Consider the following 72,089-nt stretch of genomic DNA (forward strand, 5'->3'; position numbering starts at 1 on the left):
TTCAGACGTCATTAGTCTCGTAAACATACACGGCATCACTCAAACAAATCCTTCACTACTAACCTGGTTATTTTCTTAATAGGGGTTCAGTTCCCAAGACTTTTTTAAAAAGAATAATATCCCATAACTATTCTTATGTTTAAATATATATTTTTAATAACCCCTCTTCTGCCAGGGCTGGTCCTATACCTAGCTTGTATAATTTAAGGGGTGTAGAAAAGCTACTCTGTTCATAAATGTTTCACCAGCTTGTTATGAAACCTGAAATTCCTCCCGGAGAGGTCTCCTTTATTTAGTTCAGGGTTTCCTGACTAAATTCACAAGTAGAGGTTGTCTTGCAACACAGTCGTCTAATTGCAGCTCTGTAGTGGGAAAGCGTCTTGCTGGGAAGCAAGGATGCAAATCAGCACAGGTTAAGTAAGGTCCTTGCCCTCGGGGCGCTTACAGTCTGGAGAGGCGGTGCACACTTACTGATGATAAAATAACAAGACAAAGGAACATCTGTGTGGATCATTACATCTGTTTGTATCAATCACAAGTGTATAAATCATCACATCTTCGGAGTTTGGAAAAATCTCCAAGGGCTGGTCCTCGGAAAAGCGTTTTTGGATGAGTAGGTGCTAACGCCTGACCCAGATGGAAGGTAGGGCTTGGGTAAAGAGAGAGAAGATAAGGAATATTCTAGACAAGGAACAAAGAAACAGAGGCACAAAAGTTAATAATGTGCTCTGGAAACAGGCCAGGCCAGGGTGACTTGAATGGGTGAGCTCATGTAAGAGGTTCCCGACAGTGAGTGTGCTGCCGAAGACCAAAGCTTGCATAACAAGGTCAAATAACTGGACATTTCTTGTTTTCTATTTTAGATCTAACGTATGAAAGCCTGATTTTTAAAATACACATAAATCAAAGAGAGTCATTCTGTTTATTATTTGAGCCACAGAAAGACTTAACAAAGCTGTGTAGAGATGACAAGCAGGGCCCCTCCTAAGCAAAACTGTGAACACATAAAATCCACCCTTGATTCCCTGTCACCCCCCTTTTCCAGGAACCCGATTTATTTCTCTGTTTTCTGTCCCTTCTACTGGAGATGATCTGTGTAAATGCCTTTGGGATTAGCCCATTGTCTGCCCGCCCATGGAGTTTTTTATCAGAAAAATTGGGGCAAAAAGAAACACGCTATGCCTCGTCTCCCTGCTGTCACTAGATTCTCTTAAATTGAAACCCTTTTCTCTGTCTCTGGAATCTTCATCCCAGACTGCTTTGTGCCTCACCTTGCCTTACTGCTTTCCACCGCAGCATCCTTCTGGACTTTTCAGTGTGCCACCTGAGTCCTCAGTTACTCCTTGCATCCTCAAACCCTTCAGATAACTTTTTTTTTTTTTCCTTCCTGATCACAAGAGACCTAGAAGTGTGTTACAGATACTGTTTCCAAGGTGGCTCATAACACTGAGATTTCTCATTCCCTCATATACTACATACCTTAGGGTTGGGTAACACCCTCCTCCCTGCCCAGTACCCCTTTTGGATCTTTTTTTCCCAAATAAAAACCCTCAGTCCTTTGAAGTTTTTTATTTCCTCTACTAACCTAAGATGACCAGCCAGTCAGGTGTTTCGACCTGATTTACTACTTTCCCTTCTTCTTCTTCTTTTTTTTTAATGTCTATTTATTTTTGAGAGAGACAGAGACAGAATGTGAGTGGGTTAGGGGCAGAGAGAGAGGGAGACACAGAATCCGAAGCAGGCTCCAGGCTCTGAGCTGTCAGCACAGAGCCCGATGCGGGGCTCAAACTCACAAACTGTGAGATCATAACCTGAGCTGAAGTTGGACACTCAACCGACTGAGCCACCCAGGCGCCCTAACTACAACTTTCCCTTCTTAATCCAGCTCCTTCCATCATCCACCATGACTTTGCTGTTCATATTGATGTTTAACCCAACAATTATATCATTTTCTCTATGTCTTCATTCCAATGGCCTTTTTGTCCAGTTTATTTTAGATACACAATTTATGACTGCATTCTGGGCACTGGAATCACTTGCAATGACTCCTCTGAATGAACACATTGAAACACTCCACCTTTAATTACAACTTGACTGCCCTTCTAACTCTTCATCCAATTACTAATGCTCTTCTCAACTTTTACTTGCTTAGGGACATCCAATCTTTTCACTGCTCTATTGGTTTTCCTGGTATCAGCCTGCACTTCCCTTTACCTTCTTCCCCATCCTGACTGGATACCATAGTCCATTATTTTAACTACACTGCTGTCTGTATCTCTAGAATCCTTAACCCATTGTCTTTTTATCTCATCTACCTGGTAAAATTCCAACCCTGGATCAATACAGTCAGGTACTTTCTTCATAATGGCACATTAATTGGTGAACTGTTAGAAACACACACACACACACACACACACACACACACACAGACACAACTTCATGGACTGTTGCCACCAAAATTCATGTTTCCTAATGTCCCTTGGTCATCAATGCTGCCAGCATTTCTTCTGGTGCCCCTGTTTAGCTTCCCTCTGTTTCCCATGGTGCCTATTTCAAATCTTCTCCACTAGCTTCTGACTTCTGTTGACCCCACCCTCACTTCCACATTCTCACTTTTGGCAGATGAGTTTGCTTCTAGCTTCATAGGAAAAGAGAAAGAAAAAATAAAAAGGGGGGCACCTGGGTGGCTCAGTTGGTTAAGTGCCGACTCTTGGCATCAGCTCAGGACATGATGTCACAGTTTGTCAGTTTGAGCCCCATGTCAGCCTCTGCCCTGACAGCATGGAGCCTGCTTGGGATTCGCTCTCTCCCTCTCTCTGTCCCTCTCCGACTTGTGTGCATGCGCACGTGTTCTCTTTCAAAATAAACTTTAAAAAAAGAAAAGGAACTCTCTTACCTTTCTTTCCCAAGCCAGCAAACCATTATTTTCTCTTTATCTCCTGTTGTGTCAGAAGAGATACACTTTCTACTTGAGAACTACCCTGTTCATGGTGATTTGAGTCTCATGCTTTCATATGAAGCTGCTCTTCAGATGACTAGTCTCTCCTGTATGTTCAGTCTCCCACCTGCTCACCTAGTTATCATCGCTTCCTCCGTCTCTATGCCTCCTCAACCCCACATTCCTCTCTAACTGTGGCTCTGTCACTCTTCTTTGCACCACCAGAATTCTCCAGAGAGTTGCGTGTCCTCATCCTATGTTGTATTCACTTCCTCATCCACACCTTCTGTCATCCCTTCACTCCTACCGCCTTGTGAATCTGCTCTTTCACAGAGTTGTTCATTCCAAAAGACATTTGTAAGCCCTCCCCTTCCTTGTCTTCTCTGCAGCACTGACAATGCTGCTTTCTCCTTCTTTTCTGACAACGTGCCCTCTTGTACTGCAATTTGCAATTTGCTCAGGTGTGGGAACCCTTTAACATGCCAACAAAATCCTCATCCGTACATCCACACTTAAGCTTCCTTTTCCCCTTCTGGTGTAAGAGAAGAGGTGATCTCTTCTTCATGAGGCCGATCCCGTCACCTACGAGTCTGAATCCACTCAGCCAGAAACCCAGGCATCTTGACTCCTTCTCTCTTACTCTTGACATAATTGGGCATCATGTCCTACTAATTCTGCCCTTTTCTGTCTCTTGAATCTGTCCAATATCCTCATCTTCACTTTAAGAATCTTGGATCAGTTTACCACTATCAAGTCCATATTGTTATGTCAAGAGCCTTCAGAGAGGCCAATTTACTGCTAAGCTAATGATGCTTCAACATCAGGGTTTTGTTCTATCACAGGCTTTGTAAATGCCCTGGTCTTGGAATATTGTATTCTTTGTCTTAAAGAGAACTTCCAAATTGCTTCAGCTTTAGTACTTACCACCCTTGGGTCTGCCCCCCAGACCGACATACTCTGTTGTCCCTGGTATTATGCTCAGCTAAACCATTCTCCACACAGCCAACAGTCTGACTGCAAATGAAGATGATACTATGCCACTTTTCTTGCTTGATAACCTTCCAATTGTTTCCTATTGCTTTTAGGTTTTATGAAAAAATCCCTAAATACATCTTTTAGGTCCATTCTAACCTGACCTCTACTTTTCTCTCTGGTATCCCTTTTGATTCCACATTTTACATGTTTTCAGGCATTCTCTCAGCTACAGTGTGGGAAGCAGGGCGGCTTCTATCTTTCCTTGAAGATGAGAAAAATAAAGCTCAGAGAGGATAAACAATCTTCCCAGGTCTATGGAACAAATGACTTATGTGGCTGAGATTTGGGTTGAGTTCTTCAGATTCCATTTGCAACTTAGTTTTCCATTACAACATGTGGTTTCTATGTACAAGTGTGCCCATTCTGGGTCTATGCTGAAAACAGAAAAGTCTTTGTAACTTCTGGGTCACTTATTAGTTGGTAAGATTTTCAAATTTGATTTATATGTAAACAGAATCAACTGTTTTAATGTGCGAAAACTAATTTTCTAATTATATTTTAGTTCCTACAGTAGTCTAAATTTTCATATTAACTCTTTGCAGGCTATCATGTTTTAGTGCATGTGTTTCCCAAAGAGACACATTTATGAAGGGGGTGGTTCAAGCAGGGATGCTTCCAATTCTGTGTGAGATCTTTTCATCCTAATTTCAGAATAGTTTACTGACTGGAATGGTCTCAAGCTTGCCTGGACTTTAGCTAGGTTTCTTGCTGATTTCTCTTCTCTTAGAGCATTTGCTTAAAAAACAAAAACAAAAACAAAAAAACCTTGCAATTGTAAATTCTTTCTCTGCCCTTTGAGATGTAAATCTCCCAGAAATATAATAATGCAGTATCTTAAATAATGTCTTCCTTGCCATTTTTAACAAGTCTCCTGTATTGTAGTGTCCACTGTTTTCTCTTTTGTAGTGTCCACTGTTAAGAACATTTCTAAAAATACGGAGAAATATATCTGTAGGCACAACACATACTGATCTTGGCCCTTTTCATTGAATTTCACTTGCCAAAAAGATTTTATACTAGGTATTTGCTACCTGCACACAAAAAATAATTGATGTATATTTCTCAAAGATCACTCACACTATTCCACAGTGCATTGATTTGTTTAGACCTCCCCCTCCCCCCTTAAACAGATTCTGACATTGGGTGTCACTTTGGCTTACACACCTTTCTTTTCTTCTTTGTAGTATATTTTCTTGGCAATGTTTTTCTTAATATAAGAGCAGACAGCATTGTTTTCCTTGCTGATAGTGCCTTGAGTTATTTTATGACATAGTTTCATTTGTCTCCATAAAAGCAGGAGAATATTGAGAAGGCTGGAATATAAGGAGAGGCCGTTCAGCCCACCAGGCTCTTTTCCCTTTAATGCACCCTGGAGAACATTTAATTGCTTCTTGAATGACCCCCAAGGTCTTCCTAGAATGAGCTTGTTGTCTTCTTTGTGGAGGAGACCATCCCCATTTCATTCGAACTCATTGTGACTTAATTATAGGATACATATAATAAATTGGAGGCAATCAGTAATCCTTAATCAAACAGGGTAAATTTGTTTCACATGCAAGACACAATGGGCCCTTGTGAAATAGATGGCACACTTTCATTTACTGAACGATACCCAGATTAATTAACTCACCTGATAGCTGTGGTTCCAATTTCCCAACTGCAACTCAAGTCTATCTTATGCTTGCCCTTCTTTCTTCTCTTACTTGTTATCATTCCATGAAACTGCTCCTTAATAGACTTTCAGATTCAAAGATTATCATTTCTGTGTACATATATTATTTAGTCATTATATACAATAAAGCATATGTTTATGAACAGTATAAAGCATACATGTACATATGGACCATCTACATATATCTACATGCATGGATGTACATGTGAATGCACATACATGCAAACAAACACCATTCAGTGGAGGAAACACTAAAATTTCTTTTGATATGGCATTTCTTTAATTACAATTCTATTACAAATCTGAGTTCACTGAGTCTATACACAGAATTTTACAGTAATTTCCTCAAGCCTCCAGCAGTGCCTAATCACTTTCTAGAGCAGAGATTTGAGCTGTTTGGTGTCTGCTGGCTGTTTTCTCTGAAAATTACTGTAAGAGATTTAATTGATTTATATTTCATTTATCTTATAAAAAGTTGAGGTTTTTATTAAATTTAAGTGTCTGTTTAGTGCCTCTCATTGTGTATCCTGATTACTTTTGGTGACTCAGTGTAACATTTAATAACTATTAGTTTTCTTTTGGAGAGTTCTTAACCAGGAAACAAGAGTTCTTACAGCTACATAGATAATTAACTTGAAGCTTGTCTGTCTCCTGAGAGACATCAAATATGTAAATGAGGAACTTAAGCCTTAACAAGACATGGTAAGGAAATCACTAAAACTTTTATCACATGAAAGCTAAAATCCGCAGTTAAAAAATATACCAATATGCTTTGAAGAACTAATATATGCTTCTTGCTTAGGATTTGTGAAATTTATGGGCTTTAAATTCTTTTTCAAAGCTGCAGGAGCTAGTCAGATCTGTTAACAAAAAAACCCAAGGAAGATAATACGAAAACAAGGCCAGGAACCACATTTAAATGTTCCACAATGCCCACCGTATTACTGTAGCTCAACAAATATTTAATAAACTTACACCAAGTTTTTCTCTTTTATTTTACAAAATCCCCATCTGCAATATCTAACATTGTTCCAATCTTTTCATCATAATGCCTTTCAGAGCAAACCAATACATGATATCTTTGAACGGTTTTTATTGCTAAAGACTTAAAAAAGAAGGAAGAGCCATTCACATTTTATTTTTAAGCTGATTAACCAGTTCTCTTCATTTTTCTGTGTATGCCTATATTATTTTTAATGTTTATTTTTGAGAGACAGAGACAGAGTGTGAGTGGGGGAGGGGCAGAGAAGGAGAGGGACACACACAATCTGAGGCAGGCTCCAGACTCTGAGGTGTTAGCACAGCGCCCGACATGGGGCTCAAACTCATGAACCGCGAGATCATGACCTGAGCCAAACTGGACGCTTAACCGACTGAGCCACTCAGGTGTCTCTGTACATGCTTGTATTATATAAGGTATCTAAAGAAAAATATGGAGGAAAAGACCCCCTTTAAGTTTCTGTGCTTGTTTTAATATGAAAACAGTTTATCATTTAAAAAACTTTTAGTTACCCGGGTAACATATTTTTGTCATAATTGATAGATTATGTTTTCTTTTCTTTTTTATTTTTGAGAGAGAGAGAGAGAGGAAGAGGAAGAGAGAGTGAGTGGGGTAAGTGCAGACAGAGAGGGAAAGAATCCCAAGCAGGCTCCATGCTGTTCGCACAGAGCCCAATGTGGGGCTCTATCTCATGAAACATGATATCATGACCTGAGCTGAATCATATGTTTTCTTGAGACATATGGAACTAGTGAATGGAACAGTGAAATTGAGACACTATTTGTAAATTCACAACAGAATGGTTTGCTTGAAAAGTCAATCGGTGTTTTGATGTTTTTGAAAAGGCAAATCATTTGAAGCTTGTAAGACAATTTACCTGGCTCTCAGTGGGGTATGTACTTTTAGTGGAATGCGCTTCTAATTCTTTCCACAAGTCTTCAGTTGGGTATGCAGATTGTATGCTTACTCTCCTACAGGTATAGTTAGGGATGACATCTAACACAGGCACAGACCTTCCCCTAACCTCCAACTTGGTTGAATGCTCCTGTGGTTGGTGTAGCACCACGTACCCTGTGGGGACAGGCACCCACTTAGTGTTCACACAGGGCCACTGCTGCAATGGCTTTTCCCTCTGCAAGTCTGGGCCGTGTCCCCCAGCCCAGCTGGGGCAGGAACCAGGATTAGTATGGAATGTGCATGATTTCCTTAAGGAAATTGTCTGATTCTTAAGTAAACACTTTAAGTAGCACCTGGTCAGGAATAAAGGGCATTTGTGTGCTTGATCAATTCTCCTCAGCTGGAAGTCGGCAAGTGCCTCCCATGTCAACTGTGGTGAATCTGATCAAAGGTAAAATGAGTAAGAAAGGCAGCACTGAGAAAAGGGCCACGGTTGTATTTTCTTTAAGATATTAATGCTGGTTTCAGTTCCTTTTTGTCCATCCTGCTACTTTGTTACATGTGGGCGTGTGTTTCCCTGCATCATCCTATTTCTCAGCTTCCCAAGGGAGAAGATATTACTGAGATTCTAGTCATAACATCAACACAATTTTTAATGACAATTAGTTTTTTTTTTTTCCTTTCTTTCTTTAAGCTCGTTTCAAGGGTCTCATAAGCATGATGTCCTGAAGCGCTCTGAGTGGCCCCGGGCCATGGATCGGTTATCACCGCCATGCATGCTCTAAAACACTGCAGGGGGTGTAAGATGTTTCTCCGCTCATGAGAAGTTTATGGCCTCACAGGGGAGATAAAGTTCAAATTATGCATATTCACCACCTTACGTGGCATGGATTTGGTTCCCTCTTGACTCCCAACCTCTCCTCAACATCTTTTAGATCTCTTAAATTTAGAATAAAAGCATCTTTCATTGGTACTGTACTTGCCTCTTCATGCAGCTTTGTCGTATTCGTAATCCCATAGAGCACTGCTGACTCGCTGGCCACTCACTCTTCTGCCTCATTAGCTGAAGTCAATTTCCAAATGCATTAAGCCTATCGAGAAGTAAGATGAACCACGTGGTCCTAAAAACAACAACAAAAACACAAAGCTTCCTTAGTAAAGAGAGGGCTGGCTCTTTTGTGGGACAGCAGTTGTGTGAGAACTGTACTTGGACTTCAGGAGTTAATCTAAAAAATCTTTGATCATCCATCTAGAAGTTAATTGGTAAATATCTGGACCAGGTATCCTTTAATTCCTACTTTTTGGCTTTCCCTCTTCAGAGCCATTCTAGGAAACGCATGACAGAGTGGCTTACTCCACGGGAGTGGGAAAATCAAATAAAAAATAAAGACTTGCCTGGCTTCCTGTTTAATTCATTACTTAAAATGTTCCTTTTAATCATATTAATGATTTTAAATTTTGTTACAAATATTTCCAATTAAAACTAAACAAGGGATCCTTTTCAGGATAAAAAAAAAAAGGAGTTTATGGTTCAACATTTGGCCTTTTAAAAAGGTAATTTAATTTTGTTTCCCTTCAAAGTAAAGGGAAGATTTCAAAGCTTTAAATTATTTGAATACTTGGCTTTTGGGAATATAGTAAGAGGATTATTTTTGGTTAAATTACTGGGACCATCCTTAATAATTCATAATAGCTACATCATTCATGACTTAAGATTGCCTTAATTAGAGAGGATTTTTATCTCATCTTTTTACTATTAGCACTTACTACTGCTCCGGTCTTCTCTTTGACACTCTGGGCATCACAGCCATCTTTTCATGGGCCAGATACATACTAATTATTTATATTTGGATTTATGATGTTTAGAAAAACACACAATGCAGATATATAAAGCATGAAGGAAAAAGGTAATATTTCTTGAAATTCATAGAAATGCATCGATTCTAATTATTTTGGGGGGTCTGGGTAATTTTAGTTTTACTTGTCTGTCTAAAGAACAATATGCTTTCTAACTATTTTCTTTGGTTAAAGAGACATATTAGAGAGAAACATGGATTTGGGAAGAAATAAAATGTAGAGCATCTCAGGGAAGTTTTAATTTGTTGACTCTACTGAATTGTTTATTATTGCTAGACATAAGAATAATGAGGGAATGAGTACTAACTCCATCCTTAGGAATAAGTTACAATAGTCATTGGCTATCCTCAGCTTCTTTTTGTGTATTTCTCTCTCTTTTTTTTAAACATTTTATTTTTGTGGAATTTCTACGCCCAATGTAGTGTTCGAATTCACAACCCTGAGATCAAGAGTTGCATGCCCTACCGACTGAGCCAGCCAGGTGACCCATTTTCCTTGTATTTCTTGTGAAGAATAATCATTTGCAAAGGCATTTGTATTTTGATCAATGGGCAAAGGAAATATATTTTCAAAAACTTTCAATATGATCAAGTCCGACTGTGAAAAAGGTGAGTGCAACTATTCATGTGGTTACAAATTATTTTAAGACTGAGAAAAGTCAAGTGCTACAGAATTCAAATTTAAAATCAATTACAAAACATGTAAAACGAAACAAAACTTCTTTTGGCCGACATTATTCACTGATATAGCAACCAAATTAACTTTCAGACAACACCTTTGTTTCAGGATTCTAAAAATCGAATAAGGCAAACAGGAACTCAGTAAGCAAGTACTGAATCCATAGTTTTTATACTGTAAGAGCCAAGACAATGTTCTGCAATTGATGCCATCTATTTCTTTGGGTTGAGTTTGCACAGATGTTTTCTGTACACACGCAGCATTGTGCATTAGTCCACTAGTGTTTTTTTAATGCGCTATGATTGTAACTAGAGGTTTGTTCAATAAGTTTGGTTTTAGAGCTTGTTTTGTGTGCAAACATACTATCTTTGATTTAATTTTTTCTGACACCGTGCCCACTGCACAGTAGAGAAAAAAAGTGTAATTGTAGTTTTGTCCTTTATAGCACAGGACAAATAAATGTCAAAATCAAATGGTGGTGTCCCCCAAGGGAAAACACACTTCAGTGATGAAATATTCTTCCTCACTTCCCATTGCTATTCCTCTGAACACCCAGGTGAAGCTGCCTCAGGACCTAATCAAATGCTACTAATTTGCATATAATAAAAACCTTGTCATGAGATTTTAGAATGTTACAAGGGAAAGAGCATCACATCTCTAAAATGGTAAATTATGAAGATATGCATACATCTGTTCTGAATCTACAGTTTATAAACACTCAGAACAGTTTGACCAGACCGAATCAGATACGAACACTTGCTTACGTTGTTGATGTAATTGTCAGTTTGATTCTCTGCTTAATAAAGATCCTTGGAAGTGGCATACTGCTATTTCCTATGTTCCTTGAAAATGCTGTGATATTGATAAAATGTCAGACTCCTTGGGAATGACGATAACAATCAACTTTGCAAGGCAATCATTAAGGTAGCTTTAAAAAGATACTTATATGAGCAAACAGTTTTCCTGGGAATTATTTGTACTTATAACAGTACTTTTGGTTTTCAAAAATAACAATTCACATAATAAATGTGAGGTTTGTTTTTTTTTTTTTTTTTACCAGAATCACCCCTACCCCAAGTTATTTGAAACAATGTATTTTTAAGTCACATGAATTATTTTTAGAGTCAATTCTTTGAACTTTAGGACTGGGGGTTTGTTTTGATACTTTCTGCAAATTTATCAAGTGGTTTAAAAAAGGAAACAAACTCATTTTGTAATATTCTTTTTGAACCTGTAGGGTGAAACTGAACCATTTTTTTATTACAGTTAACATCAAATTCACAAATACAAAGTATTAAATTTCTGTTCACTAATCCTAACATTATACACAGAATTTTGAAAAATGTCTTCTAGAAATTATGGAAGCTACCTAGGCATTTGAAATGCTCAGTTCTATTTTCTTTCTTTTTTTTTTTTTTTTTTCATTATGAAAAGGCTAAGTCCCCTTTCTCTGAAATTGAAATACTCAACTGGTAAAGGAATACACTTGAATTCCGAGATAATCTCAGGTTATTCAGTATTGTAGAGAGATGCTAGTTATCATCGCATTTGGCATGGGGCACAATAAATACTCCACTTTATGCAGCCACAATAATATTGTTTTTAAGGACACAATAAATTATGGAGAATGATTTACTGTTTGAAGGCCATATGGTCAGAAGGAAGAAGGCTTAACTGAAACATGAGATGAGGGTTGCCAGAAATTTCCTGTCTAGGTTAGAATTAGAGACGTTTACTCAGGGTCATTTTGGAATTTCTTATATTGAAGTTTTTGAAAGTACAATTGGTTCTCATTTGCCAGTGATACCCTCTCTGGAGGGAGAAGAATAGACTAATATTTAGCAGTGTGTCAGTGGGCTCTCATGTAACAAAGTTCATGTGACAAGAACTTGGTGGTCTGCAGTTCAAATCATGCCTCTGTAAAGCAACAATTCTGTGGAATAAGAGGTTGTCTGAAAGCAAAAATAACAAGCCAAGAAGAAAGATTTGTCTCCGTTCCCAAGAGCAAGCTTCTAAGGGCTGTTGGATTACTTTATTTATTTATTTTATTCTTTTAGTTCCAGTATAGCTAACATACAGTGCTATATTAGTTTCAGGTTGGATTACTTTTATTTAAAGCAATCATTAGATCACTCTTCTTTAGTCACAAGCAACAGAATTTATGTATCTGGGGAATCCCGGTGACAGGAATTGTGTCCAATTCATCTTTTTGTTCCCAGAGCCTGCACAGGGTTTGTGATATAATAGGCTCTCCATCAATGTGTGTGGATGAATTAATGAAGTAAATAACAACTGATTTTTCTGAGGCTGTGTGCCCTTTTTCAAGGATTGAAGTTGTGGTTTTACTAATTCAGCTACAGAATGACCTTGGGGTACACATGGATTTGAAGATTTCTTAGGATGATGCTACAGCCATCCTCTCCTGGATGGAACCTTCTCTCTTGGACAGTCAGTGGGCAGATGGCTTTTCTGTGGTCACAATCTCCTTGATTCCTTTACCAGGTCAGTGAGTATTGCACTGGGGGAAGAGTCCAAAGGGCCCTCAGAATGGACTGATCCCTTTATTCTGCTTTGTCTAAATGAAATGACGGAGTGTAGCTGATGATACAATACTTGGTTCCCATCAGGCTGTGCTCATCTAGTGTCTCCGATGACCCACCTCCTCCGTTAGGCTGTAAATAGGGCATCTCTTGTTCTACGGTTCTCCAACATGAAGAACAAGTTCGGATTCATGAAAGTGCTAGAACACAAAGACCCAGACCCAAAATTAGAAAGAGAAAGAGTCATTTATTTTAGGCCCTTTTTAACAAATTTGAATTTGAGCTCATGCTTTTCTTCCTGCTTCACTATCCTTTTCAATTTCTTCCTTTTTCTCATTCCACTTCCCCTGCTATCCAAGCTCAAGTAATCTCTTCATAGGAGTAATCTGCTTTGAAAAAAAAATTGTGGATTTACCTTTCCTGACTAATGGAATTTCATGGAAAACATAGTGAGATGGACACAACTTACCCTGCTGAAATGTTGCCTTTATGTACTATAAACATTTTCAGGGTGTCTTCTTTTGAAATTGGGTCTTACTTACCAGAGAACCCTAAATTTCAAAGCCAGTAGAAGGCTTTGATTTTTTTCCCACTATGCTTGCATAGTTTCCACCATAGTTTAGGCTTTTATTTTTATCTTAGCGGTTTATTAATTATTTTCTTCATCTAACTTGAAGGAAATTTTCTTGGATATTTTCAAGGGTTTCAATTTTGTCCTATTCATGAAATGTTCTGCCCTTTTTAGAATAACTTAAAATTCTTGATATATTTAAAATCCAAGGTTTTACAATAATTCCTGGGTATATTTTTCATTGACACTTTTCTCCATGTATGGAAAAAGTAGGGCAGTAATAAATGATGAGAAACTCAATGGCAGATGTGCAAGGTTTTATTTTGGTGTCCAAGGTTTATAATATTTTCTAAATTAACATTTTGACCAGTATATTGATTATTTCATCAATTGATGAATCAATTATTAGCTCTTTAAAATGCCTAATCTTTTCCCCTAATCTATTTCTTTAAACGCCATATTCTTTTCCTAGAGATAAAAGGTCTCTATCTCATGATGTTTATGCCAGATTAGCCAGAGCTCCATTAACAATGCTCAGTATGTATTTTTTTCCAATCAAAGGTGCCTTTACTACAATGCTATTTGTCCTTATCTAAAATCTGGAGACAACTTTACATTTGATAAAGACATCAATGGGCTTTTTAATATGTCCATGCATGATCATCAACTACTTTCAGGACAAAGCTTTCTTTTAGAGGGAAAAAATCAAGGGTTTACATTAGATAGTAGTTGTGTCTTCCATTTGCATTGTTTAAAAAACATGGTGACAAAAAGTGGCTTTCAATTTCAACGATACTTCTAACTTTATTTTATCATTACAACAGCATTTACATATATCTGAGGGATATAGTGTATAACAGAACATGAATACATCCACAATTATTTTATTATGCTATCTGTGGGTCATGTTTGGGAGACCTTCGGCTCACTGTATCCATTGTAATCATTTCATAACTCCTCCCTACTCAAGAGGATTTGTGACCCACAGGATGGACACTGCAGGTGCAGTGGTACCTATGTAGTAGTCAACACATATCATCCTTCTTTGGTTAAAAAAAAAGGCCACCGGGCATTTGTGTTGGTGCCCATTTGATGGAACAAATCCTATAGTAAAAACTAAAAAAATTTAAAAGCAATGGCTGTGGAAAATCTGGCTACTGGTGAAGATAATACCCAGAATTCCTAGACTTTATGGAAGAGAATGTTCGCAATCTTCAGAAACTTGCTTTTCAACACAGGACAAAAATGTCATCGTTTCCTCTTCCTTAGATGAGCCCAATTCTGGTATTCAGGGTACAAAAGATTTTATAGCACTTTATATTCTGATTCAGTACTTATTTAAGAGTTGGACATGAATTTTCTTTATTGATGAGGATCACAGTAACAGCCACTTCCGGACTTTAGACAACCACTTTCTTCTTGGGTTACTACTCAGTGGCTAGGACTGATGCCACTTAGCTGCTGCTTGGAGGGATAAATAGGAAGTTGAAAGTGTCAGATTTCTGCCACATGCACTGGCAAGACAAGAAGAGATCCTTTTAATTCTTTCACTACAAACCTGTTGAGCACCTGCTGGTGGCAGGTTGGATCATGGAGATTCACAGTTTTGTTAGAAAAATCAGGGCACCCCCCGAAACACACAAGTCTAGTGTAGACACATATGTGGTAACAACAAATTACAATGACACTGAAGCTTTTAATAGAAAAGTAAGATTTGGTGGGAAAATAAAATAAGGAGTCTTATGACTCCTTGGTATGATCATCTTTTTAATTTTAAGTATTCTCATGGTGGTATAGCGGTACCCCAGTGTGATTTTAATGTGCATTTCCCTAATGACTATGTTGAACATTTTTTATCTGTTTATTTGTTACCCATATATCTTTTTGATGAAACATCTGTTTGAATCTTTTGCCCGTTTTTTTTAAATGGATCTAAGTATGATGCTGACCATCTTTATTAAAGGTGAAGAAAAAAGTATCTGCCATTTCAAGACTCTTTCCAGGATATGAAGGTAGCAGAAAGTGCCTGTTGGCCTAATTAGAATGACCCTTGAAAGGAAAGTTGAGTTTAGTATCCTGCCAAGAACTAAACCTCAAAAGCATTTCCAAGTCACATCCATGACTCTTTTGGACCAAAGTTGTCTTCATTACCACAAACCGAGACAAAATATTAACAAGGCACAACACTGATAAAAATACTTGTATCCAAAATATATAAAGAACTCTTCAAACTCAGAATTAAGAAAATGATCCATTAAAAAAATGGGCAAAAGATTCAAACAGATGTTTCATCAAAGAGATACATGGATAACAAATAAGCAGATAAAAAAAATGTTCAGCATAGCCATTAGGGAAATGCACATTAAAATCACACCAGGGTACCACTATACCACTATGAGAATATCTAAAATTAAAAAGATGACCGTACCAAGTATTGGTCAGGAAGTAGAGGAATTAAATCTCATGCACTTCTAGCAGGAACATAAAATGTTTTAACAACTTTGGAAAATATCTTGGCAGTTTCTTTACAAGTTAAACACACACCTACTCTATGATTCAGCTACTCCATGTTTAGGCAATTACACAAGGAAAATGAAAGCATATGTCTATACAAAACTTGCAGAGCAGTTTTGTTTAGCAGCCCTAAACTGGAAACAACCCAATGTCCAACAACAGATGAGGAGATAAACAAACTGTGGCCTGTCCATAAAATAGAACACTACACAGCAATAAAAAGAATAAACTGGTGATATATGCTATAACATGAATAAATCTCAAAAATATGCAAAAAGAAGCCAGCCAAAAAAAGAGTATATACTGTATGATTTGATTTATATAAAATTCTTAAAAAATGCAAACTAACTTACAGCAACAGAAAGCGAATGTTTATACGAAGCATTTTATTTATGCCATCTAAGAGGCATACTTGGGAAACATTCTGGTACTCAGACACCTGAGAACACACTGATGCTGCAGGAAGGGATAGCAGAGAGGAGTAACAAAGGGGCACCAGGGAACTTTGGGGGTAATGAATATGTTTATCACTTTGACTGTGAAAATAATCTCACCAAAGTACACATATGTCAAGATTTATCAAATTGTGCCCTTTAAGTACATAGGTATATTCCACGTCAACTACAACTCACTAAATCTATTTTTTAGAGCATTTGAAACATCGCTGTTCACTGATTGTTAATGTTTGAAACTCGTAAGTAAGCAAAAAGGGTTTTGGAGGAAAAAGTAGATACAATTTTCTTTTCTGCCCTCTGTTTACAGTCTAATTTGTCAATAGCATCACGTCATTGGTGACACTGGTCAGTCGCTAATTTATTAGAATTTTGTTGAAACACACAAGGGTAAACCATAGATTAATATATTTCTTAAGGGGAACCTTTACAGTCTTCGGCTGCCTGGGAAATCCATTTTAATGGAAGCTTTCATGCACTCAATACATCAGAGATTAGAAGCCTTAGCTACCTTTTATTTAAAACATGTTTGCTTAAATTACAACAAGTTATTTTACAGCTAGACATATGAATGCCACGTGCTAAGTAAATTGTACATTATGTAGAAAGTGTTTAAAAATACCCTGAAGTTGTAGAAATATGAGATGCATATAGAGAATGATAATTTAAGCAGATTCAGTCATCTCGCTGATGTGAAACCGAGCTTTCTGTAGTTCTTACAGCAGAAGAGACATATGTCTTGAATGTATTTTAAATATACGCCAAAGCTAGCCCTTTTAAGGGCATCATTGAATTGATAATTTCAAACAGTTTGTCAAACTTAGATACGTTCCAGAGAGGGAAGAGGAATCTTGAATGCATCGTTTAGTATATTTTATAATGTCATTTTTGAGGATTCATGTTTACTTTGACTGCCTGTCCCACTGTACCCAAAATATGAATAAATAAAGAAGAACACTTGGTTCCTATGTCCTTTTACTACACAGTGCTGAATGAGTGTTAAAGCTAATATAGCTGGATACAAGTCATATCCTCCAGTCATCACTCTGTTAATTTGATAATTGCTAAATACCGATCTTAATGAAGTTAACATGCCTGTTATCTGTAACCATAAAGCGTTCCTGATATAAAACAGTTCCACTGTAAATCAAAGAAAAATGATATGGTCACACATATTAACATGTAAGGTGGTGAACAAATTTAGTTGAATTACATGACACTGTCATCTCTGTACAGAAAATTCTAATTTTGTAGAAAAGGTCTTGATTTCCAAGCTCCTTACTTGAACAAGAAGATTTAATTTATCTGTTATTTTATGAAGCATTTTTATGTGTAGAAAAAGTGCTACTTGTTTGCACATGCCGGTTATGTGGCATTCTTACATGATTTCATGCTTTGCTGATGGAAAATTAGACCCTTGTGTATTATAAAAGAATAGAAGATAGCTATAGAATCAGGATGCAATTGCCTCAGGACATTCTGTTGACAGCTAGAAATATATACAGACAAAGCAATGTCACTGGATGCTAATGTGAACTATACCGCTGATGAGTACTGTAAATCCCTCTAAAAGGAGAAGCCAAACCTTTTTATTTGAATGGGGGGGGGGGGTTACCTTAAACTTTGACTATGGAGGTAATTTCTACACTTTCGTACAATAAAACCATAATGAATGTTTTATAATTACATTATCCCTATGAATTCATATGTATGATTCCAGGGGCTGATATATCTGGATAAAGCCACATATAGGTACAAGATCATTTCTGTTACTTATGTATTTGACTACTAATATGGTGTCTTTCATGCACACTGAAGATGAATCATTCATTTCTTGGATTAGTTTGTACCACACAAATTCTTATATAATAATTTCCTTGCCAGAAGTTTTCAATTTTCTCCAGTGTGGAAGTGAACGAGAGGTATACTGTAATTTGGCTAGCAATATGTACAAGTAATTATATCTCTAATACTAGCTTATAGGAGACTCCAGTAAGAGATGTCAAAACAGCCCTAGAAGCGACAGTGTCTCTGTTGGTCTTTTTAACCTTCCAAGTCAACTTTAATAAGCATCACAAATACTCTCAAGAGCAAATCTCGGAGCAAAGGTGTGAATCTGAGGCCAGTGAGCCAAATTCTTAAAGGATTGCCTTGCTTCATCCCCATGTGAAACTATTTACCTTACATTTCAGAAAGCATCTTGTTGCCTATCAACACAGAGTGGGCGATAAATTGATCTTGACTGCTTCAGCTCTACTTCCAGAGGCCTGCTACATTTTATAACTTGTGGCTGAAATATTGGAAGTAAGTAAAAACGTACAGTAGTCAAGTGCAGGGGTCTTCTCTGGTGATGTCAACATTCTTGGTTGGCTTGGCACCTGGAGCAATTTTCCATTACAATGCAACTGTAATAGGAGTGGAAACATTTTCTTTAACCAAACAACCCTGTAGGCAGGCTGTGTGTAGTGTTCCTTGAAATGAGTTTGGAAAAACAAAATAAAGCCCTTCCTTGTTCCTTCTAATTGTCACACTCTGAAATGAACTGTAAGTGAAACCTGGTAAGTAGAGATGTCAGGACTATTTGGTTTTCCTACAGCAACTGCTTCTTGGTAGTCAGTATCAAAGAGCAGGGTTCTGCCAGGTTTAAGAACTGACTGAAAAGAATACAGAACAGTCCTTGAAAATCATGGCAATTATTCGCAGCAAAAAAGACTCTGGCCTAGAAATCCTAATGCCGGTAGATGGTTTTGGAATTTGTGTTTGGGGCATGAGTAAAACAGAAGAGCTATAGGAACAGGTCTTTATAAGAAAAGTCTTTTGTTGCTATCCTAAGCTGACCCTACATTGTAAGACTGCCATAGACAACTGCGGGGGCACAAATTGAGCAAAATGAACAATGAGCCACAAAACCTCCTGGGACAGAAGATCAGGGACCTCAGTGAGCATTATTTCCCATTTTCAGTCAAATGATGTACTAAAATAGAATAAGGACAAACTGTACAAAATATTCTCAATAGGACACAGTGGAGTGCTTAGAAGTAAATAAAGTTCACATGATTTGTTTCAATTTCGAAAAAATTGCCTTTTCGAGATCAATTCAACAAACACTCTCGCCAGCTCTAAAATGGAAAAACAATCCTACTAACATGAAAATGACTTTGTATACAATGAAACTGGAAAGAACCAGGTTTATTAACAGTCAGGTAGAATCATTTTACATGTGAAAATATCTCGAGACAAGAGGAACATATTTGCAAACACAAATGAAAGAAAGATGACCTGAAGAGTTAGCAAATTATCTCTCAAATTCATCAGTACCGTGGTTCTTAACTGATGAGACTGTTAAGCAAGCCCAGCTGAAAAAAACTAAACTTTTCAAGTTTTCCCTAAGGTGAGTCTTCTTTCCATGATGGCTGATACCACCACCTTCTGGGTCTTCTTACCTCACACCAGTATTATCACAATCATTATTGCCAACTGATGTTGTGCTTCTATGTGAGCTCCCAGTTCTTAGCCCAATTTGTTGTATTGTTCCCTCTTAACTTTTAAAGTAGAGCATATTGTTATATTAACCTTATTAAAAGCATCCCCATCACCCTCAGGAGAAAGTCAAATCACCAGTCTAGAGTTTGAAAGCCCTCCACAACTGGGAATAAAGTTCCCACTACAAATCCCTTTTCCTCCTTATACTGCTTGATCACGGGCGCTCAAAACATTATTTTCACCACCCAGTATTTGACTTAGCCGTATAGTCCCTTCGAATTGCCTTATGTCTTTTCTGCCTAGACAAACAGTACCTACTTATTTCATTCAACAAAAAATGACACAACACTCTATGTAAGGCCCGGTGCTAGACAGAGAGGATACCATAGTGAACAAGACCAACAAGACCAACAAGACCCCTGCTCTCAAAGAATCATGGTCTACTGAGTAATTTTGGGTGACAGTGGACATAGTGCTACTATTAAAAAGAGATAGTGAAAGTTCTATAAAAGAAATAAAATATGTTCATGTATGGTGACTGGTAGGGTCACTTAGATTTTGTAATCAGGGAGAACCTCACTGCAGAAGGGGCATTTGAATTAACTAAATGCAAGAAAAGCAGCCACACAGAGACTGGGAGGAGAGTTTTTTAGGGAATGACAAATGCAAATACCCTAAGTAGAGAAAAATCTGGTATATTCATGGAAAAAGAGAAGTCAGTGAAACCAAAGAGGAATAAGCTGAATTTCAGAGACTCTTAACCTGTAACTTACCTTGCCCTCCTGAAATATTCTGGCATGTTACTAATTAACTCCCATCTTGTTTTCTATCTTTTTATTTGGGTGTGTCATTGCCTTGATTAGACTCTGCGTTCAACTTCTGATGAAAATAAAGTCACTTATAAATGATTATGCAGGCTTACAGGACCTTCCAGAATGTTTTTCACAGAGTAGGTTTTAAACACAGTAAAGATGTCAAATTTCCACAAAATGATATATAGCTTAACGTTATTTCTATCAAAATGCAAGCAAGACTTATTATAGATATAAAACAGATTACCCTAATATTGTATGAAAAAAAAAAAACAAAGGAACTAGAATAACTAAAACAAGAAGAAAAGATTGAAAGGAATCAATCTATTCAATTTTAAGACCTATCTATCTACAGTAATCAATAATATGTGGTAGTGGTAGAGAGACAGACATGGAGAAATGGGACATTAAAAAAATCCCCAAAATAGATCCATACAAGTTCAGCCAACTGATTTTTGTTTTAATGTTTTTTATTTATTTTTGAGACAGAGAGAGACAGAGCATGAACGGGGGAGGGGCAGAGAGAGAGGGAGACACAGAATCGGAAGCAGGCTCCAGGCTCTGAGCCATCAGCCCAGAGCCCGATGCGGGGCTCGAACTCATGGACTGCGAGATCCTGACCTGAGCCGAAGTCGGACGCCCAACCGAATGAGCCACCCAGGTGCCCCTCAGCCAACTGATTTTTGACACAAGTACAAGAGCAATTCAATGTGGGAAGGACTTTCAACAAATGGTACTGTAGCAATTGGACACTCTACGCAAAAAGAGAAAAGAAGACAAAAAAAAAGAAAGAAAGAAAGAAAGAAAGAAAGAGAAAGAAAGAAAGAAAAAAACTTAACCTACACCTCACACCTTTTACAAAAATTAATTGAAAATATATCATGGACTTAAATGTGAAATGTAAAATTATAAAACTTTAAAAGAATAATAGATAATCTTTAATATCTAGGGCTGGACAAAGAGATCCCAGACTTGACACCAAAAGCACAATCTATAAAATGGAAAACTTATATGTTATCCATCATTAACATTTAGAGCCTTTACTCCATGAAAGACCTTTTTTTAAAAAAAATAACGTTTAATTTTTTTGAGAGACACACAGCACAAGAGGGGGAGGGGCAGAAAGGGAGGGAGGACACATAATTTGAAGTGGGCTTCAGGCTCTGAGCTATCAGCACAGAGCCCCACATGGGGCTCAAACTCACAAACTGCAAGATCATGACCTGAGTCAAACTCAGACACTTAACCAACTGAACCACCCAGGCACCCCGACTCTTTGAAGAATCTTAAAAAAATGAAATAAAACAAAACAAAACAAAAACAAGCTACAGACTGAGAGAAAAATATTTCCAAACAACTAATCTAATTAAGGACTAATATCTAGAATATATAAAGAACACTCTAAACTCAACAGTAAAAAGCAATCACCCAATTAGAATGGGCAAAGGCATTCACAAACATTTCACTGAAACAGGTATACAGATAGCAAATAAGTACATGAAAAGATATTAAACATTATTAGCCATTAAGGAAGCTCAAGTTAAAACTGCAGTGAGATTATCATTAAATATATCAAAATGGCTAAAATACAAAATAGTAATAACACAAATTACTGACAAGGATGTAATGAAGCTTAATTATTCATACATTCTTGGTTGGAATGTAAAATGGTAGAGCCATTTTGAAAGAGTTTGGCAGCTTCTTAAGACACTAAAAATCCTGCTACAAATAACCCAGAACCATAATACAATCTTAGGCATTAATTCCAGAAAAATAAAAATTCATGTTCACATAAAAATCTGTGTTCATAGAAGCCTTATTTCTATTATCACCAAACCAGAATCAATTAAGATATCCTTCAAAGGTGAATTGTTAAACAATTAAACAACAATTATAATTGTTGGAATATTACTGAACAATAAAAACTAGCAATCTATTTCTACATAAAACAACTTGGATAAATCTTGAGAAAATTACATGAGTGATAAAATCTAATCCTGAAAGGTTTATATTTATAATAAAGGTTATATGTGCTATATTTTTCCATTTACATAACCTTCTTAAAATGGCAAATTTCTAAAAATAGAAAATAGTGGTTATCATTAATTAAGGAGGCGTGGGGGTGGAAAATAAGTGTTTGTATTTACAAAAGGACAATAGGAGGTATCCTTGTGATAATGAAATTGTTCTTTTTTGAAAATTTTGTTTAAATCCAAGTTAGTTAACATATAGTGTATTAATGGTTTAAGGAATAGAATTTAGTTATTCATCACTTACATATAACACCCAGTGCTCATCCCAACAAGTGCCCTCCTTAATGCTCATCACCCGTTTAGCCCATCCCTCCCACCCAACACCCCTCCAGCAACTTTCAGTTTGTTCTGTGTATTCAAGAGTCTCTTGGGGCGCCTGGGTGGCTCAGTTGGTTGAGCGTCCGACTTCAGCTCAGGTCATGATCTCACAGTCTGTGAGTTCGAGCCCCGTGTCAGGCTCTGTGCTGACAGCTCAGAGCCTGGAAGCTGCTTCAGATTCTGTGTCTCCCTCTCTCTCTGCCCCTTCCCCACTCATGCTCTGTCTCTCTCTGTCTCAAAAATAAATAAAAATATTAAAAAAAAAAGAGTCTCTTATGGTTTGCCTCCCTCTCTCTTTTTATCTTATTTTTCTTTCCCTTCCCCTATGTTCATCTCTTTTCTTTCTTAAAATCCACATATAAATGAAATAATATGTTTATCTTTCTCTGACTGATGTATTTCATTTATCATAATAAATTCTAGTTCCATTCATGTTCCTGCAAATGGCAAGATTTCATTCTTTTTGATCACTGAGTAACAGTCCATTGTATGCATACAACATCTTCTTTATCCATTTGTCAGTCGATGGACATTTGGACTCTTCCCATAATTTGGCTATTATTGGTAGTGCTGCTATAATGATTGGGGTGCATGTACCCCTTCGAATCAGCATTTTGGGATCCTTTGGATAAATACTTAGTAGTGCAATTGCTGGGTCATAAGGTAGCTCTATTTTTAAGTTTTTGAGAAATCTCCACACTGTTTTCCAGAGTGGCTGACCAGTTTGCATTCTCACCAGCAGTGCAAAAGTGTTCTCCTTTCTCTGCCTCCTCACCAAAATATGTTTTTTCTTGAGTTGTTAATTTTAGCCACTCTGACCAGTGTGAGGTGGTATATCAATGTGATTTTGATTTGTATTTCCCTGATGATGAGTGATGTTGAGCATGTTTTGATATGTCTGTTAGCCACCTCAATGTATTCTTTGGACAATTGTATGTTTGTGTCTTCTGCCCATTTCTTCACTGGATTATTTTTTGGTGTATTGAGTTTGATAAGTCCTTTATAGATTTTGGATACTAACCCTTTATCTAATAAGTCATCTGCTAATATCTTTTCCCATTCCATTGGTTGTCTTTTAGTTTTGTTGATTGTGTCCATCACTGCGCAGAAGCTTTATATCTTGATGAGGTCCCAATAGTTCATTTTTGCTTCTGTTTCTCTTGCCTCTGGAGACATGTCTAATAAGAAGTTGCTGCAGCCAAGATCAAAGAGGTTGCTTCCTGTTTTCTCCTCTAGGATTTTGCTGACTTCCTGTCTTACATTCAGGTCTTTCATCTATTTTCTTATTTATATGTATGGTGTAAGAAAGTGGTCCAGGTCCATTCTTCAGCATGTCGCTGTCCAGTTTTACCAACACCATTTACTCAAGAGACTGTCTTTTTTATATTAGATATTCTTTCCTGCTTTGTCAAAGATTGGTTGGCCATACATTTATGGGTCCATTTCTGGGTTCCCTATTCTATTCCATTGATCTATGTGTCTGTTTTTGTGCCAGTACCATACTGTTTTGATGATTAGAGCTTTGCAATACAGCATCTTCTTGAAGTCCAGAATTGTGATGCCTCTAGCTTTGGTTTTCTTTTTCAGGATTGCTTTGACTTTTCTGGTTCCATACAAATTTTAGAATTGTTTGTTCTAGCTCTGGGAAGAATGCTGGTATTATTTTGATAGGTATTGCATTATATATGTAGATTACTTTGGGGAGTATCAACATGTTAACAATATTTGTTCCTCTTATCCATGAGCAAGTAATGTTTTTCCATTTTTTTGTGTCTTCTTCAATTTCTTTTATAAACTTTCTATAGTTTTCAGTGTACAGATCTTTTACCTCTTTTGTTAGGTTTATTCCTACATATTTTATGGTTTTTGGTGTAATTATAAATGGGATAGATTCCTTGATTTCTCTGATGCTTCATTATTGCTTCATTATTTATTCTGAATATTGATTTTATATCCTGTGACTCTGCAGAATTCATGGGTCAGTTTTAGCTTTTTGGTGGAGTTTCTGAGTTTTCCATGTAGAGTATCATGTCATCTGTGAAGAGTGAAAGTCTGACTTCTTCCTTGTGATTTGGATGCTTTTGTTTCTTTTTGTCTTCTGATTGCTGAGACTAGGACTTCTAACACTCTGTTGAACAACAGTGGTGAGAGTGGACATCCCTATCATGTTCCTGACCTTAGGGGTAAAGCTCTCAGTTTTTCCCCACTGAGGTTGATATTCGTGGTGGGTCTTTTGTATATGGTCTTTATGATCTTGAGATATGCTCCTTTAATCCCTACTTTCCAGAGAGTTTTTATCAAGAAAGGATTCTGTATTTTGTCAAATGCTTTTTCTGCATCTATTGAGAGGATCATGTGGTTCTTATTCTTTCTTTTGTTAATGTGATGTAGCACATTGATTGATTAATGGATATTGAGCCATCCCTGTAGCTCAGGAATAAGTCCCACTTGATCATGGTGAATAATTCTTTTAATGTATTGTTGGATACAGTTTGATAGTATCTTGTTGACAATTTGCATCCATGTTCATCAGAGAAATTGGTCTGTAGTTTTCCTTTTTAGTGGGGTCTTTGTCTAGTTTTGGAATCAATGTAATGCTGGCCTCATAGATGAGTTGGAAGGTTTCCTTCCATTTCTATTTTTTGGAACAGCTTCAAAAGAATAGGTGCTAACTCTTCTTTAAATGTTTGGTAGAATTCCCCTGGAAAGCCATCTGGCCCTGGACTCTTGTTTGTTGGGAGATTTTTGATTACTCATTCAATTTCTTTACTTTTTATGAGTGTGTTCAAATTTATTTTTTCCTGTTTCAGTTTTGGTAGTTTATATATTTCTAGGAATTTGTTCATCTCCTCCAGATTGCACAATTAGCTGGCATATAATTGCTCATATTCTCTTATTATTGTGTGTATTTCTGTGGTGTTGGTTGTGAATTCTCTTCTTTCAGTCACAATTGTAATTATCTACGTCCTTTCCATTTTCTTTTTGGTCAATCTGGCTAGGGATTTATCAATTTTTTAATTCTCTCAAAGAACCAGATCCTGGTTTTGTTGACCTGTTCTACCATTTTTTTATATCATTGATTTCTGCTCTAATCTTTATTATTTCCCTTGTTCTGCTGTTTTTGGGCTTTATTTGCTATTTGTTTCATAGCGTTGTGGTCCGAATATATGCATAGTATGATATCAATCCTTTTGCACCTTTTGAGGGCTGATTTGTGACCCAGTATGTGATCTATTCTGGAGAATATTCCATGTGTACTCAGGAAGAATGTATATTCTGCTGCTTTATGATGAAATGTTCTGCATATATCTGTTAAGTCCATCTGGTCAGTGTGTCATTCAAAGACATTGTTTCCTTGTTGATTTTCTGCTGAGATGATCTGTTCATTGCTCTAAGTGGGATGTTAAAGTCCCCTACTATTATGATATTATTACTAATGAGTTTCTTTATGTTTGTGATTAATTGATTTATATATTCGGGTTCTACAAAGTTGAGGGCATAAATATTTACAATTGTTAGATCTTCTGGGTGGATAGACCCTTAATTATGATATAATGCCTTTCTTCATCTCTTGTTATAGTTTTTGGTTTAAAATCTAGTTTGTCTGATATAAGTGTGGGTACTCCAGCTTTCTTTTGAGATTAGTATGATAGATGGTTCTACATCCCTTACTTTTAATCTGCAAGTGTCTGTAGGTCTAAAATGAATCTCTTGTAGGCAGTATACAGATGGGTTTTGGTGTTTTATCTATTCTGATACCCTATGTCTTTTGATTGAAGCATTTACTCCATTTACATTTAGAGTGATTATTGAAAGATATCAATTTAGTGCAACTGTGTTGCCTGCAGAGTTGGTGTTCCTGGTGGTGTTCTCTAGTCCTTTCTAGTCTTTGTTGCTTTTGGTCTGATTTGTTTTGCTTTGTTTTGTTTTCTTCTCCACTCAAACGGTCCCCCTTAAAATTTATTGCAGAGCTAGATTAGGGGTCATGAACTTCTTCGTTTTTGTTTGTCTGTAGATCTATCTCTCCTTCTATTTTGAATGACAGCCCTGCTGGATAAAGAATTCTTGGCTGCATATTTTTCCAATTCAGTATGTTGAATATATCCTGACACTCCTTTCTGGCCTGCCAAGTTTCTGTGGAGAGATCTGCTGTGAACTCGATCTGTCTTCCTTTGTAGGTTAAGGACATTTTTTTTTTTTAATTTTTAAAAGATGTTTAATGTTGTTTTTTTTTTTTTTTCCCATGAGAGAGAGAGAGAGACAGAGTGTGAGCAGGGAAGGGCAGAGAGAGAAGGAGACAGAATCTGAAGCAGGCTCCAGGCTCTGAGCTGTCAGCACAGAGCCTGACATGGGGCTCGGGGCTCATGAACTCTGAGATCATGACCCGAGCCGAAGTCAGACACTTAAATGACGGAGCCACACAGGAGCCCTGGTTAAGGACTTTTATCCCTTGCTGTTTTTATAATTCTTTCCTTTTCTGTGTATTTTCTGAATTTGGCTATGATATGTCTTGGTGATGGTCAGTTTTTATTGAATCTAATGAGAGTTCTCTGTGCTTCTTGGATTTTGATGTCTGTGTCCTTTCCCAGATTAGGAACATTTTCTGTTATAATTAGCTCACATAAACCTGCCCTTTTTTCCTCTCTTCAATTTCTGGGACTCCTAGGATTCAGATGTTATTCCTTTTTAATAATACATTGAGTTCTCTAAGTCTTGTATTGTGATCTTTTGCCTTTGTTTCCCTCTTTTATTCTGCTTCATTATTTGCCATAATTTTATCATCCATATCACTAATTCACCGCTCTACTTTGTCCATGCTTGCCTTCTGGCATCCATTCGAGATAGTATCTTAGTCATAGCATTTTTAATTTCGGCCTGACTAGATTTTAGTTCTTTTATCTCCATACAAAGCAATTCTCTAGTGTTTTCTATGCTTTTTTCAACCCCACCTAGTGTTCTTGTAATCGTGGTTTTATTTTATTTATTTAAAATTTTTTTTAAGGTTTATTCATTTTTCAGAGAAAAAGAGAGACAGAGTGTGAGCAGGGGATGGGCAGAGAGAGAGGGAGACACACAATCCGAAGCAGGCTCCAGGCTCTAAGCTGTCCACACAGAGCCCGATGTGGGGCCCAAATTCACAGACCGGGAGATAATGACCTGAGCCGAAGTTGGACGCCCAACCGACTGAGCCACTGGGTGCCCCTATAATCGTAGTTTTAAGTTCTAGTTCATATATCTTACTTATATTTGTGTTGATTAAATCTCTGGCCATCATTTCTTCCTGTTCTTCCTTTTGGGGTGAATTCCTCCATCTTGTCATTTTGGAGGAAGAAAAAATTCATAAAATAAAAAGTTAAAAATTTTTAAATTTTTTTAAACGAAACAAAAAATCAAATAAAGGACGCTACATCGTAGGTATTTTTCAATCTGCTTGTTGAGAGAAGCTTGATACAATAGAGAAAAAGAGAAAGGAAAAAAAGTTAAAAAATATTAAACAATTTTTAATAATAAAGTATAATAAAATAAAGAAAAAATAAAAAGAAATAAAAAAATAAAAAAGATTTTGCTTTCTGTATCCAAGAAAAATAAAAGAAGAAAAAAATATAACATAAACAAAAACAGGAGTGAAGAAAACAAACAAATAAACCAGCAAACAGAATGAAACCCGAATGAAGTTACATCAAGTTTTCCCTAGAATTGAAACTTTGAGCACACTATAGTCTATAGACTAAAAGGCAGGTGGAAGGTATTTGTGCTGGTTTTCTGGGAGATGTTCTTGCAGGGTGCAGGTGGGTGGGGCTTGGTGTAATAGCTCTGTTCCCACTTGGTGGCACTGTGTAGTCTACTGGGGTAGATCCATGTATATACACGCTAGGGTGAACATAGCTTCACCTAGCTCCTAGTCTCTCATGAAGGAACTTTATGCCCTCACTGACCTATGATCAAGCATCCCTCCTTTATCTCAGGTCTCCATTCTCCCCACCTCTACCCTCTCCATGACCCAGCTATCTGCCTGCCAGGTGGTGCCTCCCTCCAGAATTTTATATCAGTTAGAGTTGTGTTTCAAAATCCCACACATCAGAGACCTCCACAGCTTGGACCCATGCTAATTTTCTGGGGGAGGGTCTCCTTAAGCAATGGCTGGGTGCCAGCTTGTCCCAGGAAACATTCATGCAATCACACAGCAACAGAGGCTCAGAGTTTATGGTAAATCACACCACACAGCTGGTGCTATATTTTGCTGCACTCTGGCCTCTTTGTTCCAAGTTCAGTAAATGTTGCCTCTCTCTGGGGTCCTCTGGGACTTTTGCCCATGGGCTGGCCATATGGCCTCTACCAAATGCACTCCAATCGGGGTAACTACTTCTCTCCATGTGGCACATGAACCCCTTAGACTGTTCTGCCTGCTCCTGGGGATTAGTCCTACTTCCTCACTGGAGCACTCCCAGGCACTGAGCTCCCAACCTTTAGACTCTGCACTCCAATGTTTATAGGATCCTGGTAATTTTGAAACCCTCTCTTTCCTCCACATCAATGGTTTTGAGGAACAGATTTCTTGTCAAGTTCCCTGCAAGTATTTTCACTCTTTCTCTCTCACTTTTTCTCCAGCTACTTTTGGGGAGAGTGCTTTTCTTGTGCAATCCTGATGCGCCCTCTCCCCCTTTCTCTTTCTGTGTCCTCTCTCAGCATAAAGGGCTCCCTATGCTCCGTGGTTCTGCAGTTTTTCTCTCCTCCAATTCACCTCTCCACACTGTGTACCTGTCAAGTTCTCTGGCTCAAACTATGCAGACTGTTGCATTAATCTTCAGATCAAACTCCTTGTTCAAAATGGTTTGCTGTTGATCTAGCGTTTCAGAGAGGAGACAAACTCAGGAGCCCCATTCTACTCCACAATCTTAACTCCTCCTCTTGTTCTTTATCTTGACTGTATCAATGTCACTATCTTCGTTGTGAAATTGTTATATTTTGGTCTATCCTCCTTTTTCCTTCTACCAATCTGATTTTTCCCCATCCATGTATGAATGTATGTTTTTCCTGTTCCCTGGATTTTTTCCCCAGTTTACTTCTCATGTTATGGTACATTTTCTACCTGAACAAGTACATTCATGACCTCAAGTATTACTGGTCAGAGCTTAAGTGAGAAACAATAAACAAACTAAAAAGGCTTTAACCAGACAGAATGGAATATAGGAGCTAGTTAAAAAGCTTTGTGAAGGTTAAAGGAACTAATAAAGAATGGCAAAACAGCAAAGGACAGGTAGCAATCAGAAGCCATTACCAACCCTAGTCCTGAAGGTGCAAAAAGAGAGAATAATGACATTGAGGTCTAGAGAGAGCTGAAGTCATGGATTGCAATAATAGATACAGTGAAATCAAGGAGTGTATATATGCATGTAAAATGCTTAGGACAAAATGCCAACGGCTATCTGAAAGAAGTCCAATTCAAGTTGCCACTGGGTGGCCAAACTGCCCTCCTGGCCCCCAACAATGCTGTCAGTCTGTTCTATCAAGGACTTAACTGGCATTGGCCTTTATTGCTGTGGTATTCCAGGAGTGCTAGATCAGCCTTTGTGAGAAGTTCATATTGTTGGCACCATGCCCAGCATCCATGCCTGCTGCAATGGGCAACATAAACTTTAGGGTGGATGGGGACAGAGTTGACGTCTATGTAAAGGATGGGTCATGTTTTATACCTGGTTAAGAGCCTCCGCCACTGTGGATACCCTCTGATGAATATTTATGTCAGGCAAATTCTTCACTCTGTTCATTGTGCACAGTTTATTCACATGATTCTTCCCCAGATAAATGTTCCAATCTTGTCAGGTCACAGTAAACATTTATTTCTAACTTTAAACTTCAGATAACATTTTTCTGGGCACACTTAATCTTTTCTTTAGTTTTCATTTTTCTCCTTTTTACAGTGCTATTATGGATACTCTTTATGCCATTGATATATTAAAGGAAAACAGCTTTAATGCAAGGAAGTGAGTTTGAGCCTTTAGCAAAAAAATGTTTGGTTTGACTAATTTTACGTATAACTCTCATTGATATGATGTTTCTATGCTTCATATACTTCATTCAACATAAAGAATGGCCAAGGAGATTTCAGGAGTCCCAGAGTAATGGTGGTTCATGTTTTTCATAAAAATATGTGAATGATATAAAATACCAAGTACATAAATGCCATACTATTTCAGCAATAAGGTATAAGGTATAAATGAAAGACAGAAAATATGTCAAATTATGAATTGGTATATTCATAATGTTTGTTTTAGTCAATTTATACTGATGAGGTCAGGCCGGGCTTGCAGTCTGGCCTCAACATTATGCTCATTAACATTTGTCTTTGACTTAGAAGGCTTGGAGTGGTGACCTCTAATTTTATACTAAAGAGCTATTGTGGACTCTTGCTATTCTATTCTTTTCCAAGATTATCTTGCACAGTACTCAGAAACCAAATTTTGGATGGCACACCGTTTAGTGAGAAGTCCAATTTTTATCCATAAGCATGGAGATAAATCGTTGCTCAACTAGACTAGCCGGATATTGTTGAATTCTGTGCTGGGCCTAAAAACCTTTACACATTACATCATTAATTTCCAGATAGTATTTATAGCATCTTGAAAATGATGATTACTTCATAATCCTCTACTACTGGCTTATTATTCCATGGCCAATTCTTTTCTTTTAAACTTACACTGTCTTACATGATTAAGAATTAAACACTTTTGAGCTAGACAACTCACAATCTATCATATCCGTTGTTTTTTGGATTTATGTATATTGGGCAGAGATACATTTATAATACTAGCAAAATTCATACAATAAAATACAGGTATTTCCCTTATATTAAACCTATTAGATAGCAAGATGGGTAAAAATGACAAACCAAAAATGATGGAGACATTGTCACCAGTAAACCTATAGTAAATGAAATATTAGTGAGTATTCTTTAGGTAGAAGAGGCTCCAAAGGAAGCTCAGAGAAATAGGAAAGAACGGCAAGAAAAAAAAATGTAACTATGTAAGTATAAATGAATTTTAATGATATAAAGCAATAATAATAATAATGTCTTTCAGGATTTTAAGCACATAAAGAGTTAAAACTCATGATAAAAATGTGTATGTCTGGAGTGGGTAAAGAGGAGTATTCTAATGCCCTTATTTCAGGTGGAAAGAAAGAAAACAATTTATTTACCTTAGTCTTTGATTAGTAAAGAATGTGCATTACAAGCTCCAAGGTAAATTAAATAATAAAAATGCTGTATCAAATTATCAATTCAAAAGAAGAAAAGGAGAGTGAGTGAGCAGGTGGAAGAAATACAAAGAAAATAGTAATATGGTAGATTTATCCCAAATGTAAGAATAATTACATTAAATATAGCATAGCTAAATTATCCAATAAAAATGTCTATATATTAGATTAAAATTCAAAACAAAAGAAACACAATTATAGACTACTTACAGAAGGCACATCTAAAATACAACACATAAATGTTGAAATTTAAATTATGGAGAAAATATATCATGCAATCACCAAATAAGAGAAAGTTGGTGAAACTATGCAATTATTAGATAAATAAACTTATAAGAATAACATACGACTAATAGAGACACTTCATAAGAAAAGTTTAATATACCAAGAAGATTAATTATTCTAAATTTATATGTAGCAACAGCTTAGCCTATTTTTTTTTATAAAACAAAGTTCAGAGAATGAAAGGCAATATTGACAAATTCACAATTATGTGAGATTTTGGTGTGCCTCTACCAATAACAGAACATGTTGACCAAAACAACAAAAAAGCAAAAACAAAACAAACAAACAAACAGACAAAAAAAACCACATTATGGCTAAAGAAGATTTAACGACATTATTTTTTTAATTTACATCCAAATTAGTTAGCATATAGTGCAACAATGATTTCAGGAGTGGGTTCCCTATTGCCCCTTACCCAATTAGCCCATCCCCCATCCCACAACTCCTCCAGTAACCCTCTGTTTGTTCTCCATATTTAAGAGTCTCTTACGTTTTGTCCCCCTCCCTGTTTTTCTATTCTTTTTGCTTCCCTTCCCTTATGTTCATCTGTTCTGTTAACAGCATAATTTTTAAAAACATGAACGGACAGGGGCAACTGGGTGACTCAGTCAGTTAAGCTTCCCACTTCAGTTCAGGTCATGATCTCATAGTTGTGGGTTAGAGCCCTGCTCAGACTCTGTGCTGACAGCTCAGGGCCTGGAGCCTGCTGTTCCTGTGTCTCCCTCTCTCCCTGCCCCTCCCCAACTTGTGCTCTGACTCTTTCTCTCAAAAATAATAAACATTTAAAAAATTCTAAAAAACATTTAAAAAATAAAAATACGAACCGACATACGTGGATTATTATACCCAACAACTTCAGAATACACATTACTTTCAAATACATATGGGATATTTATCAAAATTAATTATATGCTATTCCATAAAGCCAGTTTCAATAAATTTCAAAGGGTTAATATTCTGAAACTACAAAGGAATTAAGTTGCAAATCAGTAACAAAAGATAACTAGAAAATCCTTATATAAATACAAATCACAACATGTACTTTTAAGAAACCTAAGGTTCAAGGAAAAATGAAATAGAAATTATATAGATTTTAATTGAATTTAAATGGAAATACTACTTATAAAAATCTGTGAGGTGATATTAGCAAGATGGCGGTACAGGAAATCCTCACCCCTCCTTTACCCCAATAACATATCAATTTAACAATATGTGGACAAATTTCCTTTGTAAGAAACCCAGGGAGAGGTCCCTACACCTTGGGTGAGGGTAAATCTGCCCATATCAGAACTGGTAGAGAAATTCAAGACCCTTTTGTCATCAGCTCTATTCCAAGGACAGCACCATATGACCAGGATGAAACCCCTTAGCTCTCAGCCTTATCCTGTGGAGGGGAAAAGGGAGATTGCATGTTCAATGCTTCAGCTTTTCTGGGAGATACTCAGAGGACTGGCTTCTGTCTAACCAACTGTGGAGTGTTAATGAGACCTGGCATAATCTAGCTGCCTGGGGCTAGGGAGAATTCCAGTTGGGCTGGAATCCCTCCCCCTGGCTCAGTAGACAGTGAACAAACAGAAAACCCCAGCTCCCAGTTGTTCCCTTGGGAGGGAAAGAATTGGACCATGTGTCTAATGATTCAACTTTTCCAGGGGATGCCCAGAGTATTTCCCTTTTTTCTAGCTGGTCTGGGAGACCTGACAAAACCTAGCATAGCCTAGTCTCCTGGGGGCCACTAAGAGCAGATACAGCACTTTCATCTATCATGAACTTATTCACCACAGCCCCTCTCTCTAGGTCACTACAGAACAAATAGGTAAAAAATCAAACATATAAACAAACAAACAAAAACAAAAAACCCCCACCATATCCCAGTTTCTCCCTGAGATGAAGGAAAGAATTAGATCAAGCATTTAATGATCCAGTTTTTCTGAGTTGCTTGAGGAATTAGATTCAGTCTCCCTCATCTTGAAGAGCTAATGGGACCTAGCTTACTTGAGACACTTGGGGCATTTAACAACAAAGAAAATAAGTTGGACTGCCATTATGATTAAAGACATTCCCAGAATCTCTGGCCAAGCTGATTGGTGGTTATTCTCCTGTAGGAGGCCAGTCTGTGAAGACTGGGAAAAGTGACTGCTATGTCTAATACACAGATACCAACAAAGAGTCAAGAAAAATGAAGAAACAGGGAAATATCTTCCAAACAAAGGAACAAGACAAATGTCCAGAAACTGATCCTAATGAAAGACAATTATGTGATTGACCTGACAGAGAATTCAAAATAGCCATCATAAAGGTGCTCACCAAGATCAAGAGAATAATGCACGAGCCAAGTAAAAATTTTGATAAAGGCATTGAAATATTTTTTAAAGTATAAAAGAGAAATCATGAAGCTGAAAAATTTAACTGTACAAATTCACTAAAGGGGTTCAAAAACAGACAAGATCAAGCATAAGAAAAGACCAGTGAACTTGAACACAGATCATTAGAAATTATTTGATCAGAGGAGCAAAAAAGAAATAGAATGAAAAAGATTGAAGAAAGCTAATGGTACTTCTAGGACACCATCAATCTGACCAATATAACAGTGTGGCAGAGTCAAAGGAGACAGAGGGAAGGGACCAGAAAGCATATTCAAAGAAATAAGGGCTGATAATTTCTCAGATCTGGGGAAGGAAAAGGACATTCATTCAGATTCAGGAAGCCCATGGCTATCATGAATCCAAAGAAATCCACATGGAAACACGTTATAATTGAAATTTTAAAAATCAAAAACAGAATTTTGAAAGCAACATGAAAAAAGCAACTTACCACACACAACTGAACCCCACAATGCAGTAGTGGAATTTTCAGCAGAAGCCTTGAAGTCCAGAAGGAAGTTTAATGATATATTCAAACTGTTGAAAGAAAAAAAAATACCAGTTAATAATATTAAATCTGGGCAAAACTTCCCTTCAAAAATGAAGGAGGGGGCACCTGGGTGGCATAGTTGGTCAAGTGTCTGACTCTTGGTTTCAGCTCAGGTCATGAACCCAGGGTTGTGGATTGAGCCCCATCTTAGGCTCCATGCTGAATGTGGAGCCTGCTTCAGATTCTCTCTCTGTTCCCCACTCTGCTCCTCTCCCCACCAGTGTTCTCTTTAAAAAAAAAAGGGGGTGGGGGAGAAGTAAAGGCTTTCCCAGACAAAAACTGATGGAGGTCATTATCGCTAGAACGGCTTCACAAGAAATGTTAAAGGGAGTTCTTCAAGTTGAAATGAAAGGATGCTATATAGCCCACAATAGCAGAAGAAAGTATAAAACTCATTGATAAAGGTAAATATATAGACAAATGCAGAATAATATATTATTGTAATGGTTATTAGTAAATCACTTTCAATTCTAGTATGAAAGTCAAAAAAATAAAAGTATTAAAATAAATATAACTAAAAATGTTAGTGGATGCACAATGTAAACTGTGACATCAATAACATAAAGTGTGTATATAGGAGGCGGAGTAGTAAAAATATAGAGTGTATGCAACTGAAGTTAAGAAGTTAGCTTAAAATTGTCTATTCAAACTATAAGGTATTTTATACAATCCCTACTGCGTCTACAAAGAAAATATTTATGGAAATTACACAAAAAAAAGTAATTAAAGCATATCAATACCAAAAATGAAACAAAATCAATGAAATAAAGACATCAAGAGAATAAGGGAAACAATAATTACAAGGCACACAGTAAACAGTTGACAAAATAGCAATAGTAAATCCTCTTCTATCAATAATTACTTTAAGTGTAAATAGATTAAACTCCCCAATTAAAGGACAGAGTGGCTAAACTGGTATAACAAAACAAGATCCAACTATTGCTGTCTGAAAGAAATTCACTTTAGATTTATAGACACTTGCAGACTGAGTGAAGGGGTAAAAGAAGATATTCCATGCAAAGGGCAACCAAAAGAGAGCAGGAGTAGCTATACTTATAGCAGATGAAATATATGTAAAGTTAAAAACAAGAGACAAAGAAGAATATTCTATAATGATAAAAGGGTTAATTCAACAAGAAGATAAAGCAATTGTAAATCTACATGCATCTGACATCAGAACACCTAAATATATAAAGCAAACATTGACAGAACTGGAAGGGAGGCACCACAATAGACTACAACAGACCATAATAGGATTCTTCAACATCTCACTTTGAATAATGGATAGCACAACCATATGGAAAATCAACCAGGAAACAGTGGACTTGAACAACATGATTTAAGAAAATAGACCTAACAGATGTACAAAGCATTTCACTCAATAGCACCGGAATACACATTGTTTTGAAGTGCACAGTGAACATTATCCAGGATAAATCACGTGTTAGGTTACAAAACAAGTTTTAACATATTTAAGAAGATTGAAATCATAGCAAGTATCTTTTCTAATCACAAAGAAATTAAATTCGAGATTGATAACAGGAGGAAATTTGGAAAATTCAGAAATATGTAGAAATTAAGTCAAAGAACAAGTCAAAAGCAAAATTTTAAAAAACATTTTGAGGCAAATGAAACTGAATATACAACATAAAAAAATGAATAGCATGCAGCAAATATAGTACCAAGAGGGAAGTTTGTAGCAATAAATGCCAATGTTAAAAATGAATAAAAAAAAGATCTTACATAAATAACCTAACTTTACACCAAAAAGAATAAGAAAAATAATAAACTAAGCCCAAATTTGGCATATAAAAGGAAATAAGAAAATAATAAAGATTGAAACAGAAAAAAAATAGAGAATAGAAAAATCAATGATACCAGAGTTTGTTTTTTGTTTTTTTTTTTTTAATTTTTTTTTTTTTCAACGTTTATTTATTTATTTTTGGGACAGAGAGAGACAGAGCATGAACGGGGGAGGGGCAGAGAGAGAGGGAGACACAGAATCGGAAACAGGCTCCAGGCTCTGAGCCATCAGCCCAGAGCCTGACGCGGGGCTCGAACTCACGGACCGCGAGATCGTGACCTGGCTGAAGTCGGACGCCCAACCGACTGCGCCACCCAGGCGCGCCCCAAGAGTTTGTTTTTTGAAAAGATAAACAGAATAGACCAACCTTCAGTGAGATTAAAAAAAAAAAAAAAGAAAACTCAAATAAATCAAAAAATGAAAAGAGGAGACATCACAACTATTGCCACAGAGATATAAAGGATTATAAATGACTATTATGAACAAGTATATACCAACAAACGGGATATACTAGAAAACATTTCATAAATTTCTAGAAACATACAACCTACCACATATTGGATACTGGAGAAACAAAAAGACTGAATAGACCTACAAATAATAAAGAAATTGTGCCAGTAATTAAAACATCCTAACAAAGAAAAGCTCAGGACCGATCTGGTAGATTCACTTGTTAATTCTATCAAACATTTAAGGAAGAACTTAATGCCAATCCTTTTTAAATGTTTATAAAAAAAAATAAGAGGGAACACTTCTTAACTCTTTTTATGGGCCCAGCATAACACTGATAGCAAAGGCCAACAGAAACACCACAAGAAAACTACAGACCAATATCCTTGATGAATAAAGATGCCAAAATCTTAAAAACCAAACAAAAACCACCAAAAAACAAACAAACAAACACAAACCACAAACACACAAAAAAGCTAGCAAACCAAATTCAGTACCATTAGAAGGATTATACGCCAAGACCAAATGAGGTTTATCTGGGAGGTATATATGGTTCAACATAGGAAAATCAATTAATGTGATATATATTAACAGAACGGAGGATAAAAATCACATGGTCATCTCAGTAGATGCCAAAAAAGCATTTGACAAAATTCATCATCCTTTCAAGGTAAAACTAGGAATAGAAGGAAATTTCCTCCATGTAAAGAATGCCATGTTTGAAAGTCCACAGCTGGGGCGCCTGGGTGGCTCAGTCGGTTAAGCTTCCGACTTTGGCTCAGGTCACAATCTCGCGGTCCGTGAGTTCGAGCCCCTCTTTGGGCTTTGGGCTGATGGTTCAGAGCCTGGAGCCTCCTTCTGATTTTATGTCTCCCTCTCTCTCTGCCCGTCCCCCGTTCATGCTCTGTCTCTCTCTGTCTCAAAAATAAATAAACGTTAAAAAAAATTAAAAGTCCACAGCTATCATACTCAGTGGCAAAGATCAGGAACAAGGCAAGGATGCCCATTCTCATTACTTTTATTCAACATAATACTGGAAGTTATAGCGTGAGCAATTGTGCAAGAAAAAGAGATAACGTTCATCCAAATTGGAAAGGAAGAAACAAATTAATCCTGCTTTTAGATCACAGGAATAGAAAACTCTAAAGAGTTTATAAAAAACTGTTGGAAGTAATAAATGAATTCTGTAAAGTTACAGGATAAAAATCAATATATAAAAATCAGTTGTGTTTCTATACACTAATAATGAACTATTTGGAAAAGAAATTAGGAAAACAGTCAAGTTTACAAAAGCATCAAAAATAATAAAATACTTATAAATAAAATTAAGGAGGTAAAATACACTGAAAACTACAAAACACTGATAAACAAATTAAAGAAGATACAAATAAATGGAAAGACGTCCTCTGTTTATGAATTGGAAGACTTAATATTTTTATTTTTTTTTTTTATTTTATTTTATTTTTTAATATATGAAATTTACTGTCAAATTGGTTTCCATACAACACCCAGTGCTCATCCCAAAAGGTGCCCTCCTCAATACCCATCACCCACCCTGCCCTCCCTCCCACCCCCCATCAACCCTCAGTTTGTTCTCAGTTTTTAACAGTCTCTAATGCTTTGGCTCTCTCCCACTCTAACCTCTTTTTTTTTTTTTTTTTCCTTCCCCTCCCCCATATTTTTAAAATGTACACACTACCCAAAGTGATCTACAGAATCAATGCAACCACTATCAAAATCACATTGGCATTCTTTACAGAAATAGAACAAAAATTAAAATTTATATGCAACCATGAAAGGCTCCAGATAGCCAAAATGATTTTGAAAAAGAACAAAGCTGGAGGTATCATACTTTCTGAATTCAAAATATATTACAAAGATACAGTAATTATAACAATATGTTAATGGCATAAAGACACATATATAGACCAATGGAAAAGTATAGAGCATAGAAATCAGTTCATGTGTGTATAATCAATGGATCTACCACAGTATACCAAGAATACACAATGGGGAAGAGATAGTTTCTTCAACAAATGATGCTGGGAAAACTGTATATCCATATACAGAAGAATGAAATTGAACTCTTATTTTATTCTATACACAAATAACTCAAAATGGATTAAAGACTTAATCATAAGACTTGAAATTTGTAAAATCCCCGGAAGAAAAAATAGGGAAAAACCTTCATAATGTTGTTCTTGGCATTGTTTTCTTGGACATTAAACCAAAAGCACAGGTAAGAAAAAGCAAAAGAGACAAGTGGGACTATGTATATCAAACTAAAAAGCTGTACAACAAAGGAAAAAATTAACAGATAAAAAAATCATCGTTTGATTGGAGTATTTGCAAGACATATATCAGATAAGGTATTAATATCCAAAATATAGAAGGAACTTCTGCAGTACCCTGACATATAAATAATGTGGATGGACCTTGAGGAATTACCCTAAAGAAGCCAATCACAAAAGGACAAATATGGCATGATTCCACTTACATTAGGTATGTAAAAGAATCGAACTTGTAAAATCAGAGAGTAGCCAGGGACTGTGGAGAGGGGGGGGGGAATGTGGAGTTGCTAATCAACAGGCGAAAAGTCTCAGTTGTGCAGTTATTATAAATTCTAGAGATCTGCTAACCAATGTCACCCCTTTCATACTTATTTACATTCTTGCAAGGTCATCATTCTTTTGTGTAAATCCCAGATACCAACATACACCTGGTTTTATTTTCTTTCTGCTTGAAAAAGTTTCTCTAATCTTTTTTTTTTTTTTGTAGTACAGATATGATGGTGATGAAATCTCTTGCCTTTATTTTTCTGAAAAAGTATTCATTCACCTTTACTTCTAAAACATATTTTGATGGAATTAGAACTCTAGGATGACAGCTTGTTTCTTTGTCATTTTAAGGATGTTGTTCCATCAAATTATTTATTGTCCGGTTTCTGCCAAGACAATGGCTATAATTCTTATATGTGCTCCATTGTATGTGATGTGTCTTTCTCTTGGCTAGTTTAAATACTTTTTAAAAAATATTTTTAGGGGCGCCTGGTGGTTTGTCAGTTTAGCTTTGGCTCAGGTCATGATCTCATGGTTCCTGGGTTTGAGCCCCACATTGGGCTCTTGGCTATCAGCACAGAGCCTGCTTCAGAGCCTGTGTCCATTTCTCTTTGCACCACCCCCCCCCTTTTCTCTCAAATAAACATTAAAAAATAAAAAATAAAAAATAGTTTTTAAAAATGTGTTTTAAAAGTACTTTGATTATGATAGCCCTTGTGATTTTCTTTGTCCTTATTCTGCTTTGGGTTCACTGCGCTTCTTGAATCTATATAATCTATATGCTTATTATTTTAATGAAACTTGGAAATTTTTCAGTCACTAATCCTTCAAATATCCTATATCCCCTTCCCTTCCTCAGACTCCTAACACATAGGTTAGATTATTTGGTGTTATCTCAGGGATCACTAAACTTTTATGCACTTTTTCAGTCTATTTTCCCTTTATGGTTTATTTCATTGTTTTTCTTGCTGTATCTTCAAGTTTACAAGTCATTTCTTCTGCAGGTTCTATTTGTCTCTTAATAGCATCTAGCAAAATTTTCGTTTCAGATATTGTGTTTTTCATTCCTAGAATTTCCATATGGTGCTTTTTTATGTTCCACATCTCATTCCTCATTATTTGCCTTAATCCTTGGAACCACTGGGCATGTTTATCATAGGGCTTTTAAAGTTTTTTTTAGAAGGTATTTTTAATTTTTTTTAAGTTTCTTTATTTTGAGAGAGAGTTTAAGTTGGGGAGTGGTAGAGAGATAGAGGGAGAGAGAGAATCACAAGCAGGCTCTGCACTGTCAGCACAGAGTGTGATGTGGGGGTTCGAACTCATGAACCATGAGATCATGACCTGAGCAGAGATCAAGAGTTGGGCGCTTAACCAACTGAGCCATCTAGGTACCCCTAAAGTTTTTTTTCTTTTAATTCCATCATCTCAATCTTTTCTGAGTTTGTTTTCTAATGATTGACTTTACCCCTTATTTGACCATTATTTTTCTGCTTTTGGCATGCAGAGTAATATTTAATTGGATGCTAGATATTGTGAATTTTATTAAAGGGTACTAGATTTCATTGTATTTCTTTAAAGAGTAAGATCTTTGTTCTGGCTTAACATTAACATGCTTGCAGATTAATTTGATTATTTCTAAGCTTGTTTTAAAGCATTCTGAAGATAAATCTACAGTAACCTTTTCTCTATAGCTAATTTAGATTCGTCTTGAATCTCTACCTAAGGTCCTGTATTTCCACTCTGGCTGCTTGGGAGCCACATGATTCCCTTGGATGATCTCTGGGAATTCTTTGGCTCCTAGATTCCTAGTAATTATTCATTTTTCAGATTCTATTCTTTGTTTTGCCTTGCTAAATTTCACCCAATTTGTATACAGATTAGTTTTCAGACAAAGACTCAAGGGGACCCACTTTCATATTCCTAAAAGTCTTTTTTCCCCATTTTTCTAGATACTCTTTTCTACCATTTCCTGCTGCCTTACATTCCTGAATCCCAGTCTCAGTCTTCTAAATTCAGAGGGATCACTGGACTTTGATTGCTTTTCTCTACCTGAAGTGGAATTTGAAAATTTCCTCTACACAGAAATCTAGGATGATCGTAGAGCTCATTTAATTTATATGTTTTTCCAGAAATCTTAGTTCTGCACTCCCTGCTTATTGTCCCAAATAGTTGTTCCACATATTTTTCCAGTGTTTTAGTATTTTCATGGTGAGAAGTCAGAATTCTGTTACTTCCTCAGGACTGGAAGCAAAGTCCAGAAGTACATTTTTATAGTTCTTGTAGTATATAATCAAGTTGTTTTCCAAAACAATCAAACCAACTTATATGACCATTCAGATGACTACTTCTTAACAACTTCACTGAATTTTCATCAATGGACTTTTATTTTAATAGTATACTTCCACATGAGTAAGTGCAGAGTATATGCCTCTTGGGATTGCCATCAAACTCATATGTTTCTGTCTGTAAATATTTTAAGTACCATTGTCATCTCTGGGAAAAAACTGTAGACTCTTATATTCAGCTATGAAATCTTGAAGCATTGATTACTGTGAATCAACACATTATCACAAATTTGCAGAATATAATAACATATTTGGGTAATCAAAATATATGGCTTATTTCATATTTTAAGTGTTTGTATTAATAAAATACATTAGAATCATCTTATATCTTGCTAAGATTCTTTACTCATTAGAAATAAATTTTAATTCAAACTTTTAAAAATAAATCAGAAATTCTACAAAGTATAAAAAGAGGGAAACAAGGAAAAGCTATTACCCTTAATAATATATAATTTATTAATAGTTACACTAAAGATAACTACTGCCAAAATTTAGAACACTGTTTTTTTATATTTTTATATTGTTGTGGTCCAAATTCATAAATAATTTTATACTCTACTTTTCCACTTAATGAATAATATACTTTAAAATATTTTATATTTATCTTTTAGAATCACAGGATATTTTATATATGTACTATCATTGGGTCATTAACCATTTATGCTATTTCCAAGTGATTTTGGATTTAATAATATATATGCAAGTCAAAACTTTATTATAGCTTATGATTTTAAATCACTACTGTAGCCGGTGTAATTAAATGCTCAGAAGGTACAAACTTTTTAAAAGGCATTTAATACACATTTTCAATTTTTTAAATGTGAAAGTGAGAAAACTATATACTTCTACAAATAGTACAGGAAGCTAGTTGGTTTCCTGCATTCAAATTAGCTTCTACTGTTACCTTTTTTTTTTTTTTTTTTTTAATTCCAGGTTTAAATTACATTTCTCCTCTGACTCTGGTAAATTTCCATTCTAACTAATGTTATATATTGGGATTCTGGATCCCCAGAAATTAGAGATTATACAGATCCAGGCCAACAATCCTGAAAGGCCTGGATGTTTTCCTTTCTCCAGCATAATTAATACAGGTCCATTTGAGTCTACTTTGTTCAAGGGCCTCTCAGTATGTAAACTGAGTTAGGCCAGTAATATGGGTGAGCGGCTATGACACCATCTTATCCCATGTCAGGTTTCTGTGTTTCCAGATCTAGAGTTGCTTTGACTATATACTCAAGAAGCCTCTTAGTGGGCTGCTTATTCATACCAGTCTTAGGGACCCAATGATGAATTAGCCAGGACCAAAAATTCATACAAGGCAGGCCATATTTCCTATTAGGGTGATGCACAAAGCATGAAACCTGTGAAGAACTTTTCTCTCACCAAGTTACCTACTGCCTCAAAAGACTAGCAGAGGGTAAGTGGAAATAGTCTGCACCTGAGACTAAAATCCTCAACTTGCTTCAAATTTTTATTTTAGAGAAATATTCACTGCAATGCAAAATATCCCAACAAAGTACTTGTAGAGTGACAGCGTTCCCAGAGGACAGGTATGGTTATTCCTTCCCAGACCCACTATGAAACAGGTTAGAGAGGTGGAAACGGTTGTGTGTTCAGGGAAAGAAAAGAGTTTGTGTCGGATTTTAGGTCCTTCTTCCTTTCTCTCTTTTCTCATGATAGAATGGAGGATCCCCAACTCAGAGGTGCTTGTAAAGTGAAAAGGTAGGCGCTTCTGGAAATGTTGGTAAAGGCAGCTTTTGACTTTGTGTGAGAAGCCAGGAATACATAGCAGTGTTTTGTAACAAGCTATGATTAAAACAAGATAAAACTACGAAATGGAAACCCTAGCAATGGTGAGGATGGGTAAAAGAGTCCCAATCCAGTACCTCTTAGCTATAGGCACAGATGGCATTCTAGGTGCTTGGTATTCTCTGTAAAAATATTAATGGAGGGAAATTTTATGATCCAAAAAAGGGACATTATCTAAAAGAGAATATATGTGTAGTGGTGGCTCAGGGGTGAAGTACCACCCCCTTGAGAGGTTTTACCAATGCCTTGAAGTCAGGTAAAAAGAAGCAATGCCCACGAATGTATATTATCTGTGCCGAAACACCCACAGGGGACAGAACACTTGTATAGTAAATAGATCACAATGATGATTGATTGACCAATTATCTTCATCATTTTATGCAAAAGCAAAAAGGACTAATATAGAGGTAACACCCTATTTCCCTCCTCCAAAACGTACAGAAAATAATATTTTCCTCCTTGGGAACAGTGAAGAGTGATCTTGACTAGAGGGCATCGTTCCTTTCAAATCCAACAAAAAACACATGTAAGTTTCCTTGGTGGAAACAGACAGCTGACCAAGTAATGTTGAACATGTTGTTCTGGCAAGAGTTTTTTTCAACATCAATATGGTATTATTACAATTTGATGTCAAACAGTAGAGTGCCCCTTCCGGGTTATTCTAACTCTAGAGTTGCATTTGTGCTTTCCTACAAATCATCTTGGAATTCATCTGATGTTCCACTATGGGACTGTAGTTAACTCTAGTCATCTATCCCAAACTAGATCATTTTTTCAAATAGATCATCGTTTCTAATCATGGCATGGTAAAAATGAAACCAGTTACTACTTTGCCTATCAAATCAAATAAATCAACAATAATGAATAGAGTGGTAACAGATGTCAGAGTCAGATTGCTCTCATTTTTCAGGGATTTATGCTCTCACCTATTTCCTTTTCTCATTAGCAGCATGCCTTTTGTTTTTCAAACTACTTGCTCTCTGAAGATTCAGTCTCGGAAGATGGAGCCAGTTGCCTGAAGTTAGCTGTCCCATGACAATACTATTATACAAGGAAAATGATCCTCAAAATGGCAGGTTCGAGATGTACTATGTAGACCATCTTCTTTAACACTCTTATTTCACAGAGGAAGAAAATGAAGCTAAAGAAGGTTAAGAGATTTGCCCATGGCAATTTTCTGTAAATACTCTTAAGGTTTTTTTCTTAAATGTGTTTATCCTTGGAATTAGGATACCAGGTTTGCAGTTAACTGAGTTAATCACAGAATTTAGCTTTTCTACACCATATCTTATCCTTTTATAAAATGGGAATAATCATATCTACTATCTTTCACATAAGAATTTTATGAAAATAAATGTTCAAAATGTATGCAAGCACTATAATTATGTAAGGTAATTATTGTTTGGATTATCAATGAGTTTTCTTAGTTGGGGTTACACCTTTTTTACACGGTAGAATATTGGATAAAGCAAAAAGTTCTAATGTTAGTACATTTGTAAGATCACAATAGGGCCCTTAGGCTATAACTTGAATGACAGCAGTGGGATTTGGTGTCTAATCTAGCACCCTAAATTGAGTTGTAACCTGCATTTGGGTGGGAGACTAAACGAAGAAAATTAGAAAATATGAATATCTTACTGCCTGTCAACTACTTAAGGTTGCATTTTGCTTAATCAAGTCTGTAAACTTCTGACTCTACCATTTGGACAAAATAACTTTTGAGACAAATCGTTTCTTTCAATAGTTGTTCCTAGATATTAGACTTTTTGTGCAAATGGTACACCTTTCCTCAAAGTTGAATCATTTGAACACACAACCACCAAATAGGTTCTGTCTTAAAGTGCTGAATTTTGATTGGCCTTGGCAGCTGAACATTATAAAGGGACAGGTTACCACTCATAGCCTGTCTGGTTTAGCTGAAACTACTGTTAACATTGCAAACTGGCAATTTTGTCTTCTTTAAGAAAAACAAACCAAAACACCGCCCCCCCCCCTCCCCACAAAACACCAAAACACAGTTTTTCTTCCCAATGAAGGCTTTTTATAAAAGCAATCAGGTAATGGCACGAAGTGTGCTTCTCGTGCTGTAATCACACCCCAGGGGGAATGAGAGGTGCGCCACTGCACCTCTTGCTTTGTAATGACCCAGGGGTGTGATTATCTTATGATAACCATACTCCCTGTCATGCCTTGTTGCTTATATATTCCACATGTCATAATGAATCCTGAAGCACTTTCTAGGTCTCATAGCAAAGGCAATTACTTTGAAGTAAAGGAAGTAGCCAGCTTTTCTAGGTACACATAGATTAATATCGTATGCATTAGGGGGAATTATGAATGACTACTTTTAAGTCCCAACCAAGCCACAAATATTGGGGAACTTTGGGCTTTATGCCTTAAAAAAATCTTACTTTAGCTACCTTTTAAAAAAGTTTTATCCCCCTGCTCTAATTTTGATGAGTATTAAATTATTCTGTTTCTAAAAGGAACATTATCCTTTTCCGAAACCACCAGGGAAATAACATCAATGACATGATTATCTTGTAGTTACTTGGTATGATGCTTTACTATGAACATTGGAGAATGATGAGCTTTCCAACACAAAAATCAGTTTCATTTGATTTTAAGTGTCCATTAGTCAAGAATTACAACCATTCCAACTACAGATTTCTAAAGCTTCAGATGCACTATTTGAGGGAGGGACATTGAGGGAGCATTTTAATTTATTCCACATGATAAGGGATCTTTATTTTTTTCAAATGTCAGAGTGGCTACATTAGCTCTAGTTCTAGCGTAGATTTTATCTTATTTGGAGATAACGGTTAAGCTTTGAGAGTCTTCATTGCAACTGTTAATACATTCAAATTAAAGTGGGTAGGGTTAATAGTAGACCTATAGGGAAGAAGAGAGATGGAGAGTAAGAGATTTCTGAATTTAGCAAGCGGCTTTAATACAACAAGACAACAAGGTAATAAACTAAGCAATTATTTTTGATGCAACTTGCATGATTATCATACCACAGACTGAATCTGCACCTCAGGGGAAGGTTTCCAAGTAATTTTGTAACCTTCTAATGTACAGAACAGTCAACATCTAAGTCCTACTATCTCTTGCAGAGAAAAATCTGCAATAGTCTTTTTATCCTGTCATTGTAACCTACGTGATGAAGATGGTGGCCTTTCACTGTGACCGCTGATGAGTTGATGCAATGTCTGTGTCGGCTTCAGGATCAACCATGTTAACCTTAGGTCACTTCAAGGAAAACTGTGTGTCGAAAGTGACGATTATTTAGCCGCCTACTGCATAAGCAGAGATTCTTCTGATTACCATAAAGGTCAAATATGCACATTTTGACTGGTGGTAATGAGTAGTTTTAAAGATGTTTTAGCCTTTTCTTAATCTTGCAGTGTCACTAGGCTTCTATTGTTATGCACCAATGAATGTGCCTCTAATTGTACCATTTGCCCTATTGTAGCTTGTACATAGAGCCGGTGGTGTGATGTTACTTATGATAACCGCCTACCACATGTCCTAGTAATTATTAGCCTTCAATAAATCGTATAATAAGGTAACTCAAGTCTGGAGAAACCGAAGGTTCTTAAAAAGTTAAAAGCAATATTTAAGAGGCTCATGTATCAAATTCTAATAATAGTGGAGAACAAAATGGGATATAAAAATGCTTTTCAAGGTGTGAAAACCTTTTAAGGATTAGGAGGGATCCTAAAGGAGTCCAAATACTAGAATTGTGTGCATATGTTGTGTGTATGTGCATATATGGGCATGCAGGTACACGTGTACACTCACACGTGTACAATATGCATGTGTTAGCGCATACTTATTTTTAGATCATTTAAAAGTTCACTTTTAAAAAAGAGGCTTCTGTCAACTAAAAATTAATACTTGCAACAAATAATCTTACAAACAACTTACATCAATTGAAGTTGCATGTAAAAATTAATTTTTTAGAGAATGATAGTGTCACTTAAAATGTATAAGAAATGTGAAGTATGTTTCTACATCGAAAAGATCCACGCCATTAATTTTTCAGGTATTTTCAAAGAAACTAGCTTTAAAATCAACAAGTTCAAGTAGCTTAAAATACCATTGTACACACACACACACAAATGGAATAGATATGTAAAATACTACTTAGAATATCAATCTCAACCAAAATCTGATTCTGCTCAATAAATTGAGCAGGAATAAAACAATTTCATTTTTTTCTTTGTATTTCAATGACTTCTTGGATTTAATAAGGGCACTAACTAACCCTTTTGATATTCTCTATTTTAATAGCTGTCAAACTTTTCAAAATCCAGCATAGGTGAGTAAATACAATAGAAAAACTAAAAGTAGCTGGGGAAAACATAAATTGAAGTGTATTACAAATTAGATTGAAAACACTAAAATGTAGATTAATGATTCAAGTTTCCATCTTTTTTAGACACATTTAAAGTTTCTAAAGATGATAAAAATGAGTAAATATAAGTAGATTCCACATAAGCATGTGGTTAAAAAACGGATTTAGTTTTGGCTGCCTTTGGACTTCCAGTCTTATTTCCCTAAATTATGATAAGATGTTATGCTGAGGCTAGTGGTAGAGTAACTCCAAAGTAAAAGAGTAAAATTTGAATTTCAGCAACACGTGAAAAAGAATTTAGCATTTTCATATTATATGGTATTATTGAGCTCTTTTGAAAATAAACAGAAACTTGTAAAATGAAAGTTAGTAAATACATTCAATAAATTTATGATCATAAAGATAACTTATTAAACACTTAAAATATGATAGGCATGGTTAATTCTCACATAATTCCTGTTATGTCTCTTGTATGAATTTATATGAATTGATCTGAATTTATATCTATTTGTCTGACTATACATTATGCCAAAAATCTAGTTTAAGAGTGAACATATTTGTTCTGCACATCACTGAGATACATTTGGATTTACAGGAGTTCCAGTCACATTTGAAATCTGATTTTCCTACTTACAGAAAACAGAAAATGGTAAAAGGTAGAAAATTAATTTTAAAAAGTATTGTTTCTTAAATCATTTTTTAGTTTTTAAAAACTTTGGGTTAAGAAAACCCCCAAATTTGAAAATAAAATGAATTTCTAGTTACTAAGTGGGTGTTTTCCTTCTTAGTATTTTGTTTGGAAATGATGAAACTGTATACATAGGCTTCCTGAACTTAGGAATGTGACTTTTCTTAAAATTCCTATTACACATGTCAAATGTAGTAGTTAAGATAATCTAGTATTTAGTATTGGTATTTTGTTTAGGGTATTGGGAAATGTTGATTCTTTGTTTTTTTTTAAAGTTTTATTTATTTGTTTTGAGAGAGAGAGAGCACACGCACCCACATGAGTGGGGGAGGAGAAGAGAGTGATGGGGAGAGAGATTGCAAGCAGGCTCCGTGCTTGGAGCATGGAGCCTGATGTTGGGCTATGTCCCACAAACTGCTAGATCATGACCTGAGCCAAATCAAGAGTCGGACACTCAACCAACTGAGCCACCCAGGTGCCCTACTTTATTTGGTTTTCCTTTTACAATATTTTAAGTCTACAAGTATCTACTCACTCCTTTAATTCTTTGATGTCATTATGTATGTGTATGTGATTTGGCAAAACAACAACAACAACAAAGTAATATAAATTAATAAGATTAGTAGGCAAATTCACTAACAGGGATTTTCAAATATAAAGTGGAATACGTTTTAACTAGTTTTCATACACTCAAAGTAGGTAGATTGCTTCCTTGAACTTTCTTTGCACTTTGTTTTCCACTGAAGTATATGTTTTGGTCTCTACATGATTAAATTTTTATGTACAGAGAGTGCCACTTTCCCAGTGTTACACTGGAATTCTCTTGTTCTGGCCCATAAGAGCTGATGGTTAAATTATCAGGAATTTTACAAGGTAATTGTTAAATATACCCATTATTACAAATTTAAATTATATAAACTCCTAATTAAATACATTAAAAACAAAAGTGGAAAATACACAGAGGTCATCACTTCTTAATTATTTTACTACATTTACTATTGTATCTGCTCCTGAGGTTATTTAGATCTCTTTTATCTATATGGTGAACATACTTTATAATGGTTGCTACTGCATATATCTTTCTGCTCTGTGTTTGATGACTTTATGTTGTCGTTTGAAATTTGCCATGGTGGGAAGGTTTACATCTTGGAAACTGGTAAATATAACAAATCAGGGCTTGGTTTATTGTTTTGTGCATTCTCGGCACTTAAAGAAGTGATGGAGAGAAGGTTAATAATGAAGACTGGATTTAAGAGATGCTATATCTGTAGCTGACACTGTGAATAGTGGATAGCACAAAAAGCTTAGGGAATGTTTTTCTAGTACTCAAAAGCTATCATTCAATTCAGCCAAGTATTCATTTACATCATTGATGAATGAGTGAAGTTCTGAATTAATAAATATATCTCTACAAATACTTGTTTATTGTTTCATTTTCTTATTTATTAGTGTAAATGAAATTATCAACCAACATTCAGGTTGGAACTACATCCATTGAACAATTGCAACCATGGGTTGACTATGGATACAAACATTTGGCAAAATTTTTTTTAAATTGTGTGAAAATAATTGGCTATATAGAATTTACCCAAAACTATGATCTATTTTTCTATTTTTAAATTATGTTTTATACATCTTTTTATCCATAAATGTATAGTAAACTTATGTAGTACACACACACACACACACACACACGCGCGCGCGCGCACGCGCGTGCATGAACACACAAACTTTTATTTCCCTGAGAGTCACTGTGTAAGAGAGATGCAGAGAAACTCTAACTTATCAATGGCTCATTCCATTATTTAGGATTCCCAGTTATTAGGAAGCTTCTTATGTTAAGAAAATTCTGCTTGATTCAACTACTACCAATTAATCTCTGGGAGTGTTACATTAAATAAATCATTTTAAATGGTAATGTTTTAAATCTTGCCCTGATATTTCCACATCTCTCTTTCTTCTGGGAGAAATAGCCTTAATTCCTCCACCATATACTTCTGAAATTGATTTCTAAGCTGTTACAATCTAAATAAGCCCTTTTCACGTATTTCCATTAGTCAACAATATGTTAAAGTTTAAAGTAAAAAATCAGACAAATTTTTGAAGATAACAGTGGAGACCTTTGCTCCATCTAGGGCACTATATTGATTTCTTATTTTTATTTATTTATTTATTTATTTATTTATTTATTTATTTATTTATTTATTTATATTTTAGAGAGAGAGCACAAATGGGGAAGGGAGCAGAGGGAGAAACAAAATCTTAAGCAGGCTCCACGCTCAGCTCAGAGCCTGACTCATGGCTGGATCCCACAACCTTGCAATCATGACCTGAGCCGAAATTGAGTTGGATGCTTAACCAACTGTGCCACCCAGGCAGCCCTAGGGCACTATGTTTCTATTCATCCAATAATTTACTAATTACATTGGCAAGTATAGGGATCAAATATGTCCTGCTTATTTTTCCCAAGTTTACCTACTGAAGTCATTTCACCCGCCCAGGAATTATAATTTGAGATTCTTTAACATGAGAGTGATGTCAGGAATAGCAAACAAGAGTTCTTCCAACACATCTGTTGTGAATTTTTCCTGTCATTTAAGTGGAACAGTATTTGTATATACCTCTTTGATTCTTACTTTTGCACTCACCAATACATCAAAGACATCTCTCAATATTTACAGGTATGGGCCTGAATCTTTATAATTAACTATAGGTGAGTATCAGGGATGTACCACAATTTATTCAACTACTTACTCTTACTTTCTTTATAATTGTTTTGCCTTATACAATTTTGATTTTTATGCAGTTAATTTGTCTATCGGTTATATATTCTGACTATCCCATTTTAACAAAGGTTCATCTAAATATATACATATGTTCTTCTATAACTTATGAGGCTTTACTGTTACATTTAAGGCTTTACTTTATCTAAAGTGGGTGACCTATAAACAATAAACTACGTTATTACTATAAAAATATTTTGTTAATTACCTTTGGACATAGGTCTTTAATGTGCTGGTCTTGTTATTTCTGTGGGATAGATTTCCTGGAGTGAGACTATTGCATTGAAGGACACATGCAATTTTAATAGATATTACTAGGCTTTCACACAGATTGAAATGGCTCACATTTCCACCAGCAATGTATAACAGGATGTATTTGCTTGAATACCCACTAGCACTAAATATTCCCACTTACTTTTCATATTTGCCAATCTAACAAGTATAATGTGATAGCTTCCATTTATGAGCTGGCTTGCGCATTGAGGTCTCTGATAAAAATTCACTTCATTGGAGAGGACTTTTAGTCTAATATATCTGTAATAGCCCACCTCCCCAATCATCATACTCTACACTTTTTCCTGATTTTTAACTTTTGTACTACTTATCCTCAGGTTACATGTTTTTATTTGTGTATCCTTTCCTCCACATTCCTCTCAAATATAAGCTTCATGACAGTCACTGTACTTTTTTGCTAGATGTTGAATTCGTGGCACATGGAATTCAATAAACAACCAATTTGCATTTACTTGTATATAAATTGGACATTTTCCATTGTCCACTGGACATTTGAATTTGCTTTTTTGAGTTGCTTATTCATATTATTTACCCATATTTAAAACAATTTTCTCAATTCCCAAGTGTTTTGGTATCTTATATATACATTGCAAATATTGCCCTCATTTTTGAATTTATGATCACTGTCTTTCAGTTTTAGTCTTTACATAGCAAATATGTCCAACTTTTCTGTTATATATTCTGGACATCCTATCTTCATTAAAAGGATTCATCATCTATATATAGAGAGAAGGAGAGTGGGAGAGAGGAAGGAGTATGTTTTATTTATTTTTACATTTAAGGCTTTGTTTTATATAGAATGGAGATGAGCCCAGCTTTATTCTCTTCCAATTTGTTATCTACTTATAGAAGCAATGTTCTAAGGTTAATCATTATCCTCCATTCAAGGGAATTACCATTTTTGTCATATATTAAATGCTTTACCCACTTGAATCTCTCTCTTGGCTTTCTATCCACTTCAACTAATCTATTTGTCTATTTCTATTTTAATTACAACACCTTCATAGGTTATTTTAATAGCTGAAAAATCAGGTCTCCTTTTATTTTTTTAATATCTTTTGGTTATTCTCATGAACTTGATGTTTTGTAGGAATTTTTATCTCATAAAAAAGCAAAACACTGTACTGTTGGGTGTTTGAGCTGCCTTTAGGTTATCAGTTTGAGGGGTAATGTGTATTTTGCATGATAGCACATCTCTCAATCCAAGAACATGTGTATTAGTTACCTATTGCTGCATAACAAATCTTTCTAAAAAGTGGCTTGAGATAACAATTATTAGTTATTACCTCTCAAGCTTCTGTGTTTCAGGAATTTGGAAGTGAGTTGACCAGAGGTTCTGGCTCATGAAGTTGTAGTCAGCTGATGGTTGGGGCCCAAGCGACTCCAAATCTTCTTAACTCACATGTCTGACGCGTGGGCTGGGAAGAAGTGCCAATACTACGTTGTAAGATGGGATCTATGTTGTTTCAGTCATTGTTGGAAATCTCTAACTCCTGCAATATGGTGTATCTTTTCATTCGTTCTCTCTGTTTCATGGGCTTTAGTAGGATTTTCAATTCCATGCATTCTTCACATTTCATGTTAAATTTATTCTCAAATATTTTATAAGTGTTTCTGTTGCAAATGAAATATTTTCCTTTTTTATTTCTATCTTAATTTTTTGCTAGTATAAATAAAAGCTAATTAAAGATTTTTAACATTTAGATTAATATGCATTATATATTATATCACTATGTTTATGTTATATATATTAATACAATATTAAGGTATTTAAATATTTATTTTAATCCAGCTACTTACCACATTTCCTCATAAGTCCAAGTAATTTTTTTAATAGAATCTTTTGGTTTTTCCTAGATATTCAGTAATATTTATTAGCAGAATGAGATGATTTTCCAAAATGATACTGATTAATTTTTCTTCTATATTCTAGACATGATAATCTCTGAAGAAATTATTGAATAATAGTGAATGGCAAGCATCTTATTCTTGGTCCTTATTTTAAAGTAAATGGTTTTGTTTCATCAGGTAGACTGATGCTTGCTATCCCTTTTGGTAAATAACCTTCATCATATTTAATTAATGTTTATTTCTATTGTACTTGCCTCAAAACATTGGCATTATCTGTATTTTACAAGTTAGATGGAACTCTGAAGCATCTGGTCTTGGTGTCTTCTTAAATCAGCAATTATTTATCACTACTTTGATCTCTTCTATGGCACTTTTTCTTATTTTATACTTCTATTTGCATTCCCTTTTATTATTTATATTTTGCTAAGAAATCATTGATTTCTTCCAGATTTTCCACTTTATTTCTAGATTTATATTTCTCATTTATCTATCCAATTATTTATTTTTCTAGATCTCATGTTGAGAGGGATAGGTTAATCATACATTTTTTATTTCTTGAGCTCTGTAGCTCATGGCTTTCTATATTCTTTCTACTATTAGCAATGGCTTAAATTCATAGTGATTTTGTTATGTAGGTGATCCTCTCAGTGCCCTATTTTCCTGTCTCTTCTCATAAGGGCACTAATCTCATTCAGGAGGGTTCCACCCTCATGATCTAAATTACCCCTCTCAGGCCCCACATCCAAATACCATCACATAGGAAATGAGATTTTCAACATATAAATTTGGGGAATACACAAACATTTACTCCATAGCACTTAGGAAGAGAAAATGAGAGTGAAAATGAACATAAGTTAATAAAAGAGAGTTCTCGTGGGCCAGAATGAGAACCCTGGCTCTCCAGGATGTCTCTAACAGCATGCTCAGACAATCAGATTATCAGCTTCCCCCTCTCAGGAGAACCAGTAGGAGAATAGGCAGATAGAAAAATGGGGTAGGGGGTCAAAAGAAACCCCACTTTTTAAAGCATTATCACTTTCTATAATTCACCGCAATTCTTTACATAAATCTTAGTTTCCTACCAAATTGTAAATATTTTTAGGATAAATGCTTCATTCTTTTTTGGAATTATATTATTCTTGTTTGCTATATGTCTGAATTTATCACTAATTAATGTATCTTTATCATTTTGTACTTGTTTTTTCAATCTTTCAAATTAGTTTTGAATTTTTGTGTCATCCAAAAGCTAGCTATTGAATGAAATAAATTTTGAAGTGTCTTACATGGTGTCTGGTCCTTAGGAAAGGCTGAATAAACAGTAGCTATTATTATCAGTAATAGTGTTTGTGTTATATGCTGGTATGATGAATGTAAAAGAAAAGGTGTTTGTGTAAGAACTAGTAAGTTCTCTCCAAATTTACAACATACTTACTCTTTTTTTGAATACAATAATTTTAAAAACTGAGTTTAACTGAATGTTCAAACACCCAATCCATATACTCTGCCTTTTTAAAAGCAAAAGTATTTGAGGATACATAAAGGTGTATTTCAGAAGTCAAAATACATTATGCTTATTTTGTTTCCCTAATTTATTTTAAAGTGTGCATAAAACATATATTTTATAACATATAGTAAAACTTTAGGAGGCATTGAAGTCATGCTCACTAGTTTGTGTAATGTATGTAATATTTCCAAAATAACTCTATTCTTATTACCAAACTAGTTTTCCTTCTATATCCTCTGCACTAAACCACAATACTACAGTCAGGAAGAAAGAGGATATTACTGAAAATAAAGACCTCGCTAGAGAGAAGAGGAAAGAAAATACTGTCCCTTAAAGTAGAGGTGAAGGTTAACTATACCTTAAATATTGATAAAAATTAAAAAAACAAAGGGGCATCTGGGTGGCTCAATTGGTTAAGCATCTGACTTCAGCTCAGGTCATGATCTCAGTTCATGGGTTCGAGACCCGCATTGGGCTGTGTGCTGACAGCTCAGAGCCTGAAGCCTGCTTCAGATTCTGTGTCTCCCTCGCTCTCTCTACCCCTCCCCCGCCCATGCTGTGTCTCTCAAAAATGAATAAACGTTAAAAAATGTTTAAATTTAAATACTGAAGGAAAGAAAAAAGAGAAGAAAGTGGTAAGACACTTGTGTTCTGACCTCCCATTTGCAGCATGAAATCTTAGAGTTGGAGAAGTCTGCACAAGTAAAGATGAGGGCAAAGGGTCTTCTTTCACTTTCCTTCCTGTTGGCTGTTGGTGAGGGTCTGCCTTGCAGATGGATGGGCCAAACATGTGGGTGCATCAGATGGCAACAGGTGCACAGAGTCACTGAAGAGCGAAAGAGAACTTGAGTAAATATTTCTTAGCTGCTCTTGGCTTCCTGTGGTTTAGAGAGGATCTAGAAGCTCCTGTTTTACCCTGTTAGAAAACTGAATCCAGATGGCCAAGGAGAGTGCCAGGAGAGGGGCAGCAAATAGGTGCCCTATAAGTGACCCTATAGCCAAGCACAGTGGGACAATCTTTCCAGGCAAATGGTCAGCCCTGTTTTGAGGATTTACGGTTAGGTGATAGCTGAGGTAGGTTGAGTCAGCGGTGAGAACTACCATTTCTGATGAAGCTAAGAGAAGAGAGATAACCAGACCATGAACCCTCCAATCCCCTGGTGCCTGAAGGATGGAGTTTTTCTTCAAATCTCTACATTACATATCTCCTTTATATCACAGAACAGCAAGCTCCAGGACCAGATGTTATGGTCTAGAGGGGTATATTTTCTATGTTATGAGAAAACTGTATATGGTAACAGCTAGTCTGAGCCCTTATCATGATAAATGGTAGCTGATGGAGTTTAGTAAATCTTCTCTTAAAGTAACAGCATGGCTTGCTGATATGGTACCTTGCTGAAAGATCTCATTTTGAATGTCAAAAGTGAAATAGTATTTTCATACAGATCCTAATATTCCACTGAGGAAATGGATGCTTTAAACCAAAAAGGGTAAGCATCTACTCAGAAAGAGAAGAAAGACTCATTAACAAGTTTCAAAATATCATCTTCATTGTATTTATTTTTGAAACTGGAGTATCACTAAAATACGATAGCTGTGCATAGTATTTATTATACATAAAAGCAAAGTTGGATTAGAGCTGAAAGAGAAATTATAAATTATCGAGTCCAAGCTCACACAAAGAATCCAAAGAGGTTTAGGTAACATCCCTTTGGCCACACATCAAGTATAAAATAAGGCCAAAGAAGAACCATTCTTGATTCTCATTCTAGGGTCTCCTCTCCTACTCCTTATCTCCACAAAGTCGATGACTCCTTATCCTTGAATATTTATCCATCCATCTGTAAGTGTTTCAAGACACAATGCTTCATTGATTCCTCCTTTTGCAGATTCAATTTCCTGCTTAAATTCTGGCTTTAAAAGGGGCTTGCTCAAAGAACAACTGCTGGGCAAATTATATGATGATCTTAGTAATTTAGAAACATCATGCCAATATTAGACTTCTTAATTCTATTTTTTTAAATTGCAGTTATCTAGAGAATTCTCCATTCTGGTCAAGAAATTTTCATGGTAATGGTTTTGATTTTTAAAGACACTTAAATGTTTCTTTTAAAAGAAAGACCTAGAAAATTCTTCCACTATTATTAATTCTCAGAAAATAATTTAATTGAACCTTACTGAAGCTAATTAAAAGGATAATTTCTCATTTTGCTTTGTGGTCCCATGGACTTAATTCAACCAAAGAAGTATTTTATTTTTTTATTTTTTTGGAGGTAACCGTGTGCTTAACGCTGCATCAGGGGAACAGGAGGAGAAATGCCCTCATATTTCTATTCTTCTTATCTCGTGACAAAAACATTTTATACTAGTTGACTTTTTCTGAATAATTTCACTCTTGCTCATACATACTTAAATTATTTCATTTTTGATGCTATTGAATACCTCTATTCTTTTTTTAAGTTTATTTATTTTTGGGATAGAAAGACACAGAGCATGAGCAGGGGAAGGGCAGTGAGAGGGAAACACAGAATCCGAACCAGGCTCCAGGCTCCGAGCTCTCAGCACAGAGCCCTATGTGGGACACGAACCCACAAACTGCGAGATCATGACCTGATGTCGGACACTTAACTGACTGAACCACGCAGGCACCCCTGAATACCTTTATTCTTGATTAAAAACAAATATTGCTTGGTGTGTTAATAATAATCCACTGTAATTCAACAAACATTTATTTACTTTTAGTTAACGTGTTATGGCCCTTACTACGTAGCAGGCACTAGAGTAAATACTTCATAAATATTAACTCAGGTATACTACTATATTATAGACCTTCCGGTTATATAAATGAAGAAACTGAGGCACAGTGAGTATAAGCCAACAGTAAAACTCAGGTAGTCACTGCATAGCTTTAACTCTTAAACACTTATTCTAGGGGCCAAGCCTTAGGCTGATGTGAAGAACACCGAGATGAATGAAGTATTATCTGTGCCCTCAAGAATCTTGGCTTACAAAGTTCTCTTGGTAGGGAGAGATGTATAAAAATAGTACTGTTTGGGGCACATGGGTGGTTCAGTGCATTAAGCATCTGACTTTGGCTCAGGTCATGATCTTGCGGTTTCCTAAGTTTGAGCCCTGTGCTGGGCTCTGTGCTGACAGCTCAGAGCCTGAAGCTTGCTTCAGATTCTGTCTGTCTGTTTGTCTGTCTGTCTGTCTCTCTCTCTCTGCCCCTCCTCTGCTCATTATCTGTTTCTGTTTCTCAAAAATAAATAAATGTTAAAATATTTTAAAAAACACTACTGTTTACTAGTATGGAGACATGTAAAAAGTGGTATGGGAAAATAGAAAAAGAATTTCAGAGAAGGTAACACTGAAGTTGAGCCATGAGATGAGGAGAATTTTATCAAAGTAGAATGTTATTTAAGCAAAGGTTAAAAAAAGAGGGAGAGCAAAACCCAGCCAGCAGAAAAGTGCAAGACATATTCCTAGAAACATAGTCATCTCGCAAGGCTGGGAGTTGAAAACAAGCGATGAAAAAGCAGTGTGAGGTGTGAGAGTAAGGCCGGGTTAAAAACAACATTCAAAGTGAGAGTCAAGATTCCAAATTTATCCTGGGGAGTGGGAGTGGTTATCTAAGTTTTTCTTTACACATATGAGAATGATGTGATCACTTTTGAGTTTTAGAACTGGAATCTAGCAGTAATGTGAAGAATGAATTTGCATGAAGAAAGACCGATAGGTTCCCAACTGAGGGGATACTGCACTAGTCTAGGCATAAGACAATGAGGGCCTAAATGGGGATAGTGCTGATGAAAATAAAGTGGAGGAAAACAGTGAGAAATATGGGCAGACAGGTTTTTAGGGAAAGAGAATCAGCTGCTTCTGGAAATTTTGAATTTAAGGAAAAATATGCCTCAAATATGGTTGCAAATACTGATGAAAAGAGATCAGGGTATGTGATGTAGATTTGGGAATCATGAGGATTTATACCAATCCTGTGGGGCTGTGGGTCTGGAGAAATGGGTGTGAGATGATTGTAAAGTTAAAAAATAAGGTGAAAGATAATAGAATCCAGCAAAAGAAAAGATAGTAAAGGAGGGCAGTCATGGGAAAAGAGCATCTGACAAAAGTCGGAGGAAATCTCTCAAGCAGCAGAAGTGGTTATCTACCTTAAATGCAACAGAGACTGTTAGGAGGAGGAGGACCATGAAATTTGGCAGTCAGGAGGTCAATGAGTGTAAAATCCCTTCTGGGCTTCAATTCTTTATTCTTCATGTGGTTTACTGAATAATGGCCTCCAAGGATGTCCATGTCCTAATCTCTGGAACTTGTGAATGTTACCTTATATGGCAAAAATGATTTTGCAGATGTGACCAATTAATAACCTTGAGATGGGGTGATCATTCCCTATTATCTGAGTGGTCCCAATGATGTAATAATGAGTGTCCTTATAAGAAAAGACAGAAGGACATACTACTATAGAAGAGGAAACATGAGGATCGAAGCAAGGTGCTACGCTGCTCGTCTTGAAATTGGAAGCAGGGGCCATGAGCCAAAGCAAGCAAAGAATGCAGCCCTAGAAGCTAGAAAAGGCAAGGAAATGATTCTATTCTCAAGGCTCCTCAGAGGCTCAGAGGCTCTCCCCTTCCATGTCTCCTTCCCTCCTTCTCTCCCTCCAGCGCTCTCTCTCTCTCTCTCTCTCTCACACACACACACACATACACACACACACACACACACACGCTCACACACCACTTCCCTACTGTTGGCTAAATAAGAGCAAAGTTGACGGTAAGGGGGATAGCCTAATATTAGACTGGACTGGACTTTTTAGTATCTGGGATAGGAAATTACTTGTTAATACCCAAGAACACCCAATATGCCTGAGATTTCATGAAGAAAGAATAGCAGATGAGATGGCTGGCAGTAAGAAAGAACAATAGTGTTTGCATCTTGAAACTCTAGACTCCAGTTCATCCATCCAACACACTGCCTATACTGGAAATGACATAACTAAGGCCCACCAAGAGTGGTCAGCCAGCAGGTTGAAAGTTTAAAGGAAAGACAAAAATAGGTGGATGGTGGTGGGAGATGACCAAGGAAATGGGAATGAAACATACCAAGATCAGTAGTTTAGTAGAATGTCCTTAGAAACAAGAGCAGATAGGTAGATATCATTTTTAAAAGAAAAGAAATATTGGGGCGCCTGGGTGGTTCAGTTGGTTGAGCGACCGACTTAGGCTCAGGTCATGATCTCACAGTTTGTGAGTTTGAGCCCACATTGGGCTCTGTGCTGACAGCTCTGAGCCTGGAGCCTGCTTCGGATTCTGTGTCTCCCTCTCTCTCTCTGCCCCTTCCCCACTCATGCTCTGTCTCTCTCTGTCTCAGAAATAAACATTAAAAAAAATTTCATAAAAAATAAAGAAAGAAAAGAAATATGAAATGAACATTAGGTAAAATGCAAAATATGACTCTATCTAGCAGAGGTCACAAACTCAAGTATTTACCAGAAGTCAAGTTTCAGAGAGAAAAAATAGTGCCTCCTCAAGCCCGCTGGACACCATGTGACCTCTAAAGGGAATAGCTACAATCTGCCTTTGCCTCAGGAAGGTAGTGGATCCAGATTTTCCAATTTTTAGAGAAAATAAAAAATAGAAATGTAAATAAATCTCAGTTTTTGTACAAAGTCTTCTAGTTAGTAATTGTAGGCACTGTATTTGTTTTGTTCTGGAGGTCAGAAGTCCAAAATGGGTCCGAAGTCTAAGTGATGTTTCTTCTGGAGGCTCCAGGAAAGAATCCATTTCCTTGCTTTTTTCAGATTCCACAGAATACCTACAAGCCTTTGAATCACGGCCCCTTCTTGCCTCATCAGAGCCAGAAGCATATATTCCAACAAATTTCTGTCCCTCTGCTTCTGTTGTCACATCTTTTGACTGATTCTGACTCTTCCAGTGTCCCTCTTAGAAGGAAGTAGTGATGCCATCAGGCCCACTTAGATAATCCAGGATCAGCTTCCCATCTCAATATCCTTAATTTAACTACTCTGCAAAGTCTCTTTTGCCACATAAAGCAACATTTACAGGTGCCAGAGATTGGGACATGGAGGCCTTTGGGGCCATGATTCAGTCTATCATGGTGACCAACAGCAAAATTATAGTTTGTTCTTTGGGTTCTTGAGGATTTATCTTGCTCCTCTCGCTTTGTGTGGCATGTCTTACTCAACAAAGGATTTCAAATGGAAAGAGGGTGTGGAGTAAAATGATAAGTGTAGATGGAGGAGTTTGTTTTCATATAATTCTGTGAGCCAAAGACTGTATGGGCAATCCTCTTGAAAGTTTTGTGGGTTTTTTTGGGGGGGAGCATAAGGACTTCCCAAATACATTTTAATTAAATATATTCAGAACCATTTGGATCTAATTATCTAATATGTATGACTACAATATGATTTGTGGGTCTCACCTAACATAGCTCGCAGTCAATAAACATTAGTGATTTTCATGTGGAGAAATATTGTGATTTATAAAGATTTATCACCTCGGCAAATTTCCTAATATGTTTATAAAAGTAGCATAACAACACATAGCACATTTTTACCTCAATTGTCCTTTTAATGTTCTGCCTGCTCTTTTTGGTATTTTACAAAAACGTTATATAAGATTTCTGGCACCAAATTGTCCATGGAAGACAAGGCAGATGGTCAAAAAAAAATAATAATAATAATGCATGTGTTGCTTATGTTTTAGAAGCAAGTTTTGTCTGAAACAGAAGAAAAACCTTTTGTTCTCTAGTTAATTACCTCATTATATTGTAGGTACATAATTCTTTCTGAAGAAACCAACCCATTTGAAGAGAAATCACAAAATATTATGGATTATATATCTAAACCACGCAGAAATATTAAAGATGTTGACTTTACATAATAAAGGATTTGTGTTAATGTGAAAGAATTTCAGCTTAGGCAACCAGTGCTTTAGTAATGTTTTAATTCCTGCCCATTTAAAATTCCCTTTTGTTTGTAAATAAAAAGGGGAATATTTCATTGTGGCATGTCCATCTGTTACCTGAACAATCAGTGAGGTCGTGCAGTTAATCACAGTATTTTATAATGGGATTTGAAGTTAAAGCTATACTCAGCTTTCTTGTCTGCAGGCATAAAACATTTGCTCACCAAAACCAACTCATTCTCTCAGCATTGTGCTTGGCTTCCAGTATGCCAGAGTTCAGCCCTTATAGACAGATTGCTTACTAAGTTATATTTCCATAAAGACCTGTCTTTCAAATGAGTGTACAACTTCTAATGGTAAAATCAGGGATGGAAGAAAGGATTCAAAAGTTTGATTGACAAATATCTGGAGAAATATAATCTCCCACTTATTTAACTTGATTCACTATCATTTATGAAATAGTGGGAGGGAAAAGTCCTTGAAAGTAGCTCGAAGGCTGAGAATTATCCCAGCTTTCTCCTTTGCAGTACCTTTGGTTGTCTCTTCTGAGAAGCGTGATTCAAAGCTCTTCTATGAGTCTCCGATTCCTTAGCAGGACCTCCAGTGGAAGGCCAGCCATTTCAGAGCTAGGTGACTTGCTGAAAGAGGATTAAAAAAACACTAGGATCCTCCTGAGATGACAGTTTCAGAAACTGCTCCTATGTAGCAAGGAAATAAAGGGTCACGCATTTAGGAAGTGAAATATTTTTTGAAAACTGGCCACTTTGCGTTTTCAAAGAGGTTACATTTCCATCTACTCTTAGTATGGCCAATGGTGCTGGGAATACTATAAACCCAAGCCTTTGTTATGGAATTCCTAAAAGAGCCATTTTTTTTTCTTTTTTTACAAAAAAGGCCATTGTTTTGTGGATATCAGGAACACGTCTCTTATATTTCTTAGAGTGGAAAACAAAGTGTTAAAGAAAAATTTCTCTAATTTAAATATACCTGGAACTTTTAATTAGGATAACTTCCAGTAAGAAGAAACACAAGCAAGCAAGCATGTCAAACATCACATACAGATACAGAAATGTGTCATTATGTATTTGTTGGTTAAAACACGCAGTGCTTAATGGAAGATGATAAATTATCTTTGGGACACCTCAAAAAATGCACACAACTGCAAGGGCATGACTTAATTGATCACTAGAAACAAAATATGAAAGATTTTTAACTTTTTGCTGATGATCTTCATTTCTAATCCAACCCTAAAAAGGAAGCACCCTCTGGTGGATTGTGTAAGATATAACTATGACCCAAAAACTGAAAGAGAGGGAGTCTAGCTACAATCAGAGATAAATTATTACTGTGGATCCACATACATTACGATATTTACCACCTGACCTGGATCAAAGACAAACTTTTGGAGACTGAAAATACAGCATTATTTTATGCATTTCAGTATGAGGATTTAATATTAGTGAATAGAATGTGTATGAAGGCATGACAAGTCTAGGGAAGCTAATCTCTACAGGTTAAGACAACAAATGAAATACACAGCCACCTAAGTGTTTCAGTGATTACAATATTTCAAACTAAAGTTATACACAGTGGTTAAAGATGTAAAAATTTTCAAATTAGTCTTGCAAATTCTTTTGTATGTGGTGGTAAAATGTTAAGTATTTTCCTGATGATAAAACCGTAAAAAAAATTGTGAGTATCAAATTATAATAGAAAACAATGTTCATTCATTCAATGAACAATTCTTAAGAAACTTACTTAACTTACTCCAAATATGTTTCTATATTATAACTCACTAACACAATTTTTCATCTAATGTTTTTTTCCTGTTCACTTCTTTGTTAATTAGCAAAAATAATACTGGTAGATGGTATCTGGCAGCAGAAGGCACTTTGTTTCTTTATTGAATGAATAACTCAAAGACACATAAACACAAGCATACATGTCTAAAGGATATATCGTTCAAATCTGGAAATAAGCAGACCATTCCACAGCTTTGCAGCTTCAAATTTGGGCAGAATCCGATGTTATCTGTTCCAGCCACATGACTATCTGTATATACTCATAGAGAATCGACTCTCTACTGATGAATATATTAATGCATTGAAAATTTTTGATACTAGACTATTCAAAACTACTCTGTACTTAAAATTATAAGGATTTTTGAGAAAAATTCTAGTTTGCTGTCTCATCATTTTTAAAGAATATTTATCAGTGTTTTTAAAATATTGTTTTTAAGTCTGTATGAAGATAACATACTCATGCGTTTTTATAATATGTATTTTAATTCCTAATACACTTATGAAAAAGATGCCTAATAATATTTACTTAAGTCATTTCTAGACTACTACTGAGCGGATAGCAGAATGAAATTAGGATACAGGTTTCTCTCATTATTTCTCTGGCATTCTATTGTGGAGAACTGGACATTATTTTAAAACAGTGACCATGTCTTAGCTTTTGAATCCCTAGCTCCTAGTAGTTGGAGCATCATAAGCACTAAATAAACATTTACTTATCTAAACTTAAATTTACAATCTAAATTTAATTTTCCTATTTGGAGAATAATAACTGTTATTAGCATGTCGAGATTCTTCTGGAACCTTGCTCCATTGATTATTCTCTCTGTGTCTCTTATTTCTCATACTTCTCCATTTCCTTCCTCACTGGTTCTTCTTATGTAAAACCAGTGTCTGGCTTTACATAAATCTCTTTCATGAAGCACCCACACCTGGCACAGTGCCAGCCACAAAAGAGATTCTCAGTAAAAAACTGTTAATGAAATAACAGGGTTTGTGCTTCTGAATTCAGAGCCATTAAGTTTATGTGATTAGGGAAGAATGAAGCCCAGTTCTTAAATAATAGTATAACCAATGAGAAAGGTAAAATGGACGAGAACACAGGTTATCTGTAAATAGTAATCTAGCTGTATCACTACCCAAGTTAAAATTTCTCAATAGCTCTCTATTGCTACAAGGTTAATTTCACAGACCGGATGTAGCAGTGGACTGGGCAACAGGATTAGTGCAGATATGGAAACTGATGGACTAGAAGTTAACTTCTACCTCTGCCTCTTTTTGGCCCTATCACTCTACTGAACTTCAATTTCTTCATCTGTAAAACTGGATTAATATTATATACTCTTTAGGGCCATTGAGAGGATTAGAAATAAAGCACGCACAGTGCTTAGAAATTAGGAAACAGAAAACTCTGAATTAATATTCACTATTATTATCATTATTTATTTTAGCATAATTTCTTCCATTACCTGGCAGTTACTCTAAAGTTCTGGCCATCCTATTTCATGGTGTGAGCCAATAAACATATTGTTTCTTTATATATCCTACTACTCTTCATGAATCTGGAAAACTCCTAGTGATCCTTCAATACCCCTATTGAAGAATATACTTTGTAATGCTTTTTTTTTGGCTCTCTCAAGCAGGGTTATTACTACTTTATTCCAATATTATTCCTCTCACTTAATTTCACTGTAGCTTTTGCTATGCTGCATTGCAATTATTTTACCTGATGCCTACCATGCAGTAGGTACTGCCAATGTTGTGCTGAATAAGTAAATAAAAGAGATAGAATTTTGGTTAATCAATATTGATTTGCATTATTACATATCATGCATTATTAATACTAAGTGCTGAAACAATGCAAAGAAAAGAAAAATCTCAAGGGAAACAAAAAAAGGCAAAAAAAGAAAATGAGTAATTCAAAGGACTATAATATATAATAAATTTCGCCAAGGCCTGAAGACAGTAAGAATTACATACATAAGGCAGTTAGACTATAAAGACAGTGTTTCATTAGCAGGATGTTGTAAAGATGGAATTGTGAAGTCATGTTAAGTTTTAGATGTGAGAGGGTTTCAGACTGACAGCATGATTTCTAGGTTTGGTAACTGGAATGAGAGAAAAACAATACAGAAAACATTAATAGCAAAGGCTAATGAATCCTGTTCTAAATAGCCTACAAAAACAAAATCCTTTAATCTCTACAACAACCCTGTGGGGTGGATTCTAAACATGACAGCTTTACATATGCAGAAGTGAATGTCCCATAAGATTATAGGAGTTGCTGAGAAAGTAGATCTTAGATGTTTTAACCACAAAAAAGAAATAATAATTATATGATGTGATGGAGGTATTCACTAACATGGTGGTAATCCTATTGCAATATAGAAGTGGATCAAATCAACAGGTTGTAGATCTTAATGTTATCCAGTGTTACGGATCCTCTATATCTCAATAAAGTTTAAAAAACGAAGCAAAACAAGTATAGGGGTTGCTTCCAAACATACTGCACAAATAAGTGACAGATTCAGGATTTAAGGCAAGGTAGCTCACCTCTAGAGGCCAAACTCTTATGTGCTATATTGCCTCATGTGTCTATCCTGAGACTGGGGGGTATGTGTGTGGGACGGCATGATGCTGGTATGAGAAATCATCCTCTAAGAGTGTTGAATTTGGCTGCTGACTCTGTCTTCATATTCAGCTGACCCTTTGTTGCTGACATCAAAAAAGTACCTCATTTAGGCAACTTCCGGTAGAGAAGGGGTTGACCCTAGGCTTGGCAGGCTGGTGCTACAAGACCAGAGAAGTCTTTCTGCATACTCAGAAAGACTGGGACCCACCACTCCCCACAAATAAAGTTGGATGGTGTATGGCTCAGGCTTCAATGAAGAAAGTTTCTTCCTTCAAGGTTGCTTCTCATGTTCATCAACAAGCTATTGCCTTTGTAGAGCTATGAGCAGGGGATTGATTGTTGGTTCTCAGTGTCACCTGACCTACACCCATAATCACCCTGAGACAGCTGTGAGCCTCATCTCACAGGTTTTGTAATCAAAGGGCTAAGATATATAAGTGACACCAAATGATATATTATTTGTAAAAAGGAAAGAAAGTCTGGATTGTACATAGATTAACTGGGTATTGGCTTAAATTGTGAATCTTTAGGTAAAATATGTACTATTTTGCTACTTAATTAATAGAGTTCATATGTAACTATCCAAGCTGTGTTGCAGAGCTAGAAGTGACCTTTTATAGACATAGGGAAACATTTTCAGAATTTAAAAATTATTCTTTTTTTCAATTTAGGAAACTAATGTGTTATAGTGCAAAGGACATAGGAGGATAACCAGGAAATTCTAGCTTCTGGAGAGTAGTCTTGATTATGCCACTAATTAGCTAGATAACTTCTGACACGTTCCCAGCTCAGAACTATGAAATACTGCAGCTAGCAGGTATATAGACTTCATTCTGTGTACCCTTCTTACTCAACCAAGAGACTGGTGCCCAGAAAATTTAAACAACTTGAGAAAGAGGTTACAGTTTTGGCCCATGAAGTTCTCGACAATTCTTTGAACAAATGAGTAATAAATAATCTCTAAGACTCTTACAGTTTCAAATTCTATGATCCTATGAGGGTTTAAGTTAAAAAAAAAAGAATTTTCTCATCTATATTAGAAATATAAAAATGTGGATTTTTATGAAAACCCACATTTTCATATGACTGTGTAGATGTACTTAATAATTTCTAAAAATTGACAGTCTGCCTTAAGTGATTAGGCAGATAGTCTCTAATTCATCTTGCCTGGGGTAATTCCCACTGACTTCAAGCCTTAAATGAGGTATGGAGGAAAATGAGAAATGAGCCCATAGAGTTATAGTATTAAAGAATCACAGAGATTGTAACCATAGAGGATTTTGACTAACTCACATTAATTATCCAATTTGTGAAAGAAATAAAAGAATTATGGAGAGCTAAATTTCTGAAAAATGAGTATTTCCAGTACTCTTGAATGAAGTCATATATTTCTATTTACAACAGTTCTTCACAATTTGTATCATTTCTGAGTATTTTTTGTTTCTGTGATTGTTGACTGGTAGTATCAGCTCTCTCTTAGAAGTCTGCTTATTCCTTATAAGAGAGTTTTATCACCAATGGAAACCGTCCAGTATTAATATGGAAGTTGGATTTTTTAGGGTGAAAAGAAACAAACAAAATCAAGACATGAAAGCAAGGCTCTCCAGATACTGGAGTACTGAGGAATGCCCACTCCCAGCATACATACATACACACAGCAGGAACTGTAAGGAATAAAGGAGGGATGGGGATAGGATTTACTGTTTGTCTAGTATGTTCCAGGCACTGTGAAAAACACTTCATCAACTTCCTTGAGGTCTTACAAATTTTGATAAGTTTGGATTGTAGTCAAGTCCATCTGACCCAAGGGATGTTTGTTTTCAAGGACTCTTTTCTTTTGGGTACCTGTTTACTATTTGTGTTGGCTCTTTCAGAAATTTAGTTAGAAATCCAGTGTATCTGCTGTCACTGTTTCAAACACTTCAAATATTTTCAGTCCATTTTAGTTAAACGATGTTGGGAACTCCCTCTCTTCCTAATTTAATCAATCAAGGCGTTCATTTGGATCATTGTTTTCCTCATGTCCTATACTTTTTGCTTTTCTAAGCCAACCATAATTTATAATTCCTGCAGTGTTAGAGGGCTGTTCACCTTTCTTATCATTTTAATCTGAGGCTAATATGTTACTGTAAAACTTATGAAATTATTTACTTAGCTAAAGCAAAAAAAAAAAAAAAAAAGAAGTGAAGGAATTTCTTCAGTTTAGAATACTGATCCTAATTCACCTCTTTGTTTTTCAAATTCTTGTCCAGTTGATAATGGGTCATTTCAGAAATTGTAATATCTGAGTTCTCAAAAAAATTTTTGAGCAAGTTCATAAAAACCCCAAAAATAAAATTAATACTGAAGTAGTAAGTAAAATATATCCTAACATAATTTAAAATGAATGAAAATGATCCCTCTCTCTCTCTCTCTCTCTCTCTCTCATACACACACCACCACCACCACCACCACCACCGACAAGGTAAATTATGCTCCAGCATATAAGGGCTGAAGAGAGAGGAAGCCAGAAAACTTGTTGCAGGTAGAAAACCTACGGGTGATAGAAAATCAGGACTATAAGACGTGGGCAGGTGAGACCAATTTCTGCCCTTCCTGTGTCACATGTCCACGTGGTGTGGTATGGGACAAATTTATAGGTAGCATGGGCTGATTTCAATACTTATGGTGGCTGATGTGTGGTAGGTCAAGTTACTTTACCTACAAAAACCAGTTCTGAAGGTTATCAGTTTTTAATTTCCACATGAGAATGTGGGTTCTGAATCAGAACATTAGAGGTGATCACAGGAGGTCTTATAAAGGAGACCCAGGCTCCAAGGATAGAATGCCAAAAACCCCAGGAATGGCCAGCACAAAGAAAGAAGTCACAAGCACCTGGAGACCCAGGAAAAAGAAGCTGCTGGAAAAACAAGTCATACCTGATGGTGACATATTAGACAAATTGCAGGCTAATCATTTTATAGACACTTCCTATGATTATTGGGACTGGGTGAAGAAGCAACACTATTTCCAGCCTTTTCTGTGGGTAAACTCCTAAAGTTGAATGAACTTGGTTTTGTATAGTTTAAGGGCTGTCACAGAATACAGAAAGTGGCCAAGTTCATTACCATTGCTAATACCAATGAGAGGTAGGGTAGGCATAGGCAGGGATAACCATGACATTGACATTTCCATTTTTTTTTTTTTAATAGAGAAGTAATAATACTACATAAAGTAAAAAACCTGGCCTCTGTTTCCTGGATCTCATAGGCTGAACCAGTATGATGTCCATCCTAGCCAATATTTGTATCTTAGATTAAAAGTCCAAGAAATATGTAGAAGAACAAGTCACTTGTCATACACTTGACAATTCTCAGTGCATTAGTTTTTTAAACTTTCAAAACTTAAAAAAATAAATGTTTTCAAACTATAAGAATTGAAAGGCTTTAAGTGGCAGTGGCAGTTTCAAATCTTAGTTTGAAATGATTCGTTAGTACTTTGATGTATTTTAATCACCACAGACAGATAACAGAATATTAATAAAAAAAAAAGCATAGCTGCACACCCAAGAGACCTATGTTCAGATTTATCTTATACTAACCTTTTGCTCTGTGAGCCTCAGTTCCTTCACCAATAAAATGGTAGATAATTACACTTACTATGCTGGGCTGTTGTGAAAATAAAGACAAGAGTAGATAAAGTATCTGGCTTATTGTAGGTGCTCATCAAAAAGAAGCCATTATTAACTAAATCCTACTATTAACTAAATATAGTTAATACTAACAGTATTAACTAATATTAGTTAACTTATAGTATTATTTAGTTTAGTGTTCAGCTTTTACTTGGCCAAGGATTGTAATTATCATATATGAAGCCTACCAGTTGAATCTACATTTTTCCCAAGAGGGGAGAGATATGTGGATCTTAGAATATATGCTGTATGAGGCAACTTTCCTGCAGGAACATCAGAAGAGCCTTAGAGAGCCACTTGGGATCATAGCATTCCATGACTTTTCAGCTCATTCCTTCAGTGGATTATGGTACCTTCTCTGTGTGATCCAGCTAGGTTGGAATAAGCCATCCAAAACTGCCTTGAAGTTTTCTTATATTTGCAAGAAGAAATTTCTATGGTATTCATTTCCATGTTTCCTTCTCTGACACATATTTCCACATGAAAACAGAGGTCAGACCTTCCCAAGAGTTGTATCTGCTTACAGCTAATTGGGTAAAGCATTTACACAGGGATTTTGCAATAACATTGGCTTGTTTTAATTGGGTTTTGAAGACTGGTCCAAGGACAGCTGGACCTTTTCCTGTTATTAGGAGAAACTGTGGAATGCTCTTCTCACCTTTCAGGTTTCAAAACATGAAACCTGAAATAAAATACTAATTTGCTATTGTCTGCAGAATGTAAGAGGTATAAAATATTGCACTTATCTATAACTGTCACTCCCTCAAAGCCCACCTCCCAGTTTATCTGGTGGGTCAGTTAAGTTTCATACTTAGTATCTATAGATTACTTATTTATACTCCCTGAGGATCCTAAAGCTGGCTGAGATTGCATGTGGAAAAGAAAATATTTCATTTAACACACATGTCCTGAAGACCTACTCTGCAAAAGGCAATTTAGGGAGTAAAATGAAAAATAGGATGTAATCTCTTCCATCAAGAAATTTTCCATTTGGTGAAAGAGAGAGTCGTGCAGACAATAAGCTATAAGGCTAAACAGAATTTAGCAAGTGTTACAAGGGATAGAAACGATGTGTTGTGGAGTAGAAATTAATTATAATCCAGGAAACAGGGGAACTGGTCACAGAATGAGGTCCCATTTAATTTGAACTAGGAATAAAATGAAGACTTTCAACAGAGAGGTGTACATGTTCGGCACAGAAGCAATGTCTAGGGTGTTAAGGGCAAGGACATAGAGCACCATTGGGCAGGGCTGGAGCCATCTGGTCAGGGTGAAAGGTGAAGGACAGGTAACACTCCATCAGTGAAACTTACATAAAATGTTAGGTTTAGACTGGTGAAAAAGGTAGAAG

Source organism: Panthera onca, chromosome A2 (genome assembly GCF_046562875.1).
Source record: "Panthera onca isolate mPanOnc1 chromosome A2, mPanOnc1 haplotype 2, whole genome shotgun sequence".
Classification (NCBI taxonomy): Eukaryota; Metazoa; Chordata; class Mammalia; order Carnivora; family Felidae; genus Panthera; species Panthera onca.